At 36.7% G+C, this 72,089-nt stretch overlaps 3 protein-coding genes, 2 long non-coding RNA genes and 1 pseudogene across 17 annotated transcripts; 4 read left to right on the forward strand and 2 right to left on the reverse strand.

The window, feature by feature from the left end:
* Positions 1-21,303: 21,303 nt before the first annotated feature.
* On the forward strand, positions 21,304-35,112 carry LOC124214110 (uncharacterized). Its single transcript, XR_006882071.2, has 5 exons — positions 21,304-21,500; positions 24,855-26,518; positions 26,794-27,048; positions 27,126-27,197; positions 35,098-35,112. It is a non-coding gene; the product is annotated as an uncharacterized lncRNA (long non-coding RNA).
* Positions 29,330-45,303, reverse strand: LOC124214109 (sushi, von Willebrand factor type A, EGF and pentraxin domain-containing protein 1). Of its 4 annotated transcripts, none has more exons than XM_046616128.2 (33): positions 44,775-45,302; positions 44,148-44,435; positions 42,479-42,734; positions 42,202-42,399; positions 41,939-42,103; positions 40,046-40,228; positions 39,325-39,537; positions 38,981-39,181; positions 38,521-38,769; positions 38,190-38,438; positions 37,734-37,940; positions 37,483-37,574; positions 37,066-37,354; positions 36,622-36,837; positions 36,366-36,527; positions 35,976-36,272; positions 35,589-35,731; positions 35,397-35,496; positions 34,935-35,148; positions 34,578-34,735; positions 34,279-34,367; positions 34,111-34,220; positions 33,818-33,990; positions 33,517-33,731; positions 33,069-33,276; positions 32,767-32,940; positions 32,187-32,278; positions 31,984-32,120; positions 31,554-31,894; positions 30,844-31,430; positions 30,565-30,727; positions 30,270-30,458; positions 29,330-30,069 (listed from the first exon to the last, which is right to left on the reverse strand). In XM_046616128.2, exons 1-33 carry the CDS (start codon positions 45,075-45,077, stop codon positions 29,876-29,878), a joined length of 6,855 nt encoding a protein of 2,284 aa, XP_046472084.1. In that variant the 5' UTR covers positions 45,078-45,302; the 3' UTR covers positions 29,330-29,875. The 4 variants fall into 4 exon arrangements, with proteins under 4 accessions (XP_046472084.1, XP_046472082.1, XP_046472083.1 ...); XM_046616126.2 differs by having other exon boundaries at positions 29,330-29,726; positions 29,860-30,069; positions 30,844-31,894; XM_046616127.2 differs by having other exon boundaries at positions 30,270-30,455; positions 30,844-31,894; positions 44,775-45,303.
* LOC124214111 (uncharacterized) lies at positions 35,242-38,526 on the forward strand. Its single transcript, XR_006882072.2, has 3 exons — positions 35,242-35,273; positions 37,821-37,965; positions 38,292-38,526. It is a non-coding gene; the product is annotated as an uncharacterized lncRNA (long non-coding RNA).
* A 1,312-nt stretch (positions 45,304-46,615) lies between the features above and the next one.
* On the forward strand, positions 46,616-53,007 carry LOC124213997 (protein starmaker). 4 transcript variants are annotated; one of them, XM_046615907.2, is made up of 5 exons: positions 46,616-46,994; positions 48,121-48,396; positions 49,561-49,854; positions 49,932-51,307; positions 51,408-51,570. In XM_046615907.2, the coding sequence occupies exons 2-5, from the start codon at positions 48,131-48,133 to the stop codon at positions 51,434-51,436; spliced, it is 1,965 nt and encodes a 654-aa protein (XP_046471863.1). In that variant the 5' UTR covers positions 46,616-46,994; positions 48,121-48,130; the 3' UTR covers positions 51,437-51,570. The 4 variants fall into 4 exon arrangements, with proteins under 4 accessions (XP_046471863.1, XP_068990308.1, XP_046471862.1 ...); XM_069134207.1 differs by having other exon boundaries at positions 46,622-46,994; positions 48,106-48,396; positions 49,932-51,315; positions 51,408-53,007; XM_046615906.2 differs by having other exon boundaries at positions 46,622-46,994; positions 49,932-51,315; positions 51,408-53,007.
* LOC124213998 (protein SHQ1 homolog) lies at positions 51,805-58,931 on the reverse strand. 7 transcript variants are annotated; one of them, XM_046615914.2, is made up of 10 exons: positions 58,913-58,931; positions 57,644-58,347; positions 57,331-57,521; positions 56,292-56,509; positions 55,134-55,538; positions 54,876-54,999; positions 54,161-54,324; positions 53,908-54,062; positions 53,093-53,140; positions 51,805-52,528 (listed from the first exon to the last, which is right to left on the reverse strand). In XM_046615914.2, the coding sequence occupies exons 2-10, from the start codon at positions 57,784-57,786 to the stop codon at positions 52,396-52,398; spliced, it is 1,581 nt and encodes a 526-aa protein (XP_046471870.1). In that variant the 5' UTR covers positions 57,787-58,347; positions 58,913-58,931; the 3' UTR covers positions 51,805-52,395. The 7 variants fall into 7 exon arrangements, with proteins under 7 accessions (XP_046471870.1, XP_046471865.1, XP_046471866.1 ...); XM_046615909.2 differs by lacking the exon at positions 58,913-58,931 and adding an exon at positions 58,688-58,821; XM_046615910.2 differs by lacking the exon at positions 58,913-58,931 and adding an exon at positions 58,529-58,643 and having other exon boundaries at positions 57,644-58,342.
* A 6,730-nt stretch (positions 58,932-65,661) lies between these two features.
* LOC138190733 (uncharacterized) lies at positions 65,662-66,829 on the forward strand (annotated as a pseudogene).
* Positions 66,830-72,089: the final 5,260 nt, after the last annotated feature.

Genomic DNA, 72,089 nt, shown 5'->3' on the forward strand with positions numbered 1-72,089 from the left:
TCACAATCGTCAATTGTTTCCCTATTCTAGTTTTAAGTTAGACATGTAAATTTTCAACTCTTGTTACGTCGTACTTCGATTGGTATCACCAGATATATAAATTTTTTTTTTTTAACTATTTATTTTTATATTCTATCGCAGAATACCAGTATGCCAATAGCAATGTCAAATTATTGTAAGGCTTGCAGAAGTAAATACGAGTTCGTTTGCTTATTTTCATGTTTCGCTATAATACCGTTTCAAACTGTTTTGATTACATGTGCCGATGATTTTGCATTGCGATACGGACCTTGGTATAAGTGGAAAAATTTTTTAGTTACCTTATCTAAAGCGTTTGAAGTTTGTGGCACTCTCAGTAATGCTAGATCGTTTGCCTGAAAGGTTATTTTAGAAATAGATTTTTGGTATTTGGCTCTCTTTTTTGCTGTTTGCTTTTAAATTTCCTAGAGCATTATAGATCTTAATATTATCACTTACTGGAACTGCGTTTGGAAAATCTATTAGCTCTTTTATCTTAAAATTTTAAATTTTATTAAAATGACTTTCGTAAGGGGTATATCCGGTACTATGACGCGTTGTTGAATTTAAAATTTCTTCTATTTGTTTTACATATTTTGCCCACTTTGCGTGCCATTCCGAACAATAAGTTCTGAAAAATCTGCCCAATTCTCGCATATATCGTTCTGTCGGGTTGGATTGCGGACGTCTAATGGATGAATAAATAATTTTTACACCTTCTTTTTCCAATGTTTCTTTCCAAGCTTTTGCTGTGAATTGTGAACCATTATCTGATAAAATTGCCACTGGATTACCAAGTCTCGGGAAGTAATCTTTCATTAATTTTATTAAACTTATCCAAGTCTTTGCTTTTTTAATTGGATAGAGTATTTCGAAAATGCATCCATTACCACTAAAATATATTGTACGCCTCCATTTGAAGTTGGAAGAGGCCCGTAAAAATCTAAAATCACGAGTTCTAATGGTTTGCAGGGAATGATTGGCTGATATTCACATTCCATACAAACATTGTTATATTTTACACATTGACATGTGTCACAATTGCAAATTACTTTTTTTATATCCTTGCACGTCCCTTTCCAAAAATAGAGCTGTTCTAAATATTTGTTTGTTTTATATATTCCAACATGCGCTAATTGTTCATGAACTGTTTTTATTAATTCTTAGCCTAGGTTGATTGGAATAACTAGGGGCCAAAGATTATGATTTTACATTTTTAGAAATAAAATGTCATTACGCAGTTTATAATTCGTATAACTTTCTCCTTTTACTAAATTTACACGAATTTTTTCCATTTCCGAATCTGCTTTTTGTAAACTTTTTATTTTCCTCAGTTGTGATTTTGAAGGTTGTTCCGCAAAAATGTTAAAAATTTTATATTTTCGACGTTGGCCTACTTTAGTATAGTACTAGTAGTTGCTAAAATAATCAGTTCGCTCGAATTTGTATCTTGACTTGAGTTGGCAAAATTGCGACTAAAAAAATCAGCAACTAAATTATGTTTTCCTGGACGATGTTTGGTAGTAAATGAATATTGTTGTGATAAACGGTTCCATCTTAATAAACGAGAGTTATAATATGAGCTTGACATAAGAAAAGTTAAAGGTTCGCGATCAGTGTATACGAAAAACTGAATCCGATAAATGTAGGTCCTGAATTTGATTACTTACTTTCGCATTTGCTTAACTCTCGGCTAGCTATGGATATTATCCGTTGGTCATTATCCTTATCATACTGATACAATATATACCGCTAATCCCCAAATTATTGGCATCAGTTTGAATATAAAAAGGTTGGTCCGTCATATAGTTATCTAAAAATACAGATTTTATGAAATTTTTTTAACATCATCTAGAGCTTTTTGGTGAATGGATGTCCAAGTCCAAGAGTTTTTTTCACTGAGTAATTCCCTAAACGGATTTATTAATTGAGCATGATTGAACTAAATTTTCTATAATAATTACAAATTCCTAAAAACTTCTGTAAATTTTTCCGATCTGATGGTTTTTTGAAATTCAGTATGGCATTCATTTGTTCAGGGTCCGGACGGATTCTCTCTTTATTGATTATGATTCCCAAAACTTTTACCTGTTCTCGACAAATAGTTCAAATGATCATCATCGATTTGTGACATTATCATCAAATCATCCACGTATGAAGTTGAAAAAGAATTCATATAATCACCTAACGCCATATTCATAGCACGAATGAAACCGCTACCTGCTGTTTGTAATCCAAAAAGTATGCGACAAAAGTGATAAAGCGATGTTTCGTGTAAAAAAGCAGTATATGGTCTAGATTCTTTGTCCAAAGGGATTTGCCAGTAACCATTTGTCAGGTCAGTAGCGTTCATGTATTTCACACCATCGTACTTGTGCAAAATTTCGCAAATCTGCAAAAAATCCAAATTCAACTCGGCAAACCACAGAGCCGGACTCTTTTTGAGAATCATTACCAGTGAATTTTACATCTAGCCATAAAAAATGGAAAAATAATTACTGATATACAATCATTCGTCAAAATAAGAAAAAAAATAACGACATTTGAAAATACAGTCAAACACGTATGAATCCCTAAGCAAATAATTTAACGCCTTTTTCATCATAAAACAAGATGACGGATTAGATGATCGTGCGCAGCAGCAGAGGAGGAGCTGGAGACGGACGACGTAGAGAGTGGTCCGTCTACGTATGATAGATGAAAATTGTACAAGGAAATGTAAAGAAAATGATAAAAAATTTATCATTCCACAGCAAAAACATCTCAAAGTGAACGATTTTTCGCTCCCTGGTCAACTTCGAACTAAATTTAAAGTGATAAATGTACAAGACAATAAATTTATTTGAAGAAAAAAAAAAGAATTGATACCAATTATTCGTACATTATAAACCAGACACAGTAGACTCTATATCTCTATATATATATATACGTAAAAAAAATCTGAAAATAATAACTATAGCAAAATAAGTCGCCAAATGCAATTGGGGTTGCATAGCATCGGGGGTTTTGTCCATGCGAGTGGATTCGTTTACTAAAACGATCGGAGCAGGCCTGCATAGGGAGCCAATAGCAATGTCGGGTTGATCGAAAACAACCGATCAACAGTTGCAGTCCTGTCATCAAATCAGCGTAAATGAATTTACCTGTCTAACAGACAATGTATAAGGAAATAGTGAGGCGCGCAGGGGCGGAGCCCCTAGTAAGTATATAAATCCGTACATCCTATTGATTTCGAGACAACTTTACGACGTTCAAACAGTACATTTAGTAAAGCAGATTTTTGATTTTCATCTATGGTCGTAAGCTCACGCACAGATGATTGAGTTTCCATATAAAAGTTGTGATCTTCTGTATTGAAATCTTCTGTCAAGTTAACGTTAGCAATCGTTGAATAATTTCCGATCTTATTCTGCTCCGTTTCACTACAAGAAATATTATTTACACGACACAAGATATTATTAGCATTTACATTTATATCACAAGTAATAATTTCATATTCAGTGTTACATTGTGTCAATGAATTTTCAGTCATCATATTAGAGTCGTTATTATCTGTTTGGAGAGATGACAATGGATACTGGATCATTGACATAGGATCCGCGAACTAGTGATTGTGAACGAGTGTGAATGAAACTAAATGACGTTGAGGCGGAGAGAGATAATGATTACCGATAAGCGAGACTTTTATTGATTTCGATGCGGCGATACAGACCGTATCGCAAGAGAACGTTACACAGACAGATCGTTTACAGAGCGAGAGAACACACAGATTACACACATACATGATTTTGAGACAGCAGACAATACATGAGATACAGCTGATAGCGGCGAGATTTGACGCAGAGACGGCAAGCAAACATTGCACGGGAGTGTGCGTCCATGCGTGAGGACGATTTTGAGTGTCGCGAGACACACATTTAACTAATTCGATACTTTGCCGAAACATTATCATTTGTCAGTGAATTTTCATTTTCGCTGTTACTTTCAACCATTTCAAGATTTTCTTCAAACGAGTTATACAAATTGTTCTCTACTTCAATCAATGCTACATCAATCTTTTCTAAACTATTCATTCTTTTCAGCTCTTCGTTTACACAAGACCCAAACTTATCCATGAAAACCCCATCAAACAACACATATCCTGAATCCAGCCATCTGTCTTTGGTACCAATCTTTTGTTTTCTATAACTAATATCCACGTCGTTTTTAAGGGATCGTCTCAGTGTGACACTCCGAAAAATCACTGATTTTCGCGAATTTTTTTTTTAATGTTCACATAAACTAATCAATCCGGTTTTTTTTTCATAAATAAATACGTTTATGAAGAATACAAAATGATTTTTTTAAAGTTTATTTATTGAGTGCATCATTGTTGTATAAATTGTTGTAATTTCACGTGAAAAAAAAGGTGCTGCACGGTTTCCACGATGACGGCCGCAATTTTGATCTGAAAAAAAAATTTCAAAAAGATTATTGATCTGTAGGAAAGTCGCTATCGCGCTATGGAGGGTTTTTTTTTTTTCAAATTTGACAAAATGGCGGCGGTTTGAACAAAAAGTGTCGAATGTGGCCCTTTTTTTCGACAGTTTTTCGTAAAAAAAATAGGAAGTTTTCAAAAAAAAAAAAAAGCTTCCATAGCGCGATAAAGAATGACGTTTAAAATGTTCTCCCGAAATTGGAACTAGATATCTTTAAAACTCTTCCTTTGAGAGTGGAAACCGTTTTGAAAAACACCATTCTGAGAAAAACGCGTTTAAAGATTGAAGTTGGAAAAGTTTATATAAATCGTTTACTTACGATCAATCGGCGATGCCAGGTCTTGATTTTTTTCTTGGGGGTTTCTCTCGTACGTCTATCCGTGGTGGATGTCAAAAACGAACTGAAATGCTTGCACAGTTTATTCTGCAAGGTTATAGAACCTAAGCACCTTAGTACTCGCGCAGGTAGAAAACCCGTTCCCTTTCTACAAGAAACGCTGTAGCGACCGTAATAATTTGAATTTCGATTTAAAAATTTGAGAGAATGTTTAGAACAGTGTATACTAGACGATAATGCAAAAAAAAAAAAAAAACAATTTTTTGAAAATTTCACACTGAGACGATCCCTTAATAAGCCAATCCGCACCTAAAATAATATCAACATTCACATGAGGCAAAACTAAAAAAATTGTTTCTGTATCTAAATCCTGTATACGAAGGTTGAGAAATATTTGTTTTACTATATTAGTTTCTTTTTTTTCGATAGCACCTAAAATTTTTGTGTTCGATACTGGTAGTTCATACGCATTGAATTTGTTTTCAAATTGCAAATATAAATACTGTGAAACACGTGTCACTTGACTACCTGTGTCTACACAAGCGGAAACCACTCTTTCGTATATTTTGCAACCAATTAACGGACTGTAAAGTTGTTTGTTATATTTAGTCTCTGAATCACGTTCCTCTTCTTCCAAAATATTTATATCTAGATCCGGTACAAAATCCATAAAATCCGAGCCCGATCACGGATCACTAACCATCGAGTCGGTTACGAGTTTAAATTTTGGAGTCGCTGCGATGTTTGTTGATTACGATTACTGTCGCCCGTTTGCTGAGTTGGAAAACCAGGTGGTGGAACGTAAATATTGGACATTGTGAAGTTCAACCCGTTATTTTTATTATTTCTATTATAATACTGTTGACTGTTTTTGTTTTATTTTCGATTATATCTAACGTCCATCTGCTGACCATTATAAGATTGTTGAGAATTTACCTGGTTACCGTTTTTTTTTCTCTAATTCTTTTTCTTCGTTAGTTAAATTTAAATCAGATAAAGTTTGCAATATAGAATCGGATTCTTTGATTCTAGCTAATTTTGTTCTAACACCCATTGGCATTTGACTATAATAATCGAATTCATTTCCCATTTACCAGCATGCTTCGTAATAATTTTAGCTTCGGTAGATTTTTTCACAAAATCTATTGGCAAGGAACCATCTTGATAGCTGTATCTAATATTATTCCATTTTCTTCTAAATTTTATTTGCTGATCGACCGAATGAAATTGCTGTTTAAATTGTTCTTGAAAGGCATTTAAATTTTGAAATGTACTTCGTTAATTTTCAAACCATACTTTTGCACGTCCTTTAACTGCTGCTCCAACAACTGATGATTTTAAGTCATCTGATATAAATTTAAGTCTAAAATAATCTTTCAAGTCTCGTAAAAAATCTAATGGGTTATCATCTTTTTCTCCTTGAAAAATCGGTATACTAACTTCTATCGAAAAAGTGTTAATCAAAACTTGTATCGGTCTGGTGTCACTCGTCACATTACTTGCATGTTGTCCAGTTAAATTACTTTCTACGTGAAGCGTCAATTTTCGTATTTTCTTTTGCATCTCCTCCAATTATTGTTTCAGAACTTGTGTGTTTTATTGAATCCGGAATTTTTTATTTTGTATGAACGACTTTTCGTGTACTAACTTTTCTGTCACTTGAAACTTCAATCTGGTGAACATCAAATTGCATTAATATCTCTTGAATTACCTAGACACATTCTACTATTATTTAGATACAGCATATCTGTTCAGTTAAAAGTTATTATTGTTATTCTTTTATTTATCTATTAATGTATAGATAAATACAGAAACAAATATGCGTAACATTTTACTAGTTGGATTCTATTTTGTTCGGGCGCCAATTGTGACGGAATGCCCTTCTTCCGTTACAATACAAATAAATAATTTTGTATATCGCCTTCACCACATCTCCGTGTCAATGTTTAATAAAAGTACAAGAAGAAAGGAAACAGAATGTATAACCAGCTGACAAAATCATTTGAACTATTACTTCCTGTCGTGTATATGGTAAAATCGTGATTGTTTGTATACAATGTGGATAATATGTGTAAAAGTAATATAAATATAGGTATAATATCAACTTATCACTAGTGATTCGAGTATGATTTAGCTTCGTGTTGTCCAGTTTCGTCCGTTAATTTATTCGATTGCCCATATTGCTTTTCTGTAGTTTCCTTTACTATATATATTTTTTCTCTCTTCTTTTTTTTTGTGTGTAAATCTTCAATAAACAATTATTTTTTCGATAATGTCACTCTATTTTGAGATATATATATATAGGTCATTCCACCAATTATTGACTGAAGTTGTGCTGGGGGGTCTGAACTCTACATAACAAAAAAATTTTATTGAAAAGTACATAACAAAGAGAGCTTTCATGATTTTTTTCAAATTTTTTCGTCCAACCCTTTCGAAGATACAGTAGATCGAAAATTGCAAGATTTGCAATTGTTGAAATTAAATTTTCTGATTAGATTTATAAACTATAACTGCAGTAACCGTAACTAGTTTTCCTTCCAATAGGTAACATTTCACGATTCAAACTTTGTTTTCAAAATATTGGAGCTAAAATATGTATCCCCAACATTTGACGGCAAGTCCGACAATAACATTCTATCTAAAGTCGAAAGCAGAATAGTGTATAATGTACTTCAAAGTAATTTGTCAATGGCTCTTGTTTCGAAAAAGTAGCGATGTATAAGCTGAAACTAAAATATTTCGTACTCATGATATTCTCGTATAACTCGCTATTTAAAATCATCCTTAAATATGTACTCAGGCTCACGTCCAATGTTTACCTGCCCGTCTCCACCTCAAATCTAGCCGCTTGCTCGTGTAGCGACTCAAAGTAAATCAGCTCTGTATCTGATGTCCCATTATCTACTGTTGCCAAATCATGTCTGTGTATAATCTATGTGTATTCTCGCTTTGTAAATCCCCAGTTGTCATTCTGTTCTCTAGCGATACATATCGTATCGCTTTGTATCTTTCTCTAATAAGGTATTCTTTATTGATAATCAAATATAATCTATTTCAATCATTATCCCGCTTCCTCGCTATAGTCATTCATCACTAATTTGCGGATCCCACGTCAATGGTCCAGTCTCTATTGTTATCTCTCCAAACATTTTTTGGTCCTTCGAGCCGGATCATTCGCGAATCGAGTCGAATCTTGAAAATCGTCACGATTTACGGGGAAACGAATTAGCCAGTGAGTGAAACGGAACTATCGCGTATGCGTCAAGTCGTGGAAATCCACATCCATCAAAGTGAACAGCTCACCATCAGTTAAGACTATCGTCAAAAATCATTCGCGTCCGTTAAATCCAAAAGTGCGGTATCCTCTGCAGTGACCGTAACTAGACCTTGTATGTAAACACTGGTGTGTCGAAGTGTGTACCTTCCCTTGTTTGTCAAAATGACGATCGAAGAATACGTTGAACGTCAATCCAAACTTCTTTGGCGCATTTGTCGTGCGCTTGAAAACTTGCGCAAGCTCGGTGAAGCGAAAACAACCCTCGAGAAAGTACAATCGCGACTCGATGCGTTAAATTCAACTTGGCTAAAGTTCCAAGATATGTACGGGAAAGTCGATCAAATTAGAATCGCAGCAAAAGGTGGTCAACTCGACGTGATCAAAAGACTTTCGTATTTCGCGAAAGACTTACGGATAGTGAAAAGAGCAATACATGAATGCGAAGGGAGAGATGCTCGATCTACTCGAATCTCTCAAGCCTCTGTTTGCACCGATCGCGTCAATCGCTGCAACCCCCCAACTCACAACTGTATGAACATGAAAACGGCTACCACGCATCGAATTGCCTACTTTTTCGGACAATTACTCAGACTGAAAGTCTTTCCACGACTTCTTCACATCAATCGTTCGCGAAAATTCGTAATTCTCAAAAGTGGAAAAATTGCACCACCTCAAAACAAGTCTGACCGGTGAGCCGTCACAACTCATCAAAAACATCGCTCTTAACATTGAAAACTTCCGTCGAACCTGGGAAACTCTCGTATCACGGTACGAAAACAAGAGACTTTTGACGGATTCTCACATCGCGACACTTTTCGCGATTCCTTGTGTCACGAAAAAATCGTCTTCGGAACTTACACAGCAATACCTGCAAAATTCTCGGTGAGCTCGAACTTTTCGTCAGTCTCGAGAATCATTGGGATCACATCATCGTGCACATGACGATTCGCAAGCTCGAGCCAGCATCCGTCGAAGAATAGGGGAAAAGTGTGAGACACTCGAACCTCCCACGTTCGTGGAGCTTGAAGCTTTTCTCATCCGTCGCATCCACATGCTCAAAGCCATGAAGCATGCTCGCATTCGTCGCAAAAAAGGTCAATCCCTCAGCCGACAAAGTCACATGCGGCGCAATGAAAAGAATAATGGTGTGCTTATTGCAAAGGCAATCACTATATCGCATTCTGCTCGATCTTTTGCGATAAATCTCTGGATCAAAAAAGAGAAGTAGTTCATTCGAAGAAACTCTGCTTCGACTGTCTCGGTCTGCATCAGCAGAAGGACTGTTGATCCAACAAGACATGTCGCGTGTGCAACGGTCGACATCACTCCTTGCTGCATCGAAATTCATCCTCAATCTCAGCATCTGCCAGTAGTGGCACATCTCACCAACAGGCTGCAGTAGCTCAACCTGCAGTAGCTCAACCTGCAGTTCAGCACGCACCCAGATCGAATAGCGCATCTCAGATGAGCAACCACGCAGTTCAGCCTATGATGATTAAACGATCTCCAGTCCTTCTCCAGATCTCCAGATCTCGCCACAATGTAATTGATCGCCTCGAATCCGGAAACTGGAGAAAGAATCATCGCTCGCTCTTTACTCGATCAAGGATCCGAAAGTACCTTCGTCACGGAATCGCTAGCGCAACAATTGCGATTACCGCGACATCAAGCAACGATACCGATCATCGGCGTCGATGCTCAACAATCTGCAGTGACTCGCGGTATTGCGAGACTGCATTTGCAATCTCGTGTTCACACCTCGTTTTCATGTGGAGTAGAAGCGCTCGTTCTTCTCCATGACTCACGTCGTTTCTACCCTCGTTTCGACTTCTCGTCGAAGACTGGCCACATCTGCGAGGACTTGCGGGTCCAAGTTTCGCCCATCCCAGTCAAATCAACTTCATTCCCGGCGCTGACATATACAGCAACATCATCGCGCAAGGCGTTCGAAGAGGAACACCGGGAACTACAGTCGCGCAAGAGACTCAGTTCGGATGGATCCTCTCAGGCTGTATAACGTCGGAAACAGCCAGCCTCCCTCATAGCGCAATCCAAGGCTTTCAATGCTCTCGATCACAAACTGCAGCAGTTCTGGGAGCAGGAAGAAGTATCGAAACCTTTCGCACTAACTTCCGAAGACAAGCGTTGTGAGCAACACTTCCGCGAAACGGTTTCGCGAAACACGTCCGGCTGCTACGTAGTTCAGCTACCGTTCGAACACAATCCGGTAGAGCTCGGCAACTCTCAACTTCCCGCGCATCAAATGCTCCTTCGGATGCAGAAGCGTCTCGGCAGTGATACGAAACTCAAGGAAGCTTACTCGAACTTCTTTCGTGAATATCGTGACCTCGGACACATTCGTCGCGCTATCAGTGCACCTCAAGACAGTTCTCGCATTTTTTATCTTCCGCATCACGGCGTTGTTCGCGACAGCAGTTCTACAACGAAGTTACGTGTCGTATTCAATGAGCCAAAAAACCGATCTGGGACACTTTTTAATGACAATCTGCTCGTTCGTCCAAACGTGCAGACTGATCTTGCGGACGTTCTCGTACGCTGGCGACAATATCCTGTGTGTTCTCATCAGACACCAAATGTATCGATAAATTTTGGTCCACGAGGATGACCAAGATCTGCCACGAATCGTTTGGAGCGAAGAACCAGAGCTACCCATCGAAGATTATCAACTAACTACGGCAACGTGTGGTCTCGCAATTCGCGTAATTCATCAACTCGTTCAGAATGAAGATAAGCAGAATCCACTCGCAAGCCACATCATTTTCGACAACACTTATGTCGACGACATCCTCTCCGGAGCAAAGGATGTTCGTCAAGGTTGCGAGAAAATCAACAAACTCAATCAGAGCGGGTGGCTTCGAACTTCAAAAGTGTAGTTAAAGCCATCCACAAATTCTCGTTGACATTTCTCGGAACAATCAAGAAATCGCAATGCATATCGATGAAAGTTCTCTTTTTCGGGCTCTCGGTCTCGCGTGGAGACCAGATATCGACGCATTTGCGTTGTCTCCGCAAGCTCATCAAGCTCGAGACAAGTTCACGAAACGAAGAGTCCTCTCTCAAACCGCGGAACTCTTCGATCCTCTCGGATGGCTCTCCGCAATCACGATCAGAGCAAATATTGTTATGCAGGAATTGTGGTCACTCGGTCTCGACTGGGTCGAGCCGTTCTCCAATTCATTGTTATTGCGATGGATCGAAATTCCACAGAAACTCGAAGGTATCTCCTCTATCACAATCCCACGATCGATCGGGTGAAGTTCATCATCTCTCGGTATGGAAATCCACGGTTTCGCGGACGCTTCTCAAAGCGCATTAGGCACAGTGATCTACGCGTGAACATACATAACACTCACGAAGTGCGCGTCTCACTAGTGTGCGTGAAAACTAAAGTAGCGCCGCTAAAGAAGGTAACAATTCCGCGCCTCAAACTCTGTGCTGCGATTCTTCTCGTCAGGCTGATGTGTCAGGTGAAAACGACTCTCAGCCTCGAAAACACCCCGGTTTGTCTGTGCACGGATTCCACAGTCGTGCTCGCGCAAATCAATAGTCACCCATCACGGTGGAAAGAGTTCGTTCGTAATCGCGTCACAGAAATCCAAGAACTCGCGCGCACTTGTTGGCATCACGTCCCGGGTTTCGAAAACCTCTTCAATCACGCGTCTCGCGGTGCATCTCCAGCTCAACTCCGAAATTCGGAGCTTTGGACCTTCGAACCATACTGGCTCTCGAAACCAGCAGTGAATTGGCTATCCGCATCTCGGCTACTAGAGGAAAACGTCTCTTTTGAGGAAAGAAAAGGGCTGTTGACTCATATCGCAATATCGAAGTTACCACGAGTTTGGGATCTCGTCGATCGCTAGTCTGGATTATCGGCTCTCCTCAAGGTCACAACATTGTGTTAAACGCGCAACTAAGCAGTTCCTCGCGAGAACAACATTGAATAACGTAAACACATAAGCAATTTTGGACCGATCTCGACTCTGGAATTGAGGGAGGAAACCAGTTTAGACCGATCGAAAAATCGTCTTTTTTTTATTGCATGAATCGTTAGTATAACTATTCAAGAATATGTGGTCAAAATTTCAAAGCAAAATTCCCATTAGTTCGAATGCAATGAGCACTTAAGTGACCGCCCGTCGGTTCTGTGAAGAAGCGCACGGTAATTATAACGGAGCGGTCGCCCAGGCCCTTCTTTTCCAGCTAACTGCCTCAATACCGCTGTGCTATTGAATAATAGAAAGAGGGGAGTTTCAGCAGATGTTCTTGTTTGGCATTGGGTAGAACATTCTCGGACGTTTACGATATTTCGACAGAGCGTCGAGTCTGGTTAGTTGAGCTCCGGCTTTCTTACCGAGAGTTTTCAAAATGTCCTCGTATCCGAAAGGTTCTCATGAATCTTACGAACGACGAAGTAGACCACGTAAAAGATCATTTTATGGAAATCAAAACACCAAGAGTGAGTCGAGTGTCAGTGAAGAAGGTGGAGCAAGTACGAGCAAAAGAAAACTTTCGACTGCTACTATTGAGAATGTGGTTGTGAATCCTATACATTGTTATAGGATCATCGAATTTTTCACAGTATTCACTGCTTTGTCGGACATTCTTATTTGCGGAAATTGTAAACAAAAAGTAAAATTTCAACAAACTCAAAAACGTGGCCTTGGTTTCAAGCTTGTTGTCGATTGCCACTGTGGATCGAAACAAATTAATTCAGGTCCTTTAATCAACACTAGATTTGAGATAAATCGTAGGGCGTGGTCAAGCGGATTAGCCCGATTTCTTATGTCGTTTGATCCCGCCGTGTCTACTTCACGCTGCGGTACCGTCGGTTTATTTACCTCGGAATTGATTTGGCTCTAACCTCTCCATGTTGGTGTTGTCGATCGGTCTTCGAGAGCTATTCTGTCGCGTCGCGTTTTGCGTGAATTGTCGCTGTGCATTTGATCTCCCCCCAGATTGCATTTCGTCTAGGAAACCCAACAAGGTGTCTATGTCACGGATGTTCCGGCATCCAGCCACCTCAACTGTGCTATCCTTAATATGCCTGATTAGCTTCCTTACGATTTCGGTTTCGGGAATCTGCGGAATGAGACCAGTTGCGACTGCGAATTTTCTGCTTGCGTACTCTGACCAGCTGATACGCGTTTCTGGTACGTAGTATCCGGATTCTAAATCGCGTGTTACTTCCCTTTGGGCATCTTCGCCCCAGTATCGACTTACGAACCTATCCTTAAAATCGCGCCACGTGCGTATTACTTGCTTCCGCGCATTTCACCAATCTTTTGCCTCATTTACAAGGCTTTGGTTCATTAAGAACAAGACAGAATTTTTGTCGATGTTAGTAAATTCAAAGTATTCTTCCATTTCAAATATATAACCCATCGGTCTTTCGTCATTCCTACCCCCATAGCTAGGAAGCTTTGCATGCCTTGCAATTGCGCTAGGTATATCCGTGAGATTTTCGTTTACATTTCCCTAACCTCAATTAATCGTGTCTGTTAGTTAGTTCTGTGAATCGTTCCTACCTGTGCTCATGGCTCTGATTTATTTCTTCCCGTATCACTCTATACTGGACTACTTGTTGTCGTCTGAGTGTACTTTTACTATCTTCTATCTGCTTGGTGCAATCCGCCATCCCTGTTCCGACCCTGTTGTTTACAGTACGGACGTCTTTTCCTATTCTTGACACGCTTTCCCTGTCTTCGGCGGTAGTAGCTCTGAGCCTTTCCTCGCTCTCTTTGATTGCGTTTAACAATCGCGTTAATATATCATCATACTTATCTGGGCTAAATTGGTTACGTGTACTATGATGTGCCAAGGTCGGAGATTCGGCCTCAACATATCCTGTATCGTTTTCCATAGCGATTACGTCTACCGTTGTCTGTGAGTGTACACCGCGCCTGTTTCTCTGTCCGCCATTGTTATATTAGGTGACAAAATTTTAACAGGCACGAATGGCCGTAAGCTACAAATGATCCAAATCTGATTGAAGAATGATAACATGAGTGATCTCTATGTTCCAGGACGAGACTAGTTCCGGAAATAATTGTTATATCAAGACTCTACTTTGCTTTGAATTTTCTTTTTATTGGCTAGTGGAGGCCCCACGTTGGGCGCCAAATATAACGTGTGCGGTTTTCTTGAGGTTTTTTCCGGTGAGAAAACCGCGCTATTGTGAAGTTCTTTTGCCTTAACCCTTGAAATTAAGGTAAATATAGATAATATAAAGGACCACCTCTGATGGACAAGAGGAAGGTCGGTCTTTCCGACCCAAAAACACCCTGAATCAATTGACTAAACGGACTTAGGTGATACCAAAGCTGCCTTGGTTTATGAACAAGCGCCTCCTTATTATGCTTGTAACGGTCTTTTCGTGTTCGCGGTTTGTTGAGACTAGGATTCACTCCAATTGCGGAGCCCCTCGCAATTAACGAAAATATGCCGTTATCAATTTACTTTTATTGTTTTTTATTGTTTTTATTTAAAACGAAATTCCGGACGTTTGGTATGACCTAATGACATGTGTCTATAAATTAGAACCGAATAAATGAAGCGTATAAATATCAACGAAAATAATAAATAAACTGTATAAATAAAATGGGGACGGCGGACATCTAGGACGACAACGATTCCATAAAAGGCACACTCATAAAATTACAAATAAAATCGTACAGGTCAGAATATATCTAAAAACTTATCATAAGCGTCATTGAGGATATTCTTCAGATCCCAGTCCCATTTCTTCGGTTGCGCTCACTAATTCCGTGCCCGGCCGAATTGAATCCCCTCGTCCGTCATATATCGGGGGTTCTTCCTGGATCGGGAATCCGTATGCGTTTACTTCATTTTGGTCGGTTGTCTTTCTTCGTTCGTTATTATTCTTTCTTTAGAGTGCACTCTCATGACGATCAACCCTCATCCGTCGTCTCCCGCTTCTCTTCTCGATCGATTCTAACCCGTCGTCTCTCTTACACTTCTCGATCGAATCTCTAACCCGTCGTCTCTCGCTTACACCTTTCGATCGATTGCTAACCCGTCGTATCACCGCTTAGGTGAAAGCCCCCCTCCCTACGGACCTACCTATCACTGGGTCCCGTAGTCGCTGCTTTGGCGGCTAAATTCAACTGTTACATGCTCCCTTACTTTTAATAATGGATGAGAGATGGTTGTTTTATTTATAGATGAAAGATAGCTGTTTCGATTATGGATAAAGAGTGATTGTTTTAATCTCATACATGAACGGCGATCGACTTTGGAACCTTTCGTTCTGACTACCAGTGCTTCGAAATATGCAACTGGTTCTGTAGTTGACTATAAAAAAAACGGCACTGACCATCCAGTGGCATACGCATACAGAATTCTGAAAAAAAACGAAAGTTGATTACTCGGTATTCGATAAAGAATTTGTTGCCGTCATTTGATCCATAAAACATTTGCGACCTTATTCATACGAAAGGACATTCACACTATAGTCACCGATCACGAGTCCCTACGATGGATCAAGAACGTAAAGGACACGACATCCTGACAACTACACTGGAGATTAGAGCTAAAATGGTATTTATATACCACTTTTGACGTCCCGGAATAAAACATCAACAAAAAAACAAAACTAAAACAATTTGTTCTTGCAGATCGCTTACACCGAAAAATCTACAGACTATCACCGAAGCACTGTTTTTGGTAAGGGACTCGGGTTCCCGATACGGACTGATACGATCAGAGGGAGGACCGCGACGTGAGGTGAGGTTGTCGTCTTTATGATATTGCGTTTGCGCTTACCTTTTAATCAGTGGTGCTCGTTTCTACCCCCGGCTCTGGACTGCTGTTTCGGATGATCCGTCCTTCCACCTCGGGTTCCGGAAGCGGTGAATACGCCCGAGGACTCGGGATGTGATTGTTAACCTCTAACTGGTTTTTGATGCCTCGGATGCGAGCGGCTTCTGCTGCCTCTCGGTTGCGACGGCGTCTTATGCTGATCAATTGACGACGTCGAGTGGATTTAGAATTGGCTTTCGGCATATTTACGACGGAATGGATGAGTATGGGTGAGTGAGAGGAGTGCACTGAGTTCACTTCAACTTTTTTTTCGTTTTCTAGCCTTTTGATTCAGAGAAATTATAATATTTATAGATAAGAATTCTACCGCTTAAGCTGCGAAGCCAATGCGACTGTTCGGTTCAAATACTGAATGCGAAGTGACGTTTCGGTCCGCTGCGGTTGAACCGTCTGGCTTCGCAGGGGATGGATCCCGATGCGTATGTCCAGTTCCCCCTCTATTGGTTTTGGGTGACACGTAGGCCCCCCTCTCGCTCGGACCGTCCGCTAGTGGTAGGGATGGGTATCGAATGCCGAAATATCGATATTTTTATGTCGATTTATCACAAAGCTATTATACGATGTTCCGATATATTGGTGCAAAAATATCGATATCACAAATATCGTATCGGAATTGTACAAAAAAAATATGCGATGGGAATATAAATAAAACATTACTATTGCCATTATAATATTTGCAAAGATAACTAAATAACATTTTTATCCGTTTTATTTTTTTTTTGTTTCAATAAGTACATAGAATAATCAGTATTACTTGTAGAAACAATATTTCTATTCACTAGTGATAATATCTATCGTATTTCATACCTGGGTTTCTTTTACAGTCTTGAAGTTTCCTTTCGATTTTTAGACTCTCGGATATATACGGAAAATTACAACATACACCAATTATCGGTTCGCAATTTATACTGCTATATTTTAGAATATAAATACATCATTTTTTTAACATTTTTTCCCCTTTCGAATGATTGCTAAGACGAATTAGTCATCATACTTGTTGAATGGATATACATTTCTATTCATTAGCACCCTTTCTCTCGATCGTATTATTTTATTCGGCATTTTTTTCCATTTCGAAATATCCTTTCGATTTTTTTGAGTCGTGGATATAGATGGAAAAATATTACATACATCTATTAAGACATATTCTCACAATGTCAATCAAATTCGTTTGCAATTTATACTGCTATAGTTTAGAATATGAATAGATCATTATTTTTTTTATCGAATAATTGCTCAGTCTATTCATTAGCGAGATTTCTCTCGATCGTATATTTTTTCCACATAATTTCTCCACATACTTGTTGTGCAACTGTTCGAAACAATGACTTGCAGACAGTGTTGACGCTGTGCCACTTTGCCATCTTGTGTGAAATGACGCCGAACTTTAAATTTCAAAAGGGCCATCTTGGGTCACTTCTCCTTGAGATCGAAACAAAACATTTTTTCATCAAGGCGAGGCTCACTACGCACGATAAAAAGCTAGAGTGCGAGAGAGCTGATGCAATGCGGTTCGTACAAGACCGATACAGAGGGTTTAGCTAGGTGAACAAAACTCCGAAGAAATTTTGACGTATTTTTCTCGAAAACGCCTTGGTGGAATAAAACTAAGACCGTGTACCGAAACTCGCTTATGCGCGCATTCAGCGCAAAACAGTATAACGTGCTCTAATTTTTTGAGGTTATGTTGTCCTTATCCTTCGTCTTGGTTCTCTCCAGCGATTTATATATCTAAGTATATTTTTTTATATTTAAAATGTTCTTACTATAAAATCTATACGGAGGGAAGCTTTCCGTGAAATAAGTTTTGTTGCGTTGCGGAGAGAGTCAAGTGTCTCTCACGCAATGGCGACTCCGACCGACGAACCGACCACGAGGCACACTGTTCTCCTTTTTCTGCTGTATTATCTCTCCATCCGTTCTGCGTATTATAAAAAAAAAAAGAATATCGAAGAAAATATCGATGAAAAAATATCGATATACGCTGATAGACCATGACCTATAATTCGATTCGATATTTTGGTATATCGAATTAACGATATCGATATATGTAATATCGAACTGATGTCGCCCGTCCCTAGCTAGTGGTGTCTTCCACTGATATATATATATACACTGGTGTGACGTCGGAACGGTACCTGGTGGAAATTTCCAGATGCTAGACACTGGAAACATTCACACAGCTACAGCTAGACTCACATCAGTAGTTTGGGTCACCAATTACCGATCCAGTATTGAAATACACCGGACAACGGGCATTCTGTCGCTCTAATCGAACGAACCGAAGAAGGAGTAATTATTGGATAAAAGATTTAATTAATTGGCTTACCTCTTGAGAATATTCTGGATGTGATGAGTTGCAGCGTATATTGGTGGGAGGATTTAACGGAATAACTGACTCTAATATATTTGAATACTTTGATTAACTTCGATTTATTTTATAAGTTTAATATTTCAAGTCACAAAAACGGAGTTACACAGTGTAAGATCTTAAACTTAATATGACAAAATGGAGCTGAAAGCTCGCTGGACTTTTGGGCAGAGTAACGTTGTATGAAAAGTATAAATGCAAAAGGCAAAAGGATTTTACCGCGAGACTGTACCGGAGCAAGATGACGAACCCGGTGGTAGAAACCAAGAGGACGATCGGGTGATCGGTCGCCGTTTTTATAAGGGTCGATCGTTGCGTAGAACGATCCCCCTCTTTAGATTTTTTGTCACCTTTGCGCACCTCCCCCTTTTTCTAGGAATTCTAATTAGGACACGACATCTTCGCCGCATGCACGCCTGTGATCTTGATTCATTAGCTATTACCATATTGTAAGTTTTTACATATGGTATAACGCTGCACTGGTGCGGCGGTGTAGGTGCGGGGACTTTGTTCTGTAATTTTCCATTCTGCGTGAACTTTGTTGTTGAGGCGCAAGCCCCCCTTGGCCCCTCGGCTACTGAGCTTCTGCCCCCGTCTTGTGCTTTCGGCAGCTATTTCCTAATATGTGGTCATCGCAGTGCGTATGCGCTAGTGGTGACTCATGTTTTATGTTAGTGCCGTGTGCATTTTCAGGGTCACGATGCGCTTAATTCTAGTTCCTGTTTACTTCTTAATATTTTTACTATCTTGCTCGTTACAAAGTCCATATGTCATATTGGTTACCCGTCGTTTGTTAGTTTTATAGCGTGTATCTATATAAAATTACATATGTATTATAATCGATTACTGTCGTTATTCACCTGGAGTACAATAGCGATTGTTTATGAAACATAGTTGCTATTTGCTTAACATTATTAGAATCGCGCTGCTGCAAATATTCTTAGGTGTTTGTGTTATAACTATCTTAACAGATTTAGGGTATTTAACAATTTGATAATCCATAGTTTTAGAGCAGGTTTACATGTGTGCTTTTTGTATATAATTCTCTTCTGTAATTATTAATTCTTATATTGATATAAATCGGCTTGGAAGCTTCTAGAACGTTTTCTTTATATTTGTTGGTTGCCTGTCATTGGGCGTTGCCACGAATGCATCTTTGAGTTTAGCGCGAGTTGATTTACTTTCAATCGTTTCGTCGGTAAGTTTCCTAATGTGTTCTCTAGATGAAGCTCTGTATGGCTCCACATTGGAGATCTGCATTGCCTTCAAAACGTTGCGCGTGTTGCCTACAATACGGCGTTACGGAGGAAGGTATAGTTCATGCTGAATAATTAGTATTCACGGTTTTGAAGGTTTTGCAGTCTCTGGTTTTATGGGTTATTGCAGCAGTGCTATCTTTACATTATATTGATTATACATTTATCCATGGTTTTACAGTCTTCTATACTCCAGGCTATATGGTAAAGCGTAAGTTGCTTATAGTATAATAGCTCTCAGCTCCGAATGCACAAATGGTATTGTCGAGTGCTATATAATAATTGGATATAATCGTGTTAGTTAATTATGGTGTTAATATGATAGTGATATATAGTAACGTATAATAATATTATAGCTCTTTGTAGTGCGAAGATCTCGTAACATGGTTTTTAAGCTTTGGTTAGTGAATGTCATAGTTATTTCCATCTAGGGATATTCCAAATAGTTAGACAGTTGTTTTAATTCCTTATGGTTACAAGATTCTCGTACTTCGAGTTTGGTTAGTTGATAAAAGTAACATGCAGTAATAATAGTCGATAAAACATACGGACGTTCCGGTCGGATGTTACACCGGCCTAACGATGAAATTGTCATGGCGAGCAACATTCCCATAACATTCCGTTAAGACGTATTTACACGGTGCTAGAAATCGATTTCTCGGACCGACGAAAAGTTACCAGAACTCGTATCGTACAGAGGGAAACCTTATCGTGTATACAACAAACTCGGACGTAAATCGTGGATCGAAAACGCGGATGAAAAAATGGATCGCGTCCCATTATTCCGTACTAGTTGCTGCATTCACTCCTGTGCGAATTCAGGCAGCCAATTGCAGATGATTGCAGAGTTTGCATCACGCATGTGTGAATTCCAAAGGTAAATATCTAATATAAAATGAAAACATATCAACTATTGAAGCAATAGCGAGCACTTTTTTCAATTTTCTTTTTCTCATCCGTCATTTCATATAATACAGTATCTGGATCCTCATGAAAATTCCAAAATAAGTAGAATTATTAGAAATGCATTAATTAATATATAGGAATGGGAAATTACAATATTAAACAGAAAACATTCAAGTTACCTTTTTGAGCACAATAGAGGTTATGATTCAATCGCTTTATCTACTTAGGATTCTGCACTGTTGGTAGCATGTAAATAATTCAACTTTACGTTTTCGACCGCAGCGCCGTCTGAATTCCTCGGAGCGCAAAATGATGGTGAAATTTAAGTTACTAAAATCTGTATGCGAAAACTCGGACCGATTTGTAGCACCGTGGGTATGTTCCGATATACACTGCGAGCACTGTAAGGTGTGTCGTCAATTTAGTATACTGCGAAGCCGTTCCTGTATAGTTAGCTATACTGGTTACTGCTTAAAACGGAACGCAGTACAGTATACTGTGATCGACATTTTTTGGCGTTACTTTCATTTCATACATAATATTTGTTTCACATTGCAATAAACACAATTTATTCAAATTTTCCATTTTTGTTTTTAACGGCCCATATTTTTAAATGACAATATTCAATAATAATAATTATCAATAGTGGAAGCTGTTAAATTTCTGAACGCTGTTGATCACGTGATCAAAGCACTGAGAGCACCTTACCTCGAAAGCACCAGTGTTCACAGTAGAAAAATGGCAACGATTTATGTCGTCATATATTTCCCTAGGATACTGCGACTGTATACTGTCCGTCTAACGGAACGAATTTCTCCCCAGTAAGAGCACTGAACAGTGCTCGCAGTGTATATCGGAACATACCCCGTGTCAAAACGTCTTTAAGAGTGCCTCAAGATGGCCTATCAACAGACGCCGGTCCCAGTCGGAATTGGAAAGCGATAGGAAGAGGCAGGCCGCTTCTCTTCTAACTTCCTGTTTCGATCTCTGCAAGGTTTGTCCTGTCTTGTTGATTGTTGTAAATCCTCTGGTTTCTCCTCTCTTGTTTATTTTGTTTCTTTTCACTTTTTGTGTTTCTTTCTTCTTTCTCTTTCCTGTCATAATGCCTGATACGTTACTAACACCGGCCTCGAAATGGGGCAAGGATCTCTCTGACGAGGTCCCCGGCGATTCAAATTCCCCACCTAACAAAATTAGAGGGGCTGATCAACTAACCTCCTGGGTGACCTCTTTGAGGGTCCGTAGCAATAGGTATATACAGGGTGACTTCCCACCATACCTGGTACAGGTCTACAGTAAAAATGGGGGAAATGCGGGCAAGATTCACACTATGAGTTTTGCCAAATTACTAAAGAACAATAGACTCCTCAAGAGCATTTCAAATATTAAGGCATCAGGCACCAACCATTATAATCTTTTCTTCAACAATGTCGAGGATGCAAATTTCTTCGTCGGACAAGGTATTGAAAAATGCAATCCAGCCTTAGGAGCATATGTTCTCGATGGGTGCATTTACAAAATAGCGCTAATCAAAGATGTAGGTCCCTTCTCTCTCAGAGGAAGACGTTTGGGACAACATCACCGTGTTAGGACAATCTGGTTCTGAAGTTTCCCATATCGAAAGAATTCCGTGTATATTTCACTCCTCGGATGGCAGTCTTGAACGGGAGAACTCGACATGCATCGAATGCTTCTTTCCAGGCTCGGCTCTCCTGGACAAGGTTGCCATATTTCTGAACACTAGGGGCGTAGTACCATATTTACCATTAGTAAAAATGTGTCGCTATTGCTTTAGAATCGGTCACGTACAATCTCAATGTCGGGGCAAAGCCAAATGTAATTATTGCTGTAGATTACACCATGAAACATCTTGTGAGGTGCCAAATTCATCTCAAAACTTCCGCTGCGCAAACTGCCAGGGCAAACATAAAGCTTCAGACAGGGGTTGCCCGATCTGTAGCAAGAAAAAAGAACTTATTCGCACAAAATTCTCTAAAGAAGCGGCAGCCTCAAAGGCCACTCATCCCCCATTGCTCAGGTTTCCTTACTGCACAGGAAGGAATTCTCTCCATTATCTCTCATCAGGAAGAACGACTCTAGGAGTATGCCATCCATATCCTGTCCAGTAATCTCTGCCTATGTCAACTGGAACTCCAGACAAACTACGACAGCTTTCTCTGGACAGACTACCTCTTTACTGGCCTCAGATTCCCCCTTAACAGATCCTGTTCTCTTTACGGGAAAAACAGACTACTCTACTACCTTGATTCTGGAATTTAATTATAAGGATCTAGATTCTTCAATGGATGTAGAACAGTATCTTGATATATCTTAAACCTTACCGTCTCCGTCAGATTTGGACATGAGGATGAGGGACTGGGTGAGGACAAAAATTCATAAGTCCCTTAGGGACTTCTCTAAATTTTTATGCATCCGGATCGTCGAAGAATTTCCGACTCTGAAAAAAACATAGCGAACATCAAAGCTTCGGAGGAGCTTTATAGGCGGCAACGCCAAAAATAATATGGCTTATTTTCTAGATGTAGTTCAATGGAACTGTCGCATTATTTTTACTAAGTGGAACAAGTTCGAGGGTTTTAGTAACAGGTATGACGTTGTATGTCTGATGGAAACTTGGTTAACTTCGAATCAGCTTTTACACTACAAACGCTTGAACATGGTCAGGAGGAACAGGCCAGCCTCTACCCTGTGGGGGGGGCTGACCTTTCTGATCGCAAAAGACCTTTTTTTCCAAAGAATTGATCATCACCCACTCCCGAATAAGATGGAGTGGGACATGGTCCGACTACGGATTTTGAACTCCAGCAACATCCATATTCCTAATGTTTGTTGCCCTCCGAACTAATTTCTTAACCAGTGAGGGTGAAGGGAGTTCTTCCAAGTTGCATCCCAATTCAATAATCTAATCATCTGCAGAGACTTTAATGCACACCATACCCTTTGGGGCAGCCAACCACTAAATCAGGACGGAAGATTTTTGTCCGAGGCATTCGAAGAAAGTAATTTATGCATACTAAACAATGGATCAGCCACCAGAATCCATGTAGATTTATATAGAAAAAACGTGCCTGACCTGACCTTTGTTTCAGTCTCGCTTTTTTCGAGCTCCTCGTGGTCAACCCTGGACGATCCCCTAGGTAGTGATCACTATCCAATTTATATCAGGCTGGCAAAACTAGATTTCCACAGGCTGCAGGTCAAGCAAAGGCTCTCCCTCAATCAGGTAGATTGGGCTTCATCAGCATCATGGATTATGTCTTCTAAAATTCCCCCATGGTTCGGTCTAGACTATTTTGCAATTTTCACCGAATCAAACATTAACACAGAAATAGGTTTTACTGTAAGGAAGGATCCGTTCCCCACTGCAAGGCTAAGATCCATTTGTGGTACGAGGTTTGGTAATCACTCATAGTTTTATACGGACGGTTCCAAAAGCGCTTTCCCTTCGAGGGTCTCTACCTTCGTTATCCACCGAGTGAAAGGGAACCAGCCTGTTTTGGCTTGAGTAGCCACTCATCCATAGTTTCTGCAGAAGCACTCAATATTTTCAAGGCCGTTAAGCTAATTATTGAAATGAGGTGTAATAGATCCTTAATTCTTTTCGATTTCCTTAGTGTCCTCACAGCCCTCATGCTCCCTTCGAACTACAATAAGGTCATCCCTATTCTAATCTCAATAAAACAAAAGCTTTTCAACCTCCACAAGCTAGAGTACCAATGTTTCCTTATCTGGATCCCAGCACATGTTGCAATCCCGGGTAACGAGCTCGCAGATCTAACCTCGTCTCGCCAGGGACCGCCCTCTGGCGCTGAACAACCGGGTATTCTGGGCCAACTTAAGGCACTTATCTAGAAGTTCTACCTTAACTTCAAGTCAATTTAGTATCCTCGATTCAGAACGCCTGAAAGGAATCACCTATTGCTCTTTAGCGGCCAAATTCACCTGCCATCCATGGTTTGCTAATTTGTCCCTTAGCAGGAAAAAAATAACACTGATCAGTTGGGTTGAATGAAATCATACAAATTCCAATGAGCACCTAGCCAAGATGGGTCTGGTTGCTCCACAGGTTTGCACGTGTGGTCACCCTGTTTCGTCGGCTAACCACTTGGCTTGGAAGTGCCTATACTTTAGCCTCCCCCGAGTCAAGTTCAAGGACTTTTTACACAAACACAAAATTACAATAGGTACTAAACTGCAAGAAATATTCCTAAAAGGGCCAACCCAGGTTATTACGGCCCTGGCTGATTTTATAATAAGAAATAATCTTAAATTATAATATAGGTGCATTTGTTTCTAAACAATAATACATTAACTGCCTCTGTTTCAGTGTGTTTTTTTTTTTTTTTTGTCGTGCTGTTACATCCTTCCCGCCTGAAGCCTCGTAAACGTCAACGCAACTGGGAACATCCCAGAAGGGGTAAAAAAAAAAGAAGAAAATGAATATTGAAAGAAAACAGCAACAAGAATAAGAGTAATTAAACACTAAAGGACCAAAAGTAGTTCTTAAAATTCTTGGGATATCCCAGGAATAAGCTAAGAGTACGTTGGCACTTTCGCTTCGGGGGCATAGCCTCAACATCAACGTCTATTCTCCATTTAAGTATCCGAAAGTACTAAAACTGTGCTAGAGAAATTATCAAATACAATCTCTGATCAGCTGAATAAATTCTGTGATGTTCCACTGCAAATTCAAGTGATTGCTGAAGTATTTTTCTGCAATAATGATGAGATTGTGTGAGTAGTTGATCATTAAAATATGGAGCTGGATGTGTTGAATCATATCAGAGTAGATATGTGACAAGAAGTATGCAGTATATTGTAAGAAAAAAAAAAATAAAAGGCTTAAGTAATCCTGGAGCGCAAGAAGATGCCAAGGAATTGAGGACAAAATTTCTGATGGCCCAACAGCGATTAGCATTGTACATCTTGCTCAAAGAAGAGCATTCAGGGACATGGAAATTGTTTCCGAAAGAAATGGACAAAGTGAAAAAATTGAAAGACAAGATTAGTAGAGGTACAAAGTGAACTGGCATTGTGACAATTGTAATCAATCAGAGAGCACATTTCATTCGCCTTACTTTTATGGAATATATTGTAGCCGATTATTTACATGAATAATTATAAAAATCGGAAGAAACCCATTCAATCTCAAAATTACAAATATTTACTTTGAAGCAAATTCTGCTTGAATCAAAGAATAATTGTAATCCGTGCCTATCTGAACGATCTGTTATCCAAACCACCATTGAGCTCAACATTAGAGGTTTCTTTCTGACAGATTGAATTGGATAAATTCGTAGTGACCAAGATGGCAAAAATATTTTGCACATTGCTACTGAAGAAGGCAGCCATAAAAATATGAAATTCTACTGCACATTGCTTGCAAAAAATTTTGCCAATCCGCAAAAGTTAATTACCATTAAGCCCGGGTGTGATGGGAGAATTCTGATGCGTAGGATAATTTCAAAATGTCAACTTCAAAAATGTCGAGAGTTCATCAGGTGAAAATAACTTGGCAGTTGTGGAATGGCTGCTAGACCAAAAAGCTAACATTAATGCTACCGATGAACACGAAAATACACCAATGCACACAGCTGTTAAAAATGGGCATTTGATGGCTTTGAAATTACCGGCAAGCCAGCGAGATGCTGTTAAAACAGCTTGGAATCACAGTGGGGAAAGATTACATCAGATAGCTGCTTAAAATGGAAACCTTGATGTCGTCAAGTGGCTGGTGAAAGAGAGAGATTCCAATATTGATGTTAGAGATAATTTTGGGACCACATTGCAACACATGGCTTGCCGCAGAGGAAACCTTCAGATCGTCAAGAGTCGCTGGTAAAAAAGCGAAGCTGCAATATCGACATTCTAGATAATCCGGGAATAACGTTGTATCAATATGATTAAAAATATATAGGGCATTAAGACCATTGACAATGTAATGTTGAAAGAAAAAGATAAGAAAAAAATTAAAAGCAAAGATCCAAATCAGTAAGTACAGTCTGTTAAGTTTGATTTAACCTTTCGTTGCCACCTACGGTCAACCTTTCCATCTGAATATTTAAGTATTCAGCTGTCCTCAAGTACTTAGTCTACATTATTTTTTAATATTTTTCATGTTACGTAAACAAAACCAGAATGACTCCATTCCAAATAGATGATATAAAAAGAACGTTGCATGAAGGTATTAATTTCTTCCCGATAAAATCGATAATATGTCCAATGAATTTCTATGTAGATATTTAATAGAATTCTACATGTAATAGATCCATAAGATCGTGCTGTACGTGAATAATGGGTAGAAAGATCGTCCATCGGAGGTCCAAATTTGTTCTCCACAAAATCAGTGAGATTTCTAATGAAGATCTGTGGGGATATCTAGTAAATTTCTACTAGATGTATAACAAGTGGACATTTGAATCTCTAATAGAACTCTAATGTACTTATCATTTTGCTTGAAATGGATGTCTGATAGATATATTGCTTATCCGTCATGGATGTCCATGGTACATCCATTAAAGGTAAATATTCCGTGTGGGTCGTTTCTCCAAAACACTGTTGTAACATTCCAGAGTATCACAACTAGTATTACATGTAGATATTCAAGACAAGGACTAATCTAGTCGGAAGAGACGTGCCGAATACAATCATACTCGAACTTCGCTTACAGGTAAGTTCGTCATATCATTTAATTGTATTTATTGCCTCTTCCTAGAGCCCAAAGTTTCGACGATTAAAGCCTATTATTATGGCAGACACGTTTGTTTCCACATTTGGTTCAAACAAATAGTATCAGAATGCTACTGGATGATTTGATTAAGAGTAGTTCTTATGGGTACCTACTATTTACAAATCATATAAATTTTTTGCATAAATTTGTACATCAAGAAACACAAAGTGCAGCGATTCTAGACTTTGTGATACTAGACTGGTACTTTAATACAGCTATGCCAAACTCCTAATAGTAATCAGTGGCGTAACTATACCGTTCGAGGCCGGTGGCAAATGAATCGGATGGGGCCCTCTCCTACCCAATATAAAGAAGCTCAACTCACGTTAAAGTTTCTTTTATGTTATAATAAATCACTACGTAAAGTAGGCAGATAAAACGCTATTATAACTAGTTGATTTCACTCGGCACTAGCCGTTGTCACAGGAATGGTTAAAAATAACAAAAATGCAGTGCACACTTCAGGAAAGCTTGAATAAATAAAATTATTCTTCATGATTGATAAATCAGCAAAGTCTCCTATAGACGATGACGTTTCCATTTCGTGTCTAAAAGCGGATCAAAAACTGAAAATTTCCTTGGCAAAGGAGATGAATATGTCTTCTTTTAATATAAATCGACAAATACTAAAGCCTTTTCCAATAAATCGGTATCATTTAAATTTTGCAAATTGGAAACAATTTCATTCAATTCAAGGAAACGCGATCTCAGTTAGTTAATGACGATGTATAATACACGATAGAATATGTTCACTTTAAACAAGCTTTCAGGATCTTAGAGACGTTCATCCTCGCAAATTTCATCAAAATGACGTTTCATCTTTCTCTGACGTCAGATTTTGATATACTATTTGCTTGCGTTTTTAAATCTCGAAATTCATTTTGATACTTTTCAAGGTATTCCAGGTAGACTTGCAAGCGCTTCGAGGCATTTCAAAGATCGATGGCTTTAGATTGAAGTGCTTCAGAGGCCGCGTCGATGGTCTGTAAAACTAACAAGAAAACTTCATTTCCTGCAACTGCAGCGCTGCGTTTAAAAGTGGCGAGGATTTTATTACCTATCGGATACGTTCTGAAACTGACAAGATATCTTTTCCAACAAATGCATTAAAATTTTGATTCATTTTTGTGTTTAACTCATGTATGCACGTAGGTAAATTAAATTAATTAAAGATAAAACTAATTCATTTTACTAAATATTGTAATCATAAATGTTAGAGGGTCCTCCTGTGCTCACTGGGGCTCGTGGCATTTTGCCCGTTACGCCACTGATACAAATTCAACCCGTATTCTTTAAAAATCAGAATTAGACGACTTTACCCATGACCCAGAATATAAATGATTCTTCTTCTGTTTTTTTGTACAAAAGATGAGTGTCAATGTATCGCACTCTATCTTATTTTATTTATATTATTAATTTCATTAGCTTCGGTTTAAAATTTTCTAATTGTTAATTTGGTAATCTGAATATTTTACCACTTTATTTTTTCAAGTTTTCAAAAGCATGAAAATTTACTTTGTCTTTCCACGAGGTGGATGAAATACCTGCACACTACAGTTAGCTAAAATTAAGAGCGAAGCACAACAGCAGTTTACATACGTTAACTACTAGCAGGATTGCAGTTTGATTGTCTTTGCCTATTTGGAATAAATATTTACTTTGAAATAGTTAAAAGATATGGCTCATAAATTCTTATAAATTGTTAATGCTTTGGAGCTTCATCTTTTATAGGTTGAAAATTCCTCATATAATGATTCACCTGGGTCGTTGGGACATCTATTTAATACTCGAATGAAAATGGGTCATAATACTTGGTGCGTCAAGAAATCAGTATGGAATACTATAGCATACAGATGAAATGAATTTTTATTAGTTTTAAACTTATTAATTGCAGCTGTATGCCATCACGTTGACAAAGCTAAGTAGATAGCGCGTAGATAAGTTGATTCTAACTTTTCTCAAGTGTCAATTTGTTTTCACGAGAAATGAGCGAAGATAAACCTTACCCTTTGTCGGTAATGTACGTATATTATGAATATGGTTTTGCCATTGAAAAAAGTGTAAAACTAGTCATCTTGTATAATTTTTTATTGTACATACCTGTATCAGAATATAGAAGAAAGTTGAAAGTAATAGTTATGATACTCGCAAGGTATTTCTCGATCTTGTAAGTGAATAAAATCATGGCCCTGTATTCTCTTGTAACTTTAACATTTCGGTGATAAGTGGTGTTTTCTGTGTAAAGCAGTGACCTGATTAAGCAGTGACATTCAATAAGCTATCTGATTCAGTTCGAACAATACAAAAAAGTCCCAGTTCAACTTCAAAATTCATTATAACAACACATTAAATTCCCCTTGAATATTTTTTCAGTTTTTACTTGAGGTTTCACAAGAATTAAGAACCCAAAGTCTACTATCATGGAAAATTCTGACGTCATTTTAAATACGACATAGTGAGACTATATTCCTGAAACAAGAAAGATTGTGCAGCTGACAATTGACGACGCCATACAATTAAAATACAGGGTGAATCTGTGTGAATTTCATGGCATCAGTTCATACAATAAAACTGACCCAACATAGATATCGTCAGAATTTACCTGTATATTATTTACTTTACTTCCTGGCCTGTGTCTGAATATTCAGTGCTGTACAATCAGGTAGTTCACTCCATTTACCATCGCTTTTGCACGTTATCTTGCCTTTTATTATTTGATCAGGGCAAATGTAAGCGAGTTGAGCTTCATACAGGTAAGATGGACCCAAAATTTCAACACCAGGAGGTATGGCAGGCTTTCCACAAGTTATTCCTAGAAAAACGAAAATTATAATCCAATACATCCCTAGTATGCAAGACTGCAGTGAATTATTTAGAGAATTTTGTTATTCATCTTTTTGTTGCATCGAACACTCTCAAAACATTTACTGTAACGTTAGACTACTGTAAATTTTTCATTGTAATTGTTGACTAGCAAATTGTAAGATGAATTCAGTTCCAAATTTCACTTACTAGAACACCTCCCGCTCATCCTGGACCATTTTCCGCTTGCCAAACATCGCGCATTTCCACGACCATACATTTTATAGCCAGAAACGCACCGGTACGAAACCATGTTACCAGAAACATAGCCGCTAATTTCAGCACTGCTATCGTTAAGAACTGTATTACGAGGGATTGGTGGTTTTCCACATGTTACTGCTGAAAAAAAATAAGAGCCATACATGCATGGTACTAACGTTTTAATGGCATTAGTGATTAAAGCTTATCGCCCTGTTTCTTTTTCTGTTTTCTTTAAACGACTTACATTCGCAATTAGGTATTGGCGACCATGTGCCATCCGAAAGACATTGTGCGCTTTCATCACCTGCAAGCATGTGCCCGTTGCGACATTTGAACATAACAGAATCACCCACCTTTATCACACTGCTATTAGTAATATCGTCAACTATATATCCGTTTCTTGGTGTCTGAAAATCAGTTCAAATGCAATACTTTCTGTAGTCATTTGTCCGTTACTAAAATGATTCTATGGCCAACATAGTTTAAATTTGTCCACCTGGGATTTGAGTTTCATTTCCTATACCTTTGGTAAACCACAAACAGTTTCTCGACAGAGTGTTTCCTTTTTCTCATCCACCATCCGTTGAAAATCCTCGTTGCTCGTCTCTTTATACATAATTTCCCACACACCGTTTTCATTGCATTTCCATGTAACATTTCTCAAAATCCTGTTTATTCCAATACCATCAAAATGAATCTTGGTGTCATTTACACACGTCAAACTTATCGTGTCACCAAAAACATTTCCTGTATTCTTGAATATGAAGTTCTGCAGAGTCCCTCGAATGTATTTGTTTGCCCGAAAAATGTCCACAATACTTTGGTTTTTAATATTCATCTCTATTTCACCATCAAATGTTATTTCTTCCCTATTTGTACTTAGCACATTGATTATTGGATGATTTTCTACGTTGCATTCCCGAGGTTCACAATTCGATGCATCAGGAGACCACGTTTCGTTATTTGTACATTGCCTAATCGAAGCACCGATTAGTTTGTATCCTTTGTTGCATGTTATTGAAATCCGTGCTCCAAGTATGAAAGAAGCGTTGGACTCGATTTGAAAATCTTCAGGCATGGTATTATTCTTTGTCATATTACTTTGGGAATCTGAAGAGTTTGGTTTGTCAGTAAAAACAGGTATGTCAAAATGGCCATGAAAATCAGGCAAAGGTTCAGTACTTATAGGTACCAATCTGTTTACGAATGTTAAATTCCCAAAAGTGCCATGACCTGAATTTTCTGCCATACTATTATTGCTGGTCAAAAGGTAATATTTTCCATTTTTAATCGGCTCTGGTCTTAGACAACGCAGCGGAACACAACTAGGGACCAACCCATTCCACGATCCATTATTAGTGCATTGAATTCGAAATTCTGCAATCATATTGTGATTGCCAAAAAATTTGAAACCCTGGCGACATGAAAAGCCAACAATATCACCATAAAAATAGCCAGATACCAAGGATGCACTGTCCTCCGATAAGTTGTCACGTTGAGAGTTTAGAAAACTTTCTGCTGGTAAAATTTCTACACCAGTCGAAATATTAGATGCTATGAACGCATTTTCCATCCTGATAAAATAATAATGCAAGTACTAGATTTTTATGTCTGCCTGATAATTTTGTGTATATTCTGCACCATGAAAACATAATTAACTTACAATTCCGGTGGAGGGCAGCCAAACGCGATGCATTTAGGTACAGCGTTGTCCCACTCTCCGTTTTCCATACAAGTTAAATACATATTTCCAAGCACGCGAAAGCCAGGATTACATATAAATGCCAATTGTTGTCCAACCTGTTGCAGGATTCGTAAATTTTAGTAATACAGATGCACAGAAAGTATAGAATGCAACATTTATACCTGCAATATGGATGTGTCATTTCGCTCATGATCTTCGATCAGGTATTCGATGTCACCGTTGTCTGGGGCGAGTAAATTTTTGCATGTTTTACCTATTACAAACATATAAATTCTACATTATTTCATACCGCGATTACAATTTAAGTATTTTAAATTACTGGTAACGATATTCTAACTTTAAACAAACTCATGAAACCTAACAGTGATGAATTAAGTTAACCGTCACTTCAGGAACGGAAAGAGGGATTATTTTTGCACACTTGACCTTCTTAATCTTCCCAAAATGTATTTATTATTGAATGGACAGTTTTGTGTTCAATTATCAATTTTCAAGTTGAAATTATGATTGTCTGGCAGATACTTTTCATGAAAACTTGCCTTTCAATCGAATTTTCTTTAGATCTACGAAGACAAATTCCTAAAAATTTTCAAAGGTAATAGCAATTCTAAAATATTTATCACAACTTCTGTTTTGGTAGTCAATTTTCTTAACTTCAAGGACAAGCAATGCCAAATAGAGAATCGGAAGTGGGAAAAACACATATAAATATTTCTTAGCACATGTATGAAACATTCTTACTGATGCATAAAGGCTGCACACCGCTCCATTTTCCATGAGCCGTACAAATTCGATTTGGATTTCCTCTTAATGTCGAACGTTTTTTACACGAGTAATGAATTTGGTCACCGTAACTGTAAGATCTCCCATGTACCTGACCTCTCGGAAAATATCCAGGAAAACCACATTTCACTTCTGAAAATTCGTTGAATCGATTTCTTTAATCAACAATTAATTGCAGACTGAATAACGTAAATCTTTAATGATTGTAGATAAGAGTTTACTTATGCAAGCAAGAAAACTTTCCACTATGTAATTCTCACTTGTGCATGTTGGAGTAGAGTAACCTTCCCATTGTCCTTGTTTTAAACACCTCCTGGTGAGCACTGCACTTTCTTTTTTACCAAATTTGACCAGGTACCCTTTTTCACACGTATAGACTATCTCCGAAGCATCGTAATTTACTTCTATTTGTCCTTTGAATGGAGCTTTAGGTAATGAGCAAGCGTGACAGAAGCTGCTATTCTGAATCTAATAAATTGCAACAATTCATTCGACGGTAATAAAAATATTTCGGTAAGAAAATGTTGACTAGAAATAAACACATGTCTCAATCATGATGTTATTTGACAAAATTACAATGATATGTCAAAAAATTGATGGTCAAGCACATATCATATACGAATAATTTATGGCACAGACTTCATCCAATATTACCATCATTGAATACCATAAACGCACACGAAAGGAATGACTTTAAAGAAGGTTTACCTCAATGTTACCACGAACATATTGTTGAAGCTGAGCCCAACTGTACAACGAACCGTGATAAGTTTCGCATTGCTGACTTAACTTTTTTATGACATCGCCATTCAAAACTTCGTCCCATATATCTAACGAGCTCAGCTTTCCCAGCAATGATTCCGATTCGGAAAAGCCACCACCCATACGATCTTGTTCTTGTCCAATGACCAGAGTGCCATTTCCTAATTGAACAAATGGTACAAAGACCGCAGGTTATCTCTGTAGTATCATTATCCTCAATAATTGTTCATACGTTTGCTCTTATTACCTTCAATTAGCGTTTCACTTGCCAATTGAGTACCATTTTCTCTAACTATACCATCCACAAACACCTGCCAAAATCCAAAGACATTTTCCCAAGTAACACACACAAAATGCCAGTAGCCGTCATTGGCAGTAATGTCAGTGACAACTCTGTTCCCATTGATGTAAATAACGAACCTATAAAACAATAGAATTGATCTATTATTAGGCAATAAAATCGGATCTGTTGGGTCTGTTTGCTGCTGATATTTCCGTTGAACAGAAAACGAAATTTTCTTTGTCTGTTGTAATGCTCACCCATTGTAATCTGTCAGTGTAAGAGCATTGTCGTGAAGTCGTGTAGCGTAGGAAAGGACCGTACCATAGTTGACCGTATCTAACGATTGAAGCCACAAACAAACAGTAAACTGAAACAAATCTCAGTTAGGTTCACATACTGCGTGTAATTATTTTTTCACTACTCACTTGCGATAGATTTTTGTTTGGTCCGCTCAGCATCACGTAATCTGTGGTCCCAGACTTGGGAAAGTACATCGTATACCGTGATGATAATTCTGTAAACATTCAACAGTTTTTCAATACGAGTTTCCGCGTCAGAAAACCACAAGGATATGAATTGAAATAGTGACTAAATCTAAGATCGCAACAACATTAGTTTGCAATAAACATATCGTCACGTTTAACTTTACAAAAATTTGGGGCGTTATTCTTGATAACATTAAAATTTATTTCACAGCAAATATTTCCAAGTCATTTTTACACACCATTTTCACACTTGGATCCATTAAATTCTTTTCGACATTCGCAACTAAAATTCGAGAAATTGTTCATGCATGTTCCGTTGTTCATACAAGGCAAATCTTCACAGTGGTTCACCCGTGTAGTGCAATCGATTCCTGTATAACCCTCTGGACATTCGCACCTGGAATGAGGAATGAGAAATTGCGAATTATAAAATTCGAGCAGATGTTTGTTCAAAAATTCTTCAGACATAGCTTTAAAACGGTTTACAACTAATTTTAAATCATTTGCAGAAATTAAAAGTAACTTGAAGAAATCTTTGATACTTGACTATTAATATTAGTTCTCTTTATAAGATTGATAAAACCAAACATGCGAACCTGTAACTTTTTTTGGTTGCATTTAATTCCTCGATATTAACGCAGACAGCGTTTTGGTGGCAGGGTAACCAATCACAAGGAAGCCGGCTACAACGACGTCCTAAGAAGCCCGGTTTGCAGATGCATTGCCACGTCCCATTAATGATATGACATTTTGATCCAGATTCACAGATCGATGTTTTGCAATGGTCAATCACTACTTCGCAATTATCACCTTGAGCATGGAATTTGGGAATATTGTCATAATTACAATCGATCACAGTATACCTTCAGAAGAGGCTTTTATTATATTCGAAATTGAAGCAACTTACTTGTCGATTCATCGAGTGAAATAAAAACGTAAGTAACAAAAAAAAACCAAAGTTAAAATAAGGTAGTTAATTCGTCCAATGCTCGTTTGTAAATATAATGATAGAAATGAAAGTGATAGTTGGTGTAATGTATATGAAAACTGGTATTCACCTTCGAATCCATTTTTGCAAATACACTTGTAATCCACCTCTGTACTAATACACGATCCTCCATTCCGGCATGGATTTGTTGAGCACTCGTCGATATAAGTCTGAGAAATGGGAATTATAAAAAGTTGAAAGCAAATACCACAACTTTGAGAAATGTATTCCTAGATTTTTGAATTACTTCCGTATTCCGTACCTCACAATTGATTCCTGTAAAGCCGCTCTTGCACAGGCATTTATGTTCTATTGAATTTTTAATGCCATCTAAAGCAATACATTGCCCTTCGTTCAAGCAAGGCAAAGAATCGCATGGATTTGGACGAATCTCGCATTTGGAACCTGGAAATAGCATAATCGACCGAATATGTTACCCAGTAAACCAAAACGAATTGAAATGATTCGTGTCAGTCAAAAACGAAATTGCCACGAATTAAAACAAATTGAATAGAATTAAAAGACCTGTGTGCCAATTCTTTTGAATTCCATTTGATTTGTTTTAATTCCGTTTTGGACATGCTCAATTCGTGTTGATTTACTGGCTAGTCAGTGTAAATACAAATAAATCAATATACTTGATCCTCACCAATAAAATCTCCAATACATTCACACTTGAAGTCACTACCGACTGGCACACATTTTCCTCCATTATGACAAGGGTTTTTATGACAAGGATCCTTGTCAGCATGATCAATGACAAGACATTCGTCAATGCTATAAGATCCACGATTGTACGTTGTTGTATTTGCTGGGCAAGGTATGCATTTCAACTGAGCATAATCAGGTTGATAAAAGCCTTTTGCACAAGTGACACATGGCTCGAAGGCAAGGGTCGATTTGTGGTGCCTTTTCCGTCGAGAATAATAACCAGGACGACAAAAATCTATAGTAAATAACCAGACGTTGCAAGTACGCTAAAATAAATTCTAAGAAATTATGTAAAGTAATTTGTTAATTTTTCAATCAAATGACTCACTTAAACAGTCCGACGTGCGTTTGGAATGCTTTCTTTTTGTTGAAGTGTGTTCCGGACATTTCTTACAGGTGCTAGATCCAACGTCCTCTTGATATTCTCCCAACGGACAGGACTGACAACGGTTCTTCGTTGTATTATGGAATGTACCACTTGGACATTTTACTGAAATGAATATCGTGAGGTGTGATTTATAGTATAATATAAGCAAAACCGTCTTATGAAGAATCTAATCGCCGTAAGGAAACCATTTGCTCACCACAACGGTGCTTCTTCAGGACGCTACCAGTGGAGCAGAGTTCTTTAGGTTCTTCGAATATTACATAAAGACGTAGAACTTGTTTGCTGATTTCCTGTAGGCTTGTTTTATTGTCGAGAAGACTTAAATAACCACCTTTCATCATTGCTTCTATTTTCTTTTTCAACTGAATAATTTCTTGGTTTGAATTGTTTCCAGTATCATCAATCATTTTTCCTGAAACAAAAAGATTGTCAAGCCACAAAAAAAATCGTATTTTACCCTACTTCTATTTTTACCTCAATATAATCCCTACCGCAAATGCTCATATAATAAATCATAAGATGTTATGATGGAAATCAGCATGTAATAAATTATATGATTTCAGACATTGTCATATTCAGTAGGGATAGCATTAATAGTACATGATCGTAATAACCCAACAAATTAATACTGAATCTTTACCAATAATTTTATACTTCAATTCAATTTTGTCCCATTTAACTTCAGATTTTGTATGGTTTTTCGAAGAATTTGAACCTCTCCTAACAGCAATTTTGTCACTGTGAGGAAAACGTTTAACACTTCTTCTTAGTTTACGAGTCGACGTATTTAGAATGGTATTCGAAGCATTGCTGTCTTCATCCATTCCACCATTGCAATCGAACGCAGATTGAGAAATGTTACATTGTACTTCATCGTCACACACCTGTTTCAATTGTGATTCCAAGCCAGCTTTGATGTTCTGACTTAGCTGATAAACAAAATTACACTACTAAAAATCTTACACAGAGGTACATTTTCAATTAGTGTATATATATATATTTAAGTCTTCTTATCCAAAGACAACAATCACATACTGCTTCATCAGAGTTCACTTACTGAATTCAGAGCTGTCGGATCATTGCAGTTAGAAGTATTTGTATCCAATACGACAGTCAGATCTTGAGATATGGCATAGGGTACTTGCGTCACTGAAAGTATTTTGAGAATTCAACGTTATTGATTACTTTCCTGCCAGCAAAAGTTTTCATAACTTAGAAAACGATTTTCAAATTATCTTGATTGCAAAAGATCAAATAATTTTCATCAAGCTTCTGCATATCAGCATCCTAATAAATCTACATACTAACCAGAACAATCAGGAAACACCTCGTTATTCCATGAATGATTGCCATTGTTACAAGTCAAAGTTACATTCTCATCATCTATGTATGAAGCTGTTTCAGGTAATACAAAACCGTAGCCTTCAGCGCATACCACAACGCACCGAATCCCTTCCTGCAGAACGGAGCAATCGCTGTGCCCATTTGTTGGAGATGGAACGTTTTCACATACATCTAAATTGGAATTCGCGCAAAAATGGTAACCAATATTTAGCATTGAGATGAACAATTGAATTAAGACATTGACTCAAATAACCAGCTTAATTTACGTAGAATATAGTATCAATTGATAATTAGCAATGAATTTCACAATCTGTAACGGAAAGTTCAATCCTTAAAAAATTATTAAGCATTTCTTGATTTATGTGATACTACCATTTAAACTTTCAATTCAATGGCTGTGGGTATATAAATTAGATTTACCTTCTACAGTGATATTAAATGTGCAAGTTCTCGTATTATTAGCCTTGTCTGTTGCATTGTACACGATTTGAGTTGTCCCGAGATTGAAAATCTCTGTTCCAGGTGTGTGACTTTTACTAATCTCCAGAGGATGTCCAGAGTTGTCATAAAATACAGGCTCGTCCCAAGTAATATTTATTGCCATCGACTTGTTCTCAAGTAGAAAAATAGGAGGATCAACGCAGTTTTCAACAGTGGGTGGTTCCTTGTCTGTAAAATATCTGATTATGCATTTGAACAGAAAACAAAATGCATTATTGGTTAATGTTAGAACAATATACCAGATTTTTACCTATAACAGTAGCACTGAATTTGCATTCTGCCCTATTTTTACTGGCATCTTGCGCTATGTACGTAACCACATGAGTTCCGATTCCAAATTTCCATGGTGCTTCAACAGCTGGCTCGGTCCAAACCATGGGGGCAGCCTTGGCGTTATCAATTGCTAATGGCTTCGTCCAGTTGACCATGGAATAGTTTTTGCCTGACAAAGTCTCAACGGTGATGTTCGAAGGACAAGTTATATTTGGGGGAGTGCTATCTATCGGAATCAAAACACATTATGTCACAATTAGTGAAATGTAATTGAGTATCTCGATTGATGACAAATATTTTCAATATCGATCCACCCGAAATCAATTCTCAGAGAAACATCTGACGAAAGTGGAAAAAACGAAACTAATAAAATTTCTTCTAATACAAGATCCAGTTCTTCAAGTTTCCCAGTTCCCCCATATATTCTATTTGCTCACCTATACATTGGGTCACATTGTGACGATGCAACCAGGAGCCAGTGAGTCCAGCACAGACTTTGTTCTCTGGACCCGTGCGAGTGAAGCCTTCTTTGCATCGAATGGTACATTTTGTGGCAAAAGGCAGTTTATTGTACCCTGTGCACTGTGGCGGAATTATTTCACCATTTGGCACAGATCTCAGGGGGTGGCATTTGATTGCTGTTTTAGAAACCAATATAAGTTTATCATTATGATTATTAACAGCACACAAATTAAATAATACCTGAGGCGTAATGTTTATCATTTGTTTTCCAAGAGAACTAGGAAACTGATCACGATGAACCATATAATGATAAACTTACGTCGGCAAGATACCCTAAGGCCATCCCATCTTGACAGAGGCAAACAATTTCTGGCTCTGCTTCCACGCAGCTGATAGCCGATATCACATTTGTATTCACAATGAGTGTCTATTGGATATGCAGAGAGGCCAGCATTTATTACCTGATGATCATCCTCGTGCTCACACCGTATTTTTCCATGCGGCGGTGCTTGTAGTGCCGGGCATGTTTTTACTGGAACGTTATTTTGATAGTGCATACAATCTGGTCAAATCATTTTGAATTTGGCAATTCCAGAGTTGTTTGGGAAACAACAAAATCTTCGATACATTAGATTACACCTAAAAATTATCGATGGCCAAGAGAATACTTTATTTCTTGACGATATTGCAACGTGTACTTTGATATAAATATATCTCGACTGTTATGCAAAAATAATCCTGATAGTTAAAGTACATGCTTGAGTGCTCAGTAATTGAAATATAATACTCAAATGAATTTCTATAAATAATCTAGAAAATTCTACTGAACACTTTGAGTGCACGTTATTCCACTTATATTTAGTAGTAGTAGTAGTAGTATTCACTAAATATCTTTCAACAAATAAATTAATTTTACAGTTTTAGGAGCCACTAATGCTAAGCTCATAATTATTTTCTTACGTGTTTAGTGAAATTACAAATACACATTTTATCGAAAGAAATGTTATTTTTGGTTTAGTGAGAAACGAAGTTTTACTTACAAAGACACTGTGGTTGAGTACCAGACCACGCACCACTGTTAAGACAAAGTCGAATGCTGTCGCCGGTTAGATGAAAACCAATTTTACAACGAACTCCGCACGCAGCATTAACAACATTGTTACAGGCACTTGCTTTCACTAAATACCCATTTTCTGGCACTTTTAGTTTGGGGCAAGTTATGGCTGTAAATAATGTATGAAATATTTTTAACAAGAAATTGCCTTCCTACGCGATCATTGTGTAATTCGAAGTGATGACAATATATTTTTTAACCTTTTCAGTTATGGAAACTATAAAAAGTGTTTTTAAAAAGCAGTGAACTTCAAACTATAAATTTTATAAGAACAGACACTCCAAAGAGTCTGATAGAAATCAGGATGATATTTCAGATAGTTTCATCTACATACTTTCTCAAATGAATGGGGAATTACCTGACTACTAATTTTCATATATTTCATATATTGTCAAAAAAAGCTTAGAACACCAAAGTGATTTTTATATCATGAGTAGGCTTGATGATCCTCTATTGAAGAGGATCCGTCTTATAATTACAAACTTAAGTTCAAATGGAACTTTTTGGAATCAAAGACGGGATTGTAAATGAAGTGAACACATGCATTATCTGTTGATACATAGTATTATATGTTCGTTAACACCAAATATGTAGAAAAAACATTGCATTTATTTTGTCATTTCAACTGTTATATGGACCAAGTTTCACAACCCTAATATGTCATTAATTATTATCTAATCTGCGCGAATTATTTTCTACTCAGAAGCACAATAAACATCAATCAAAATGATGAATTTTCGAAGTAAAAAATCTATCGATTTTGTGGCAGCTTCTAAAAATTTTGAGGAAAGCGTTAATCAAACCAAAAGAATTCACGATAGTTGGTTTAGAAGATATGGATGGCTGCTCAATGAATACGAGTAAGTAAGATGCAGACGATGCAGACTGTATAGTTCGATTAGCTACATGAGAAGAATATTTGACAAATTGTACTTATACTCGCAAAAGATGTAGAGCTGACAATTAAACTCAAGACACATACAAATAACACGTAAATCAAATTTGATTTTAACGTTTAACGTCAGTTGACACACTTTTTGTTTGATGAATTAAATGGTACACAGCTAAGCGATATAGTTGGAAAGCAAACTTATAAATTTGAAGACAGATTCTTGAAGAAGGAAAAGAACTATGCAGACAACGAAAAGGAGAACTGAAAATTACAGAATCCAAAAAGAATGAGAGAACTTGTCTACCTTATCCTGAAACAACTAGTGGTCAAGTAGGTGGGAATGTTGAATCTGAATATATCAAGCTAATATTGCATTATTTACAACAGTGTTCATCAAAACAGTTATCAAATTACCCTACTGTTTCCTACATGCAAGGTTTTGTGGAATACTACAAAAGGGACTGCATAATGAACTGACTTTAATTATAGTGTCTATGGTAAATGGTATCCTAACTTGTAGAACTCAAACCAAATATCATGGACACCATTTTCGTGCATTTCGATGATTGTGATTTATGAATGTATAATTTCGAAAAATTTTCATCGGATCAATGTAGTAAACATTTACGACTTGATGTTTAATACTGTCGTTTTACATCTTATATTTTGTTACAGTATGGATGGCTCGCAGCAAAACAGGATTTTAAATTGGAAAAATATGGTTCGTACATGTTTACATATCCCATCGAAGAGCCGGTTTTAATACCAGGAGACTTTCCCACTATTGCAGCTGGCAAGGGTTTCATTTGAAAGCTTATTTTGCAGTTACAGTGCTATGAATAAACTACTACTTGTAAAATACATCTATACACCTTTCCCACAGAATTGCCACAAAAAATAAATCCTTTATCAACAAATTCAACTGACCTTCACATTTATTTCCATTGGTAGTAAACCCAGCTGCACAAACACAATCAGCTAAACTAATCGCAGGGCTCTTGATAGTAACGTGATTCAAGTCTGGGCAAGGAATACAGGCTGCATTGGAATCTCCTGGGATATTCCCAGGACCGAATGTTCCATTCGGACAAACTGTAGGTAATGAAATCCACAAATAAATCCAATGAAAATGCTGCGGCGAAGAATTATGTGCGAAGCGATACGATGTGAAAATGTAACTGGGTACCAACGTTGACAGGAACCATAAAATCCAGATCCAAAATAACCCGGGTGGCATAAGCAGGCGTAGTGACCAGTGGCTGTTCCACAAGCACAAGATGCATTCACGTCACAACACTGCGTGTCACCAATTTCGGTCGAATTTTTGGAGCATAGTAAATCACAGTCTTGCAGAAAATTAATCTTAATATACTCGCCCGACTGCAAGTCTGTAAGGTTAATAATTGGTGTTATTCAGGTTAATATCAGCGACAAAATTTATCAGTAAAAATTGGCTATACGAATCACCGTGATGCAATGCTCTACGAGCCAGTGCTTCGAACTCAGGAAAACTGTTCAAGAGGTAGCTGTGAGCGTAGCCAGGTTCACTCGCTATGTCATGTAACTCTCCAATATTTCCTGTTCGAATTCCGAAGGTGAAAACAATGACACCAGCGTTTTTCAATAGAGTGGCAGCTGGCCTAGGGTCTCCTCCGTTGCTGAATCCATCCGTTACCAGGAAAACAGCTGTACGGGCTCCGGAGCGACTGTGTTGTAAAATATCCTGCAATTATCGTGTTATTATAGTTGACCGTACGAAGGATATCTATACTATATAAAAAGGATAGTGTTAATTTGCGAGAGCTTTTCTCAATTATTGAATCCTTTACAGAAAATATAAGGTGCTCTTAAAGCTGAATAGCAAAAAAGATGTAATGCAACACTTGTGCTAAACTAGGAAAACTTTTGCCTCTGTGTTAAAATAAATACAACAAATAAGTATATACTTATACATGATTCAATAAAAACAAATTTCGTACATAGGTATAACTTTTTCCCAGTTATTGGTGATTTCAAAAGGTATATAAAGTACTCGATTGATACTGTTTCGAAAGAAGCCCAGCAGCCCTCAATAAGGACATTAATCTGAAAAATCTAAGAAGATCTCTGTTCTTTTTCTGAGATTCTATTAAAATTGGAAAAAAAACTTGTATCGATTATTTCGAAAAAAATTGTAAAAATCTTTGTAAATAACACAACTCAGAAAGAAACTTGGCAAATAAATTTTCAATGGTATTTTTTTAACAACTACGAAATAAGTTTAATTAAATTGTTCGCATACTTTACTTATGAAATTTATAAAACCCATACGTTTTCTGAAAACGTGGTGAAATCCCTCGAAATTTCTGAGAATTTGAAATGGTGTTCCAATTTCATGTAAAATTGAAAAGGAAATTTAGGCCTTTCCCACATTTCTGAGATAAATTCCTCCGCCCGAGATACTTTACAGTATTACAGCACAGTTCAGAATATATTTTCGAGGATATGATGTCGTAATTTCCGAATTTGGAAGCGATAATATAATTACTTCAAAATTATCATTAATCATTCTGATGTCTATAGTCAATTCTTGTACTTCTGTATAAGAGGTTTCTGATGCTCAACCGCAATGATTACTCTTAGAGTTATGGGATAGAAAAAAATGACTCATGTGAATTAATGAAAATGAATTAATTCTATGATCCGTTGACTTACTTTTAGATTATTTCTACACTTTTTAATAAGCTACATTGTCATAAGTGATTATAAAGCTTATTAGAACTGTGGTTTGAGGTTGAACGTCAGGATATTAAGTTATAGCTTTTTTCATTGGTTGGACTCAATTGATTGTAACTGCGGTTGTATAACTTAAATTTTTACCAATAAAAACGCCAAAAAATTAGAGTTACTGCTGCAAGTGCACATTGAGTGAACATATAAACTCCCATAACAATCACCGGTTGATTCTTGATGACAACTAAAACAGTAATTCGATTCGAATTGAAGAGGCAAATTAAAAAGTCTGTAGGTGTTCTTTTTTTCAAATAAAATCCACAGATGAAATGCTATGAAGAAAAAACAATTTTTCTCAGTTTATTTAAAATTTTGATTGGCTGACACTTACAACCTTTCAGTTCTCCTCTTCAATTTTACTTACAAGGGCTTCGAGGAGAGCACCTCGGGTGTAAGTTCCACCGCCTGTGTATTCGATGCTTCCGATCTGATGATTGAGCAAATTGCACTTATGATTATCATCTTCGACGCTGGATATTTGATCCACATGTCGTATTACGTTGGTTTTTCCAGCAAAGGTCACAATGGCGACCCGCGTGGCTTCTCTGGCTACGGTAAAATCCGCTAGCAACTTACGAACGAAATTCAACTCACTGCGAAAATTTTCCAAACCAACCGACGCTGACGCATCAACAAGAAAAACCAGTTCCACCTAAAAGAATGAGAATATTATTACAGTTCTAGTCGTTAGTTGTGATTTTGTTAATTATATTTAATTGAAATTTCAATCGCAACTTTCATATGCATTTCATTCTGGTCATATTTTCAGCAATAACGTTATTCAGGGAAAATGTCTTTCTTACTATGCGAGCTAGATATTATATTACCAAAAACAGATTTCACAATAACTGTCCAAAGTAAGACTTATATATACTCGGTAAACTATTTTTCTCATAATTAGTCAAATAATTTTACCAAGTTTGATAATTAGTGATTTTTCTGATGTAAGAATTGTTGACGAAATTATAAATGTTTCGCAAACTATCTGCACCTGGTCGGTTTTATCCCGTAGTTGATCTACGTGGATTTTGAGCATTTTCGACAGAACCTCGACTTTCAGTTTAGAAATATGAGGGAAACTTTGTTGTTGAAATGGTTTTTTCCTAAGTCCGCTGTTGAGGAAGTCTGCAGCCGAAGAGTTTGCAGACCAGGCGTCTTGATCCTGATTGGCTGCATGGGTGCCATTGAAATCGTGTAATTCATTCGATTGATGAACTTCGAATGAATAATTACGACAAAATAGGCCGAAAACAGTAAACAATGTGAACAAATTTCTGAGCCTGAATGAAAACATATTCACACGATATGTGGAATATATTTTATATTGCCGTGGAAAGTTTCACGCGGTGAAAACACTTAAGATTTAAACGAATTGACAATTTCGAATTTTCAAACGTTAACTTTCAGCGAGATAATTCACTTCTTATACGAGTGCAAGGAATCATTCTCCTGTGTCTTTTTGTGCCCGTGAAAATTTTAAGGACGATTAAGAACGTATCAATGAAACGAACGCCAAGGCCCGACTGCGTTATATTACTTCAATTAGTATCAAACTCTAAGGCCTGAGTCTAAAAGTCCCGCGGGTGGCTGGCAAAAGGCACAAGAAATGCGTTGAAACAAGGGACACACTGTTCTTGTAATCACACACAGTCCAAGTTCACGTGACAATCTGTGTCTCGCTTTGGACGTATTAAAAGTAAATTTCGTACATGTGTGATACACATAAACATCCATGCATTATGTGTGTATAATAGTACGTATTAAGAGAAGCAGAGAATTAGAACTCTCGTTATTATATAATATACATATGGATATCAAGGATCCAGCATCGATTATTATGGTTATTGTATCAACGAATTACGTGAATTATTCATGACTATATTCAACGACATTACATTAAAAGTACACAAAAACTTGTATTATCACAATACCAAATATTTTACGCTATTTGAAGTACGTGTGGAAGAAAAACGATTTTCTTCATCGTTAGTCTTTCGAGCAAATTTTGAGGCACGGTGATATTAAGTTTTGAAAATATATGATCAGTCAATTACGTGAAGAAAATTACCTCGATTATCAATTTTTTTTTGCTAAAAAATAAAAACTACACGAGTGAAAATATTCGCAGGCATTATTTCAATTAATTTGTAAATGAACTTTGACTGGACGGTTATTCATAGGTTGAGATATCAACTCCCAAACTTCATTTGATTCTGATTTCCTCAAAAAAAATTATTACAAAATGCAGAAGACAATGATATCTTCAGGAAAAAGTTTTTGCTGCCACCCAATTCAGTTGCGAAATGTTTACTTCTTCCATGGAAACAAACAGATAATATATATTTCATATATTTGTAATCGAAAATGTTCCTGGTTAAACTCTGGAGTTGAGAGTAAATTGTTTGTCAATTATTAATTTTCGACCGAGAACTTTAGTCTTCATTATCCGATACAAACATAAAATCGTATTAAAATTATTACCGAATCAATTTGTGCGTTCTCATTAAAGATATCACGCTAAAGCTGATTAAATAATGCAGATTGGTAAGCAATTATTTAATCAGACAGATATGATTGTTGTTTCTCTAGTTTCAACTACAAAGGCAAAATTTTTAAGCGCCAATTGTAAGCCGGATTTCTTACCTTCATATTATTGACCATGAAATGTGAAGCACGTGTAAAAAAATATCCCGAATAACGCTACATGTATGTATACTTTATATTTGTTAAAAATACTTCAGTCGTTCTGTCAGTTATTTCAAGTGTACAATTACATTAATCATACATTAAACTGCAGTATAACGTTTGATCCCGTTCAGTTCTTAACGGCCATCGAATTGAAGACAGTTACATGTTATTGCGTTTCAATTTTTTCTAAATCTACAATATTACGCACAAGTTTAATATAATACACGAATACTATTATTAAGGATATAATTTACGGTTATTTCACGACCATGCATGTATAATAATCGAGCGTTGTGCGTCGCGGGATATGCGGGCACGTTTTAGTATAATATACATCGAGGGAGAGGACTTAAGTATGTTAAGTTAAAGAGGGAGAACTTGTGGACCAATGTCAGCAGCAGCAGCTGCGTAATACAGATATGTATCAAGGAAAACGGATTTCAATTCCGGAGGCAGTTTTCAACTGATAGGCGCTCGTTAAACTTGCCTCTGCAGTATCTTGGCGCCGAGTTGATGCCGCACTGTAAGTTTTAATTTTTATTAATTAGTTTCTTGCCATACACTCCGACGATTTCTCGCCTGGCCGTCGCCTTACCAGTTAAGAATAATACGTTACCTATTCTTGTTTCAATTTTTATTGTTTAATCGACGAATTTTGTTCAATGTCAGGCGTGACGAACGTTTGAAAAAAAAAAAAAAAACACTCACAAACGACCAATTATTATACGCGATTAATATCAATGGATTGCGAAACGCGGTTTTATATCTAAGTATCGGATTTATAATTAATTTTTATTTAAACAAAATCCCTTTTGTTTCGTTACATAAAACGGCAAAACTTCGCATATTCTTAGTTCGAATTTAAAAATATGAAACACTATTATTGTCACTTTAGAAGCACATTTTTTTAAATGTAATCTCTTCTCGATTAACTGAAACTTGAGAAAATTTTTTACAACACATAGATTTGAACGCGATTGCAGAAAGGGAGAAACGAAATTAATCGTTCAATCTATGTCGACAAATTAGGAAAACGGAAATATATTTATAATTTATTATTCCTTTTTTCGATAATGTAATACTGTGGTAACGTTAATTTGTTGATCGTTAATCTGATTTCGATTCCTAGGGTTTCTAATTCTTTATGAAAGAAGCCTCTACCGTGGCAAAAGGAGAAAGTATGATAGAAAGTTAGTTTGGCGAACACGTATCAACTTTGTTTGAAAAATAGCGATTTTACGTCAAAACACGTGCGAACCTTTTTCGGATAAGATTGTAAAAAAGCTTCATCAACATTTCCTTCACTTACACGATCGAGACTTTTTTTGTTGGAGAGCTATACAGCCCATCAATCGGAAACGAAGAAACTTCTTAGTTTGGATCTCTATCATGAAAGAATAATTGTACTGAAAACTGCGCTCATTCAATAATTTCTGAGGTGAACAATATACTGAAGTGAATTTGAGTAAAATCTAGATCACATTTACCAAGATGAGAGCTAATTTTTTTCGTCACGTTCTTAGATTAGATTTAAAACGTGACTGGATCTGTGTTTTTCCCATTTGTTAAATTCAAATGATACTAACTCTCGTAAATCTTTTCCGAGTACAATAAAAAATCATCATAAATAACAGTATTTTCTAATCAAGGTTTAATAAGATGCGAATCTTCCTGGCATTTGCTCTGGTGACTTCGATTTCCCATTGCTCTTGCATTCCGATTGAAGTACGACCAGCAGGTTTCTCTTGGCAAGATGGTTCCTCCTTGGTTTCGGCGTTGACATTAAGAGTGAAAAAGAACACTGACGACAATGAGTATATCGAAGAATGTACTCCGGTTCAAAGTTGGCAGGAAGAACCTGGGATCATAAGCGTCATAGCATTTTTAGATGCGTCGTGGCAGTACAGCTATCGACAAGCCACCATGTAAGCACATTGCATTTATCTATCATTTTGTATTCTCTATATTACTGCACGGCAGAATGTCAGTTACAAAACAATTGTAGAATTCGAGGAATTTGTCAAAGTGTCAAGGCAAGCTGATGAGAATGGCTCTGAATTTTTATTCGTTTCAACTATTTTCTCGCTGAATAACAATAACTAGAATTGTCAGCGAGAACATTAATTGAATCGTTTGAATTTATGTTCCAACAGAAGTTCTGAGAATTATTAAGACGCTGGTAAAAAGAATCATAATAACGAACTTGGATTATTCGACTTTCTTTCTTATTTTTAGTTCCCAAATCATCAGTTTTTCTCCCATTATTTGTTTACAATAGAATAATATAAGGTTAATAAAGAAATGAATATTCTTGCAGAATATATTGAATAAATTCCCGACTTGACCTCATTTGGTTCTCATCCGTTCAAAATCCATTTGTTACAAATGATAATGACAACCAAGCATTTGATCTACATCAGTACTATAAAAAAATGAATTGATGCAACTTTGGGAAGTATTGCATGATACCGTAGCGCCAGTGTTAGCAAAATCGTTTATACCAGTGATCGACGCACTGCCAAAAAATGCTGAAACTGCAGCATTAACATAATGCTGATAACCTGAGGTCAGGAATATAATGGAAACTTTAACGACTTAGTTTCCTATGAACATTTTTCTCGGGTATATAAACACTTCTGCAATTATTTCAGAATCAGTCACTTCATATTATTAATTTATATCAATTGCTTTAACAACTTCAGAACAATGATTAATTAAGATAATTATAAGGTTGCAAAACTGGCTGAAGCTAGAAACTTAAGCCACTACAAAATTTACCTGTCGTTATCAAATTCACAAAAATAACTCAATTTCGTGCTGATGCTAAATTTTGTCTGACAAAATTATTTTTGTTGAAACAAATGATTCGTGCGTAATTGAAATTTTATATAAAACGATAGGTTACGAGAGGAGAATATAGACACTGCAGCCAAAGATTTTCGACATACTTAAGAACCAGCAAAACAAATTTAAGTCGACAAGGAAAACGATTGTTCAATTAATATTGGTTATTGAGATGGAAGAACATTTTCTGTAGCTCAAATTTGGGTCGACTTACACTATTTTGAGTTACGTTAATTTATTTACAGGCTCAAAACACTTCAAGGTCTTTTAGAAAAGACTAGTATAACCGGTATCCGATTTTATGTTGTGAATTCGTCGAAGCCAGAAGCTACGGTTAGCGCTATTGAAATAGAAGATGAAAAAGAAGCTTGGGGAGCAGCAGATCCGACAGAGGATCAAAATTTTCTGAAAATAGAAAGAACTAGAGAAGCCTTAAAGAAAAAGATCGACCCAGATATAGAATTTATTCAAGATACGTCAGAACTTAAAATTTGGGAAAAGTTATCTGCATCGAGGGATCAAGTTTTAGTTATAGATAAGTAAGCCACATGATATCTTAAAGTTTGAAGAATAAAACGCCCTTATAATTCTAACAGTTTGTTGAAATTCTTCCTAGGTGTGGAAGGCTGAGTTACAGGGTAATAGTGCCATGGAGCATATTACATTTTCCCTATGTCAAAGCTGCAATTCTCTCGACTTACAAAGAACAGCCGTGCGGAAGCTGTAACATTAGTCAAACGGAGAGTCAGGCAGATGTTACCACTGAAACAGTAACGACCACGACTGAAAGTGAAAAAATAAAAACCGAACAGCCTTTGGATACCCTACCAGAGAACTTGAATATCGATTACATGAGAGAAATTGCTGTTAAAAAGTATAAGCTCGATGACACCGATAATACTGCAACGAAAAAATATCATACTAAAGAGTCCCAGGATATTCCTGAAAATGTTATAAAACTTTTAAATGGAAGTGCCAGTGGACAAAAAGGTATCAATATCGGTGCTCTGTTACCAACAACAGTTCAATATTCAGATGACGGCCGTGCTATCAGCTATTCACAAACTCCGATTCCAGTAATAGAGGATAAACAATACCAGAATACTTCCAACATTACGGATGCTCCAAATTCTGATAAAAACACAGAGGTAATGCCTGACAGTGATTTATCAGAAGCACTTTATAATGAAAACAGCGATAATTTGGAACCGATAAAGCCCCAGGGTATGGAAACAGAGAATTCAACGGATCGCTACAGTGAAGAAGATAAAAATTATTATCTTGACAATGAACATGAGCGGCATAAGCTTGAAAAATCTGAATCCCTCAAATTGAAAAGTAGTTGGGAAAATAAGAATGGAGATGAAAATTCAGAGATAGATCCTTATTCATCAAACGCTCATGATTCCAACAATCGCAGTAATGAAAGCAGCTCAGAGATGGAAATTTCAAGTCTGCTAGATTCGTTGTTCGAGAATAAAACTGCTAATCATATACATAGAACAGAACAAGAATTTGAAGGAATGAATTCCGAGGAACATTCACAGAATGCGGACTATTTGATGCCAATTAGGATAATAATGCACGCACCTCACAGGCATATACACGATGAACCGTTCAAGAAACATGAATACCTGGTCCTAAAACTTGGACGTCCAGAATATCACGGGCATTTGCCATCTGACGAAGACTTCCTTGGAACAAATGACAGCAAACCAAATTCTGAAAATAACGATAAAAGTAAGGAAGTCGATGAAACAAATCCAGGGAGCGGAGAATATGACAACAATGATAATAAAAACGACCAACACCATGGCAATCGTCATCAACATCAACATCATCACAAATTAGGTAAAAATACGGACAAAGACGATCATCTGGACATTATATACTATAAAGATGAAAGCCCTGGTTTTTACGGAGAAGATGCAGAATATTGGAAAGACCCTGAGAACATAGAATATGACGAAAAGCTCGAAATGGAACAAATTGGTGAGAAGGTAGGACATATAAATTTTACGACTTCATCGAGTTAATTGATTAGTAGCTGAGTATCAATCGGTTCGAATTACAATTTCAATTTCAATTTTAGGGAACACAAGATGCTGTGAATTTCGATGAGATAAATATCGGTAACGCAAACGTCAAGGAGAGTACATTAAAAAATCCGCTTGACGAAAAAGTAGGAGAAGATACCGTCATTGATGACCAAATTATGGAAGAGGAGGCCAAGACAAATCGTCTGATTGAGCATTACAGCAAACTTATTCCGTGGCTTGACTACGCATTCGATCAATAACTTATAGGCATTTGAATTAATAAATTTATTTTTCCTTATAAATCTAGATATTATGAGTATTTGACAAAGCTCACTATGTAAATACTTACGTCATTTTCAACAATAATTCTTTTATGTTACATTCTACGCATATCCTTTGTAGGTACTTTCGAAGATCAGGTGTATATACAATAGTTTTTCCAAGAAAAGAATCTTGTAATGTAATTTAAGTAGTTGATAGAACTTTCATCAGGTAAAATTTAGAATTCGTGACTCGTCATGTTTTAGTCGAAGTTGGAAACCCGATTACACCTGGGAATTAGTTTTTTATGGAACTTCTTCGATGGCTGGCGACTTTAACAGCGATCTAAAAAAAGCTTTTCAGGGATGATAATTATCTTTGTACAGAACAACAATTACATTTTGCACAAATTTAACTTGCAATATATGACAAATTGAAACCATAAACTTGGTATGGAAATGATACATCTAAAGGATAGCCATGAACTGTATCCGTTGGATAAATAGAAGATGTTATTACGTTTAATGAAAATAAATAAATAAACAACCGGTAAAAATGCCCAGTGGTGCACAAAAAATGTACAAAAGTTAACACTGAATTTCATCAAAAATATCCGTATTTATATTACATATCGCATGATTCCGATAAATATTATTATACATATTATTTATATCACCTTCAGCGCGTAGATATTTTTTTTCCTGATTAATAGAAAAAAATTTATCAATTTTGTTTTCGGTGTCAAACTAATAGATGAAAACTATCAGGGTTAGTTGAAAATCATTCTACTTCGCTTGTATCATCAGAATCGAGACTTTCATCGGTACTTGTGCTTGATGAACTACTACTGTCAGATTCTGTTTCAGAATCAGTGTCGCTGCTATCCGACGAGCTCGAACTTCCTCTCCGCAATCTAAAATAATCGAATATACTTACATAAGTACAATGATCAATAATAACGTAAATTCATTACTTGTCTCTGATTTGTTATTGGCTAACATTCCACATACACGCATTCATGTTTTATAATTCAATTTTATCACGGAAATCACGAAAAAAGCGCTGTAAAGCGATAAAATGAAAACCAAACAAGCATAATAATTATCTGATGCGAAATGCTTGATCTCCCACAAAAAAAACTAAATGGCAGTAATAGAAAGACCAGAAACAATGATAAGAATACCATGGCAGAGAACATAGAAAATGCTCATTCAGGAAAAGAAGACACTGTAAACAACATGAAAAGGAAAGAGTCAACAAATTGTATTGAAAGTAACCATAAATTGTAATAGAAATAATATGGTTGCCAGAGATGAAGTTAAGCATCTTTTTTTTCTAGTCCATCATCTATTCACAAGGAATTATTTAAAAGCGTTTAGTATTTTGATTAAACGGTCTTTAAAAAAAAATTAGTATTGTTAAGAATTCAAAATAAAACTCTTTTCATTAAACTTTTACCATGTTTTGTAAAACTTACAAATAGTCTAAGAACTTTTTGCTCTCCATGGTGTACGTGAATTTAGGCCTTCAAAAATAGATTAAATTATCGTAGCAATTAGGTTCTGTATATTATAATTCTAACTTTAATATAAGACTTTCAAAACCAACTGAATCAATTTTCGTCCTACATAATTTGAAATAGCTACGTAATTAGCAAACTTAGCAGCACTCACCAAATGGAAAAATTACTTTATTTTTTCAACCATACCTAAGAAAACGGTTTCGCGGTGTAAAAGCAGTTATGTTGTTCTGGTCTTGCACGAACAAAAATCATGACAAAATTTACGATTATGGAAAAAAAATCATTTAAAAGTTTGGATGTGCATGTGTAAAAGAAATACGAAGGATTCGATTTTGCAAAGACAGCAAAGAAACTATTTTCATAAACGGTATTTCATAACAATTTAAAATGATCGAATCATTTCAAGACAAGAAAAATAATTACAATAAGCAAAAAAATTAGACATGGAAAAATCAATCTTCTGGCCAAAGGAAACAACTTTTAAATTACAAGAACCGGATTTTACGTGACTATATTGGACTGCTTCAATTAATTTGAGGTCTGAGAATGACAGTAAGCCAAATGTATTGTTCAGTTAATATGGTCCAGAAATAAATTGAGTAGAACTATCTAATTGTTTACACAGCTCGAAACAATTTACCTGCAAACTTGTACTTAAGAAACTTCAAAATCGTCAATGTAACTACATTGATTACATGTAAATACGAAACATAATTTTTGAACTTTGATGTGTTCCTAAAACATTAGCAATCCCAAGATAATTAACTTACTTCTCATCGTTCTTCTCGTATAATGCCATGTTGCCTACTTTGTCGACCATTTCATGGATGGCATTTTCTATAACTAGGTCTTCATCTTGAACGGAGAAAGCTGCTGCTTCTAATTCAACAAGATCTAAGCCCATTTCGACTTTGTTTGGGTGTATCTAGAACCAGAGCAATAAAGTAAAAGTCAGTATGCAAATAAGTGGGATTGAAATTTAGAGAGTCTAGAAATAGTTTTTATTTGACAATCAGGAATTACCGTGCTCAACGATACGCTGAGAGATTCAATTAAGGACGATGGTGTTTGCTGCAACCAAATCAAGTAGTCCTTTATGTACAACTGATTGAGCATGTACCGTGGTTCGTAGGAATTGTTGAAGAGCTCGTGTATTTCACACAAACGTTTCACTACATATTTTTTCCCTGAACATAAGAAACGTAATTTCACATCAGCAAACTGAGAACCAGTGATTACGATTTGAATTATTTTAAAAACAAACAATCAAGATTTCATTTTCACAGGGCAGTCATAAGAAATAAAATAAAAATTTCTCTCATTTATCCACAAGCTCTAGAACCGAAAAGTATTTAGTTTGTATTTTAACGATTGTTTGGAATATGTAAAATTCAGAGAATACAATATCTTGAAACAGACAATTTTTTACGCTTATAATTCGATGCTTTCAGTTTACATCATTGGTCTGTTTATGTATAGCAAAACCTTATTCCGTGCATCAGAATATACTTTAAAAAAATTTAGGAAATTAGGTAACACTCCTATACTTGGCTCCCACATTTTAGGTATATAAAGGATTTTCTGCTGACAAAAAGATTGAATAACTACTGTGATATGAAATAGGATATAAAAAGTGATAAAAAAGCTAGTTGTGTTGTCAATTTACTCACAGACATAGATCTATATAGATAATTGCTACCAAAAAACGAGTAAGCGATTCACAGATATTTATACAGACCTAAACTGAGAACGATTTTAACATCGTTCAATACTTTTACAGATAGCTCCCAGTTTCTGTACAATGGGTAACACAACGATCTCCGTACACAAGCTGTAACAACTTCTTCCATATTATTGAACTCCTATAACGTTAGAAAAATACAATTAGGTGAGAATCTGCGTAGAGCATCATTACAAAATTAGAAACTCTCGGATACTTAAACTTCTGGTTTTTCTCTCCAGTTTGCTTTATCATTTAATTCCAATTGTAACTTGCCTGAAACCAGCAAAGCGTAGAACTCAATTTATTTATGGTCCATCCACTTTCTACCGTATTTTCACCCATGGTGGTCCTATGATTGTAACAACTGCCAAACAGAATGTCAACTAAACCAAAGGTAATTTTTTCTACTTCTTTGCTATCCAACAAATACTCTTTGTTCGGTAGTTCTTTCAGTAAATCTTTTTCCGTATCTGAAAGCGTGATTTCGGTGCTTTTCAAGCTCTCCCATTCTGCCTTGAAATCAATGTAAGGTCTGATGTATTCTTCCTGAATTAAATCAGCCATATAATGTTCTTCACTGAACTGTTCAAACTCGTGCTTTTGCCTTAAACATGCACGCTCGATGGAAGGTGTGACATCGGGTGCTGGCAGATCTATTATTTCACCTGTCCACCCTGACTGAAATCAAACAAATAATAATAAACAATGTCCCGATCGAAAAATGATCACTGTTTCTAGTAGTCGAAAACTCACAATTATGCTTAACATCTGATTTTTCAACTACTTTTTTTTTTTTTTTTGCGAATTGTCTATTGAATAGGGTATCAAAAAACCAGCTAACCAACCTGCCAAAGTTCATTCTGCAAGAAATTTATTAATAAAGCCAAAATATACAAAGTATTTTAACAATGGCAGTACTTCTTGATTTTCGCTTCTTTTGGGGTCATTTGAGATCCCCTGTAAACTTAGGACTTTACAGGGATTGAAAGACATATCGTTTGCTGTGCGTATACAAGGCAATTGAAAGTGAAAAATGGCAAATGTTAATTGGACACTGCTGATATTTTGTCTGCATTAATAATGCCTGTACTTTGAAAGTTTAGTCGCGAAAAGTGATGCTAAATTTTACTGAAAGATTTTCTGCGATAGTAAAATAATACGTTATTTTTTGGGAAAGGTGCAAAAATGAACGATAATCAAGGCAACGATAAAAAAAATTAAAATCATAAAACTACTCGTCATCCCTATAGATTGAATAAGATAACGAACTTAAATATAAATTAATTCTTACCACGAAGCTTTACAGGAGAACTAGACGTGCGACTAGGAATTGAATGAGATAAAAAACTACGTAAGCTAATGTTTTACGGCTCAAAGTATTCTTGAAATGTGAAAACATAGACAAACAGTTTTACAACATGATTTACAAACCTCAAATGATGCCAGAGCACGGGAAAACTTGCCCCCGAAACCGTAGTTGGGAGGTTGAATAGAAGATTGTATATTTTCTTGATTAAGATTCTGAGGCAGAAACCATTCGTCTCCGTCTCTGTTCTCACCATCAACCGTTGCTCCTTCACTGTTGCACTTCACTTCGTTGGTTTGCAATTCACCATTTTTCTCTTCTGCTAAACTCACAACAGGATTACCTGGAGAATAAGCAATATATATAACATGGTAAACCTCAAGCACTGTATGCTTACGTCTTCTTAATATGGAAAATCGTAGCGAAGAAATAGTACGAGTTTATTGAAATAGTATAGTTGAACAAGTCGCACAAAGAATCCGAATCTTTTACATGGGCCCTTATTTGGAACATTTTAATACATTCTGGCATTGAGAAGTCATCGGTGACTACAAGGCTAAGAATGTATCAAATTTCAAAGAAACTGAGCATGCGAATAATAATATAAAATACACACACACTCACGGGACACGGCTAAGTTGAAAACAAGTTTGATGTCATTTAATCAAAAATCAACTGATTTCCAATGATAGTAAATGAGCTCCAAAAATCCCCACGTATTAGACAGAACTCTAATATTTGCTTGATTATTCCTTGTACCATAATATTCTACTGTAAGTTTTTTATAATAAATAGGCAACAAGCAATTTAGTTTAAACTTTACAAAATCGTAGTCTGTTTCAGCTTGTGACATTTTGATAATCGAATTTAAAATAATGTTTTATTCATTAATGTTGAATAGTAACAAGATTAGAATTGACAATATCCATTATGACGGCGCATTTCTAAAAAGAAATGTGAATTTTGGAATGTAAACTGTGAATTAAGTATCGAATACAACAAAGTATATTAATATTACAGCTGCAATCCTTACCAATTTCTCTTACCGTTGCAAAATAGTGATTTGTTTTTTATGTTTCAGTAAATGAATATTGCAAACTTGAACCTTTTAAATATCACTGTGTAAGCGGTGGATACTTTGAAACAACTTTATCACAATCTTACTTATAACTTCTATAGTCGGAACAGCCTGGGTTCTTTTTTTCGGTGGAGCAAGCAACGTTGTAATCATATCCAGGTTCTGAAATTCTTCTCCTTTATTCACTTTTGAGAACCGTAAGGTAAAGTCACCTTTCTCAGCATCGTATGATCCAGAAGACAAATCATTCTCAACTATTTTACCAGGAAGATTTAATCTGGAAGTTGATTAGAAAGTATACGTAAATCTATGCTAGCAAAATAAAAAAAAATTAAAAACTAAAAAATTGTTCTATATAAAGGCAACAAGAAAGTAAGTAAATGACATTCTTTTACATACCTGAGATAATAAGGAGCAGAGTAAAATCTGAAGTCATAATCTTCGACATAAACTTCTGTGTCTTTGATACGTGCATACGGAGCGTGAACAATTACGGTAACTTCATCTACTGTTTGTGTCAGTTCGAAACGTGGGGTCAACATGCTTCTTTTTCCAAAGTGACAATTGGTGGATAGAAAAAACTCTTGTAAAGATTTCGTGTGTGAAGAATTTATCAAGTTTTGAAATTGAGTTGTATAAATGTGTCGTTGATTGAAAAGTGTATGATTAATTTAAAATTAGCCTTCTGTTTCCATACTTTGAATTTTATTAATTTGAACTTAGTTCTTGTGATAGATACAGGAAACTTTCTAGTACGTTACATCTAACGTTATTTACTGTTAATTTGAAAATTGTAAGTACAAATTGTTTTTACAAATCTAGCGAAAAACATGCAACCTACACGAGAAATTTCTTCAGGAAATTTCACGTCAGAATATTACCGTAAACTATATGAACATGTATAAGATCGTATTCCCTTTGATCACGGTCTGTGGGCTGGGAACTCATAGGGTGGGGGGTGCCTAAAAGTAGTGTTTATTTCCGCCACTTGGAGCAGTGCAACCTTTCGTCCGAATCCCCCCGCAACTTGGTTCACCCGCAGGGCGAGCATTGGCAATCTCTCTACCAGTTTCTGGTCAAGAGGTAGCTTTTGAACAGCTGTGCTATAACAGAGTAAACTATATTTTTAATCGATAAAAAATAAGTGCATTGCTCATTAAAACGTAATACTTCACTTTACGAACGAAAGACGCGCAGGGTTATAATGATTATTTATTTGATATATGTATACGATTTTTTGCAGTAATAAATATCATACATTTTCAGATCTAATCATTTTTTTACCGCTGAATTTGTGGTAAAAATAGTTATTTTTTATCGTCAAAACAAGTTGAGCTCACTCATTGTCAGACAAACTGAACCTAAACTGGGACACACGACATTTGAGACACTAATCGTTGAATGAGGATATGTAATACAACGCACTAATACATAAATTTATACCTATGCATCATGATGTAAGGAAACAAGGTGAAACCATGCGCATACGGTTTAGTTGAACCAATCAGAAAACATATCCAAGGTGACGTCATATAGGCTTGATATTTTGTCCTTCGGTGTTTACGTTATTATTCTTGCAACTTTTGACTGCGCAAACTGGCATTTTCAGGAAACAGAATATACGGAAATAATTAAGTAATCTCAAGTAACCTAATTACGCGATATTACGTGATTTCTGTGATGTCATCTTGGATATGGGCAGACTGAGCGAAAATCGGTCTTCAGTTCTGGCACACCTTGTATATTTACATCATGCTATGCATAAAGGCTGATAGCCTTATGGGACTTTTCGTAATCGAAAATGGACCAGATAAATTCTTCGTCAAGCAGCGCCCTCTGCGTCCTTCCTTATATGCCCAACTCAAGTCGGCAAGCGGTCGGTACGTAGAGACGAGAAGAACTGATGTTACCATCGCTCACCGCATGTACCCAGATAATGCAGAGTCGAATATTGTTATGCCTATGGAATGACGAACGGGAGCAGGCTGAAATTTTCAGATAACTCCGTTAGGACGCCGTATACTGTTCAATAACGACAATTCATCTGGGCCAAATTCAGCAACGTCAATCGGATCGACAAAAATAATACTATTTAAATAGATTTGCAATAAACGTGCACCTGGTTTACTGTTAACAGAGCTCGAAACCTTTTCTTGATGCAAAGAATGGAAGATGTAGTCGAAAAAGTTAGTCAAAGGATGAAGATATACAGTTGATCCTGTATGTACCATATGTAATTTCTGTGCATATGTTTAATACCTAACTCGTACCGTTAGCCGAAGATAATAATATGCATCTTGAGTCAACGCTCATATCTTCATTTCGAAAGAAAATGCAGTTGACGTGTAAAAATAATTTCTGACCTGACGTTAAATTTCCGTGGTTTTTAAAAAATACAGTTTGCTTGCAGCGAAAAACCTAGACCTATTTACACGAAAATACTACTTGTAAATATTTTTTGGAAATTAGGTAAGACTCGATTGTTACTAATGTTTGAGCCCATGCTGTAATAAACCCCGATTGACCTCAGGCAATCATTGTCACAAAATTGAAAAAAATTTGAAAGATTATCCAGGTTCCTTTTTCCGACGTCTAGTCACATTATCTGGTTAGATTGCGACTCTGTCCGCTAAACCCCTAACATAAGATTGTTCAGAAAATTATTATCAAGTGGCCCAGGATATAACTACTCATATCTGTCCACTTTATTATACGTTTACGGCAATGCCCGCGTTGATTGTGAGGAATTTCGAGTTTAGGAATACGCATTCCCGACAAAATCGATACTATTTTATCCGAAATTTCAGCACTTTTCCGGTAACTCCTAATAATGATATTACCCACAGGACCCAACTGTGTAATAATACAATATATAGGATATCAGAAACTAACGACTGATATCACCTATAAATAGATTTTTCGGATTCTTTATAATCAATTTCTCATCAATTATCTATGATATCTAGGTCAAGAAAAATATCGATGAAAGGTTTTGCAGACTTAGGTTATAGAAGAAGAATTTCACGAAGTGAAGAGGAGTCAAAGGTAAAACGTTAATGAGTTACAATATACATATTAAAATTACAAGAAACTTGTTAATGCATCATTTGTTTCGCGTTTTACGAATTTATTCTGTCAAAATCTGGCCTTCCGTTCTATCGAAAATGATATGATTTTATGTGTTTAATGTGACAAAACATTTCTTGTGTGATTTTTAATTGAGTCTGAAATCAAGTAATAATATTATAAAATGCAATTTATCGTATTGGTTGCCTTTCTTTTTATGTATAATATGTGAATGTAATACTGTTTTGAAAAAAAGTAATCAACGGTAGATTCGGTCAAATAATCTACGAATCGAACGGGTATACAAATTTGTCTTAAAATTTTTTAAATAATTCTGTACAATATAGATTCAAAAGACCAAACGGGGAAGAAAGATGTTGGAAGTGCCAAACTCTCAATTGCCAAAAGTATGTACACCTTGTTGACTTGAATTAAGAAACGAAATTTATCAAAAAGAAAAATGTATTTACGTGGAATTCACTCTGACTAAAGTAGAGAAATCCGAAGGTATTACGATTCCACATGCGTTACACATTATCGAAGCATTAGTTTTATTGACAATGAGTTGAATTCACGCATGAAGAAAATTGCCATTTGAAAACGTGCAATATGTCAGTATTTGACCAGTGAAAATAAGTTTAGTAATGCTCGTTTCCACACCACCGCAAGCGGTAGAGCACCCGACGCGTTTTTTTTTACGTGGTATCCCCAGTAGGCCTAATCCACAGAGAATACTCGCAAGATTGATCCTACGTTCTTCGAACAATAGCAGATTACTTTTTGTCACATAATAATTATGGTGAATTGTTTTTCCCAATCAATTTGTACTAGCGCGTATTCGCAGTTCGTTCAAAATTATTCAGTCTTTCAACTCACTGACTACTTGTCGTCAATGAAAGATGGCTGTTTTAATTATGGATGAAAAATGGATGTTTTAATTTTGGGTTATGGGCGATTGTTTTTATCTCATATGCAAACGGCGTTTGACTTTGGATGTTTGCGCACGGGTTTTTCTTCTTGTGAGGTATGAGATGATGAATAAATACAGAACCTGGTGAATACGGAAAACAATGAACAACTAAACCAAGATCGAAAACACGAATCGCTGTAAGACAATATCATTTACCTACCGGATGACGATACAGAAATCTTTAAAGAATTTATTACAATAAGAAGTATATATTATCATAGATATATCGTACGCTGGCCCGATTTTCGGTGCCTAAACACGGCATCAAGTTTCGGTTTTTTTCTCACTTTTCCTAAAGCTGTGGGCTAATCAAATATTTTTCAGGTGAAATATATGTTGAAACATTTCGAGTTTGTTCGCGGGCTGAACTGCTCCAGAATTCCACACGTAATATGTGAGATAACCTGGAGATTTCGCACAAGCTCGAATGTTGTATTAATTTCAAGAATTTGCTGTCTCTTGGATAGAGCTGCAGGATTCGGTCTCTGGACTCGAAAGGAAGGTGGAGAATGATTACTTGTCGATTGTGTGATCAACTCCTGGAAAAGCTTGAACAGTTTGACCGCTTCAACTTGGTTTTTCGAAATAGCCTCAGAGGTTGTTTCCTCACCCTCATGTGCAAAGGCACGAGTGGAATAAACCCATCATCATAGGCCGTGTAAACGGTTGAGAGTCAAACTTGATCTGTGTGTGTAAAGCACGCACAGATCGATCGCTATGAGTCATTGACTCGTGACGTGAGAAATTTGTTTCCAGAGAGGAAACCTTTAAATAATAGTTAAATGTTTTGTTCCCGGGAGGCGGGATGAGTGACAGAATGTGACGTCGTGAATTTATTTTTCTTGTAATGTTTAGGAAATTTGTGGTAAGTTAGGAAGGAATAGCTCTTCCTGATTTACTTTGATAATAATTAGGTTTGCCTACGGCAAGACTGAATATTATTTGCGTGATAGCATGTTGGTCAGAAGGACGGTATTTGACAATCCTGGATCGTCGTTGATAAGTCGGTTTTGATATTGCTAATGATTCGTTTCATTAGAACTAAGACGGAATATTATTTCGTGATAGCATGGTAGTCGGAAGGACTTAGATAATAGTTCGGTTTACGTATGGCAAGACTGAATATTATTAGCGTGGTAGTCGAATGAAAGGGAATTCTACGCAAACATGCCTTCACCTGTATTAGGACATTCAGTCGCAATGACAGAGACTCTCTACAGGTTCAGGTGCCCTACGTATCGGTCAGAGGATTGTGAGACGAACACCGTATCTGAGCTATGAGGTCAGACGCGATGCTGTTCTTCACTCAGACACGGCTCCCTAGTACCCAAGGACTTTTTACTGAGAACAAGTAAAAATGTTAATACGTTGAATGCCCTCCTTTGATGGGAAGTGGTGTGTGAGGATTCCTGGAAGGACGACTCCACGTCACTTGATCGTGGGTCTGTCGATATCCGGCTCCTCGTATACGTGGAATGGTCCGTGAATATGAGTACGGATGGGTCCTCGCGTTGAATAATTCGTCGATCTACCTTGGCGTGTGGCTCAATAGACGATAAATTGCTAGATCCACGTTTGCGCTCGTCTTTTATACTCTTACTGTCTAGTTTCGCCGTTTTCGGGGATAGAGATTGGTCGTGTCCCCTGAAGAATGGGTACGGTGAATCGTGCGATTTGATTGGATTACCGGTATGTGGTGGGGTTATCGAGTTGGTAGTGAGATTTGGGCGTGTCACCACCAAGCACAATATTTGGGGCACGCGTTGAACTTCAGGTGACAGCACGCTAGCCAGGCGTCCCGTCACAATATATTTCCATAAACATATCAAACACTCACGCCAATTTCCGTCGCCAAAACTCTGGAGCGAGTTTCAAGAATTTTTTTCCACTACTCTGAGAGCTGAAGTCTGACCGATAATTTCCAAACGAAAAATGAAACATGTCAAACATAAGCAAGACTCTAGAGCAAGTTACCAAAATTTTTTTTACTTCTCTGAAAGCTGAGGTCTGATCGAATAATTTTTCGGTAAAGAATATACATTATCACGAACATATCAAACACTCGCGCCAATATCCGTCGCAAAAACTCTGAAGCAAGTTTCCAGAATTTTTGCCACTTTTCTGAAAGTTGAGTTCTGATCGATAATTTCGAAATGAAAAGTAAAACATGTCAAACACTCACGCCTGTTTGCGTCACCAAAACTCTGAAGAAAGTTTCCTGTATTTTCTTCCACGTCTCTGAAAGCTGAGGTCTGATCGAATAATTTTCCGATAAAAAATATATATCATCATAAGCATATCAAACACTCACGCCAATTTCCGTCGCCAAAACTCTGGAGCGAGTTTCCGGAATTTTTTCCACTCCTCTGAAAGCTGATGTCTGATCGAATAATTTTCCGATAAAGAATAAACATTATCGCAAACATATCAAACACTCGCGCCAATGTCCGTCGCAAAAACTCTGAAGCAAGTTTCCAGAATTTTTTGCCACTTTTCTGAAAGTTGAATTCTGATCGATAATTTCCAAATGAAAAGTAAAACATATCAAACACTTGCGCCAAATTTTTTCACCAAAACTCTGGAGCACGTCTCCATTATTTTTTTCCACTTTTCTGAAAGTTCTTAGATTATTTGAAAATTAAAAATGAGGCTGAATCAATATTAAAAATCTTTTATCAACTATGAATAGTAGAGTGAAATTTTAATTTATTTATAAATATGACTACACATGAGCCGTCATTATGTTTAAAATTCATTCATTCATCCATTCATTCATTCCAGGTGTATATAGTTAAAACAGTGTATATTGTTAAAATGGGTGGATATCGTTGAAATTATAAAGTACTGTCAATAACGGTTTTTCGTCGAGGCACTATATTTTCCCATTTCACTTTTAATGTTCTTCGTTTTGTATCGTCTCTCTTTAAGATTAGCTTGGCTTTTCGAGTGTTTACGGATTATTTTCAACGGTCTGTCCTCGTAGTTTAGATTTACTTGTTATTCTCAGTTAGTCGACTATTTCAGAGAGGAACACCTCCGCACCTCCTCCTTCCTGGAGAGACGTAGACCAAGCCCACTTAATTTTCTCCTTCTCAAATTTGACCAGGTTCCCCACTCCCTGGGTCTAGCCTAATCCGATCGTGCCGTCTTCATTGCGCGGTTATATTTGAATCATTACAAAGTTGAGTTCTGATCGATAATTTCCAAATGAAAAGTAAAACATATGAAACACTCACGCCTGTTTGCGTTACCAAAACTCTGAAGCAAGTTTCCTGTGTTTTTTTCCACTTCTATGAAAGCTGAGGTCTGATCCAATAATTTTTCGATAAAAAACGTATCTTTTGATGTACATATCAAACACTTGCGCCAAATTTTTTCACCAAAACTCTGGAGCACGTCTCCAGTATTTTTTTCCACTTTTCTGAAAGTTGAGTTCTGATCGATAATTTCCAAATGAAAAGTGAAACATATCAAACACTCACGCCTGTTTGCTTCACCAAAACTCTGAAGCAAGTTTCCCGTATTTTCTTCCACGTCTCTGAAAGCTGAGGTCTGATCGAATAATTTTCCGATAAAAAGTACATCCTTTCATACACATATCGAACACTGACGCCAATTTCCGTCTCCAAAATTCTAGAGCAAGTTTACAGTGAATTTTTTTCACTTCTCAGAGAGCTGAGGTCTGATCCATGAATTTTACAATAAGAAGTATATATTATCATAGATATATCGTACGCTGGCCCGATTTTCGGTGCCTAAACACGGCATCAAGTTTCGGTTTTTTTCTCACTTTTCCTAAAGCTGTGGGCTAATCAAATATTTTTCAGGTGAAATATATATTGAAACGTTTCGAGTTTGTTCGCGGGCTGAACTGCTCCAGAATTCCACACGTAATATGTGAGATAACCTGGAGATTTCGCGCAAGCTCGAATGTTATATGTAAACAAATATGACGAGGCCTATATTCACCTCATCATATTTCTTCCTCACTCCCAAATTTGAAATTTCACCGCACAACAATAAGCGCCTTTGGCAGTTTCACGGTCAATAGTACATACGTGTAAATATGAGCGAATAGAGACAATAGAATGCCGAGGGCATTATGACAGATTAGTACATAAGCTATTATCAGCGAAATCGCACGTGGAAACGTCAGAACGAGAGGAAAATAAGCTGTAAATGTCGTTTCTCCATTTACAGGTAATATTATTTTTATTAAACATAGAATATAAGTACGTAATGTAAAGAAAAGTAATGTAATGTAATAGTATACGAAACAATAAACTCCATTTACAGAGAAACTCATCGCAGCTTCGACAAAGTTAAAAAAGGAACATTATAAAACGACATTTTTGCTTAAAAAAAAAAAAAAAAATACAGAATGGAAAAACTGAAATTTGAATTTACGGTCAAGTCTTCGACGGAAGATCCGAAAACAAACATAATCGCCATAACCTCAATAACCACACCCGACGATCGCTGTTTTATACTCCCGGACCAGCTTCAACCGATGAGACATCATGCGAAACTTACAACTACGGCGGGTTATCAGAAAATAAAAGCTACACTACAAAAAAGAGGACAAGCGAGAAAAGTATGGATTAGTTTGACCGGAGATATACTACAACAGTATAAGGATGAAGATGGGAACATAATATGCAACGACTACTTACTTGAAGAAATGTCAACAGCGCAAGACACTACACCCACAGCAAACATCACAGAAGAGGCATTATCAAGAATTTTGGAAAAATTTACCGAAAAGCAAACTGAAGATAAGCCCCAAGATTATGGAATCCGTAACTTAAGAAAGGTATCTGAAAAATTTGTAATAGAGAAATTGACAGGCAGAAATTCAAATGTGCCCCAGTGGATGGATATTTTTGAAAATGAATGTTCTCGATTAGGTGTAGAAAGAGATATTGAAAAAATCGAGATCTTTAGACTTTTTCTAGAAGATTCATGCATCGACTGGTATGGGTCAATGCTGATAAAATATACATTAGATTCAGAGTGGAGAACATGGAAACAAAATTTCTGTGAAACTTACGCCAATAAAAGGTGGACTGGGATTAGATATGCAATATCTTACAAATACATAAAGGGTTCGCTATTAGAATATGCTTTAAAGAAAGAAAGACTTCTATTAGAAACAAACAAGTCAATAGATACGCCTACCTTAATTGATCTTATTGCTGTAGGGTGACCAAATTTTGTATCCGATAGAATAGATAGAGAAAAGTTAAATCAGACTGAAGATATATTTAAGGAGATCAGAGGACTAGAGCACCTGGTGAATAAAAAAAATTCAGAAAAAAAGAGTACTACAACTACTACTTATATTGAAAACAAAAGTAAAGCGAAAAATAGTGACCATAAACCATGTTCGATTTGCGAGAAAAAAAAATAAGAGCAATCGCTACCACCCAGAATCTTTATGCTGGTTCAGGAACAAAGCCGACGATCAACAAAACAAAGAATACATAAGACATGTAAATAATTCTGGGTTAGAAATAGAATTAAATACCAAAGATCCAAAAAACTTATAGTGCCACCATTAATCAAAATCAAAGTATTGCTAAATAATGCGTTACAAATCCAAGGAATTTACGATTCCGGCTCGAACGTTTCTTTAATTAATTCAAAGCTGTTACATTTAAAACAAAAGAAATTTCATAACTCACATAACGCACATTTAAAAACGATTAATGGTGTAAGAAAAGCAAACGGCATGATAACTCTAAAAGCTAAAATTTTTGATATAGAAAAAGAAATTGATGTTTTCATGATAGATAACGAACATTTTGAACACGATTTTTTAATCGGACTAGACTGTATAAAAAATTTCCAATTAAGACAAAACGAAAATTTAGAAATTACACAAAAAATCCAGGCCATTCCTGAAAATAGACTTAAAAACAAACCTAACATACAAAATACAAATAAAGAATATATTGAAAACAAAACAAAAAATTACCAATTGAATTTCAATGAACATATAAATACGTCAGAATTTAACATAGTAATAAACCACTTGGAAATGCAACAACAATCCGAAATTGACAAACTAATCGATAAATATAAATCGATTTTTGCCAGAGATAAATACGACATAGGCACTGTAACGGATTATGAAGCTCGTATTGATTTATTAGTTGATAAATATTGTTACAAAAGACCGTACAGATGCACTATGGAGGATAAAAAAGAAATAGAACACCAAATAACAAAATTATTAGAAAAAAATTTAATTGAAGAATCTTATAGCCCATTCGCTGCACCAGTGACATTAGCTTATAAAAAAGATGAAGGAAAGAAAGCTAGACTATGCATAGATTTCCGGGAATTAAACAAGATAGTCATTCCTCAGGCGCAGCCTTTTCCATTAATTGAAGATCTGATAGTTAAGACACGAGATTGTAAATATTTTTCGTCCTTAGATATAAATTCAGCTTTCTGGTCAATTCCCCTAAAAATTGAAGACAGACGAAAAACCGCATTCGTAACTCAAGAAGGCCATTTCCAATGGACCTGCCTACCCTTTGGTTTAAAAACATCACCAGCGATTTTCCAGAGAATATTAAGTAATATAATAAGAAAGCACAAGCTCTCGAACTTCAGCGTAAATTATATAGATGACATTCTAGTATTTTCAAAAACTTTTGATGAACATATTGACCACTTATCACAGCTATTAGAGTCAATTATGAAAGAAGGATTCAGACTAAAACTTTCAAAATGTACCTTCGCATCAGACTCAGTTAAATATTTAGGCCACGAAATAAGATACAACTCGATTAGTCCACTCAATGACAATCTAATCTCAATAAAAAAATTTCCAACGCCAAAAACAAAAAAAAATGTTCGACAATTTCTAGGAAAAGTGAATTTTTACGGCAAATATATACCAAACGTTTCGGTTACCTTAGATCCGCTACATAACTTACTAAGAAAAGGGCAAAACTTTATTTGGTCCGAACAATGCCAAAAAGCTTTCGAGAGCATGAAATCTCTACTTTGCTCTCAACCGATTTTAACAATTTTCGATCCACATCTGCCAATATATATCCACACGGACGCAAGCTTGCAAGGCATTGGGGCTGTACTAAAACAAACACAATTAAACAAAGAAGATAAACCAGTCGCATATTTTTCAAAAAAATTAAATGTGTCCCAAAAAAGAAAGAAAGCTATCTATATAGAATGTCTAGCAATAAAAGAGGCAATAAAATTCTGGCAGCACTGGCTTATAGGAAAATCATTTACGGTTTTCTCGGATCATAAACCTTTAGAAAATATGAATATTAGGTCTAGGACAGATGAGAAATTAGGTGACTTAATGCATTATCTATCTCAATACGATTTCGAAATAAAATACACTCCAGGAAAAGACAATTTAGAAGCAGACTGCCTCAGCAGAAACCCAGTACTAGAACCTAATGATAATGAAGAAGAAATTTTAAAAACCGTTAATTTCATGAAAATATAAGACATTCAGAACGATCAAGAAAACAATAAAGACATCCAAAACGGTAAAGACAAGTTACTATACAAGAATAACACGTATTATAAAAGAATAGGAACAAGTGAAAAAATTCTACTCTCAGAAGATTTCAGTAAAGAACTTATACAAAAAGTACACCTCTTCTATTGTCATTTAGGAATGAAACAAATACAAAATAAGATAAAACCATTTTACATAGCAAAAAATCTGAATCAAAATATTAAAACAATTTGCGAAAACTGTGAAGTTTGCATTAAAAATAAATCAAGAGGAAAGCACAAAATTGGATTAATGTCCCAATTAGGTCCTGCGACTTACCCCTATGAAATAGTGTCTATAGATACAATTGGCGGATTCGGAGGTTCACGGTCAACAAAAAAGTATTTACACTTGCTCGTTGATCATTTCACAAGATATGCTACTATTTTGACCTCAAAAACTCAGAATGCAACTGATTTTATAAAATTGATACAGACAGTCTTGCCAAATAATAAAATAAACATGATCCTATCCGATCAATATCCAGGGATAAATTCCAAAGAGTTCAAAGAATTTTTGAATAAGGAAGATATAACCTTGACTTTTACAGCAGTAAACGCACTGTTTTCAAACGGACTCAATGAAAGACTAAACCAAAAGCTAGTTAATAAAATTAGATGTAAGATAAACCAAAAAAAATCAAAAACTGCGTGGACAACTGTAGCACATGAGTGCATAGAAAAGTACAATGATACAGAACATACTGTAACAGGATTCTCTCCTAGATACTTATTGGAAGGAAAAAGCAGTACAATCTTACCAGAAGAGCTAAAACAAGAAAAAACAGAAAACGATTTGCATGAAGATAGAAAACGTGCTCTAGAGAATACAAAGAAATCACATGAATATAATAAAAAGCAATTCGACAAAAATAGAAAATATCATGAATTTAATATTGGAGACCTAGTTTACGTTGAAAATAGCCGTAGACTAAATAGGAAAAAATTAGATGAACTAAAAATCGGACCATACAAAATTATAGAAAAAATTTCAAACTCAATTTATAAAATACATACAGATCGAAATAAGTCAGAGTCATTATTTCACGTTACAAAGCTTGTACCGGTCCCAAAGGTTATTCAAGAAGACCAGTGTCTCCTCACTGGTTTCTTTTCTTCGGGGGGGGGGGGGGGGGGGGGGAGATGTAAACAAATATGACAAGAATTAATTTCAAGAATTTCCTGTCTCTTGGATAGAGCTGCAGGATTCGGTCTCTGGACTCGAAAGGAAGGTGGAGAATGATTACTTGTCGATTGTGTGATCAACTCCTGGAAAAGCTTGAACAGTTTGACCGCTTCAACTTGGTTTTTCGAAATAGCCTCAGAGGTTGTTTCCTCACCCTCATGTGCAAAGGCACGAGTGGAATAAACCCATCATCATAGGTCGTGTAAACGGTTGAGAGTCAAACTTGATCTGTGTGTGCGAAGCACGCACAGATCGATCGCTATGAGTCATTGACTCGTGACGTGAGAAATTTGTTTCCAGAGAGGAAACCTTTAAATAATAGTTAAATGTTTTGTTCCCGGGAGGCGGGATGAGTGACAGAATGTGACGTCGTGAATTTATTTTTCTTGTAATGTTTAGGAAATTTGTGGTAAGTTAGGAAGGAATAGCTCTTCCTGATTTACTTTGATAATAATTAGGTTTGCCTACGGCAAGACTGAATATTATTTGCGTGATAGCATGTTGGTCAGAAGGACGGTATTTGACAATCCTGGATCGTCGTTGATAAGTCGGTTTTGATATTGCTAATGATTCGTTTCATTAGAACTAAGACGGAATATTATTTCGTGATAGCATGGTAGTCGGAAGGACTTAGATAATAGTTCGGTTTACGTATGGCAAGACTGAATATTATTAGCGTGGTAGTCGAATGAAAGGGAATTCTACGCAAACATGCCTTCACCTGTATTAGGACATTCAGTCGCAATGACAGAGACTCTCTACAGGTTCAGGTGCCCTACGTATCGGTCAGAGGATTGTGAGACGAACACCGTATCTGAGCTATGAGGTCAGACGCGATGCTGTTCTTCACTCAGACACGGCTCCCTAGTACCCAAGGACTTTTTACTGAGAACAAGTAAAAATGTTAATACGTTGAATGCCCTCCTTTGATGGGAAGTGGTGTGTGAGGATTCCTGGAAGGACAACTCCACGTCACTTGATCGTGGGTCTGTCGATATCCGGCTCCTCGTATACGTGGAATGGTCCGTGAATATGTGTACGGATGGGTCCTCGCGTTGAATAATTCGTCGATCTACCTTGGCGTGTGGCTCAATAGACGATAAATTGCTAGATCCACGTTTGCGCTCGTCTTTTATACTCTTACTGTCTAGTTTCGCCGTTTTCGGGGATAGAGATTGGTCGTGTCCCCTGAAGAATGGGTACGGTGAATCGTGCGATTTGATTGGATTACCGGTATGTGGTGGGGTTATCGAGTTGGTAGTGAGATTTGGGCGTGTCACCACCAAGCACAATATTTGGGGCACGCGTTGAACTTCAGGTGACAGCACGCTAGCCAGGCGTCCCGTCACAATATATTTCCATAAACATATCAAACACTCACGCCAATTTCCGTCGCCAAAACTCTGGAGCGAGTTTCAAGAATTTTTTTCCACTACTCTGAGAGCTGAAGTCTGACCGATAATTTCCAAACGAAAAATGAAACATGTCAAACATAAGCAAGACTCTAGAGCAAGTTACCAAAATTTTTTTTACTTCTCTGAAAGCTGAGGTCTGATCGAATAATTTTTCGGTAAAGAATATACATTATCACGAACATATCAAACACTCGCGCCAATATCCGTCGCAAAAACTCTGAAGCAAGTTTCCAGAATTTTTGCCACTTTTCTGAAAGTTGAGTTCTGATCGATAATTTCGAAATGAAAAGTAAAACATGTCAAACACTCACGCCTGTTTGCGTCACCAAAACTCTGAAGAAAGTTTCCTGTATTTTCTTCCACGTCTCTGAAAGCTGAGGTCTGATCGAATAATTTTCCGATAAAAAATATATATCATCATAAGCATATCAAACACTCACGCCAATTTCCGTCGCCAAAACTCTGGAGCGAGTTTCCGGAATTTTTTCCACTCCTCTGAAAGCTGATGTCTGATCGAATAATTTTCCGATAAAGAATAAACATTATCGCAAACATATCAAACACTCGCGCCAATGTCCGTCGCAAAAACTCTGAAGCAAGTTTCCAGAATTTTTTGCCACTTTTCTGAAAGTTGAGTTCTGATCGATAATTTCCAAATGAAAAGTA

Source organism: Neodiprion pinetum, chromosome 3, assembly GCF_021155775.2.
Source record: "Neodiprion pinetum isolate iyNeoPine1 chromosome 3, iyNeoPine1.2, whole genome shotgun sequence".
Taxonomy (NCBI): domain Eukaryota; kingdom Metazoa; phylum Arthropoda; class Insecta; order Hymenoptera; family Diprionidae; genus Neodiprion; species Neodiprion pinetum.

Bases quoted from the DNA above. Each gene is read 5' to 3' on its own strand.
- LOC124214109 (XM_046616126.2), bottom strand. From the start codon at position 45,077: ATGTTTTCATTCAGGCTCAGAAATTTGTTCACATTGTTTACTGTTTTC. The intron at 35,732-35,975 runs GTGAGGATCAAG...TGCTATTTCCAG, and splicing joins ATGTATTGGAGATTTTATTG to GTTCCAAATGCGAGATTCGT. The intron at 30,070-30,269 runs GTAAGTGAAATT...TCGTTTTTCTAG, and splicing joins GATGAGCGGGAGGTGTTCTA to GAATAACTTGTGGAAAGCCT.
- LOC124213997 (XM_069134207.1), top strand. From the start codon at position 48,131: ATGCGAATCTTCCTGGCATTTGCTCTGGTGACTTCGATTTCCCATTGC. The intron at 48,397-49,560 runs GTAAGCACATTG...ATTTATTTACAG, and splicing joins AGCTATCGACAAGCCACCAT to GCTCAAAACACTTCAAGGTC. The intron at 51,316-51,407 runs GTAGGACATATA...TTTCAATTTTAG, and splicing joins TGGAACAAATTGGTGAGAAG to GGAACACAAGATGCTGTGAA.
- LOC124213998 (XM_046615914.2), bottom strand. From the start codon at position 57,786: ATGTTGACCCCACGTTTCGAACTGACACAAACAGTAGATGAAGTTACC. The intron at 55,000-55,133 runs GCAAGTTACAAT...CTAACGTTATAG, and splicing joins CTACGCTTTGCTGGTTTCAG to GAGTTCAATAATATGGAAGA. The intron at 54,063-54,160 runs GTAATTCCTGAT...CTCTGGTTCTAG, and splicing joins TCAGCGTATCGTTGAGCACG to ATACACCCAAACAAAGTCGA.